This window comes from Telopea speciosissima, chromosome 7 (assembly GCF_018873765.1).
Source record: "Telopea speciosissima isolate NSW1024214 ecotype Mountain lineage chromosome 7, Tspe_v1, whole genome shotgun sequence".
NCBI lineage: Eukaryota > Viridiplantae > Streptophyta > Magnoliopsida > Proteales > Proteaceae > Telopea > Telopea speciosissima.
In genome coordinates, this window is record NC_057922.1 from 33634606 (window position 1) to 33694559 (window position 59954).

The following is a 59954-nucleotide window of genomic DNA, read 5'->3' on the forward strand; positions in this document are numbered from 1 at the left end:
TGTTTGGTGGATTCTTCAGCCTTAAAGTAACGTAGCATCTATCAATTAAGTTGAAACCTTTGACTGGTTAATAATCCACCATTAAAACTTTACCAAGAGATAATAAGGTATATTTCAGAATTCCTTTGCTTGATTACTTGAGAAAAATTGATTTCTTTCTCCTTGAATTAACAAAGGCTTGATGTATATTGAGAGAGAGGGTATTACAAAAAGTTCTCTGTCCAGGAGTGTGGCCTATGCCAGCACTCCCATGGGTCTATCTTCCTCCTCCCCATTTGAAAAGACACCTCTGCCCCCCTTGTTATAAGGAGGAGAGAGATAGATACATGGGAGTGCTGGCATAGGCTACTCTCCCAGACAAAAAACTACTTCCCTTTTTTTTTTTTTTGAGAAATTTGGGAACTCAATTCGATTGAATAACCTTCCCATGAACTTAATGGAAATAGTTTAGGGAAGCTCTTAGCCCTATACTTAACCCAAATCTGACCATTAGATCTAGGAGAATGAACTGAGTGAACATACTTCTTGGCATAACTCCAACAAAGCAAGAACACTAAATCAAGCAAACAACCCAACAAGAGAACATACTTGGATACCAGTGTTCATCAAATCTATATCAAAAGATAGAATTCAATCTTCGCCCGAAGTTCTTACAGCTCGAACTGAACACTATAGCAGAATAAGCTAAAGTTCCTCAAATAACATAGCCATCAAGGAGTAAATCTTATGTCTATTTTTGCACTTCAATTGTGGTAAACAGTGTGAGGTTGTTATTATAAATTTATGTCTATTTTTTGCACTTGTTTTACGTTCTTAATGTCTTTAATTCTCTTAAAGACAACTTGTTAAAGATTCCAAATCTTTAGAATCTGGTCATCTGCTCTCATTTAGATTTTGTATGATACCATTCTCTTGTAATAGGTTTTGTGAGGTGGTTAGGCTACAATCAAATGGATAGGAGTTGGATTCATAGGTCACGAGATCGTATATTCCGTGTGGGTGATCACTATGAAGCTAGTGTAAATGGTTTCCTGGACTTTGCTTTTTCTAAAATATCCATAGGGGAGAAGATTTCATGCCCGTGTATAATTTGCATTAATCGACGACTGGGAACACGAGATGAAGTTTTTTGAGCACTTGATAGTTGATGGAATTATGGCTGGCTATACGGTGTGGAGTTTCCATGGAGAAGTTATACCTTTAAATACCATAATAATATAAAACATTGTGATTGATGAAGAAGATGAAAATATTGTTAACATAAATGACATACTTCAAGATGCGTTTCCTGGTGAGGCCTTTGAAGGAGCTGGTGTTAGTACCACAAGTGGACACATAGAGAAAATAGGAGATGAGTCAGAAAAATTGCATAGATTGATGCAAGAAGCAGAGAAGACATTGTATCCAGAATGCAACGAGTTCACAAAATTGTCATTTACTGTTGCCCTATATCACATAAAGTGCCTATGCATTTGGAGTGACAAGTCCTTCTCTATGTTGTTGGATTTATTGAAGAAAGCACTACCACAAAATAATACCTTACCGAATTCTTTATATGAAGCAAAGAAGATGCTTAAAGATTTGGGACTCAGTTACAACAAAATCGATGCATGCCCCAACGATTGAATGCTATATTGGAAGGATGCATCTAATGAAAAGTCTTATCTCAAATGTGGGGCATCAAGATATACACCCAAGTTCAAAGCTCTAACAAAAACATTATGTCACTTTCCTCTGATACCAAGGCTTCAAAGATTATATAAGTCATCAGTAACATCATCTGAAATGAGATGGCATAAAGATGAGCGTATGGATGATGGAAAAATACGTCATCCTGCAGATGCAGAAGCATGGAAGGATTTTGACAAACTACATCCAACTTTTAGTGCGGATCCTCGGAATGTTAGGTTGGGGCTTTCAAGTGATGGATTTAATCCTTTTAATGATATTAAGAATTCATATAGCATGTGGCCTGTTATTGTGGTGCCATATAATCTGCCACCATGGAAGTGCATGAAACAACCATCGTTCATGTTGACATTACTAATTCCAGGTAAAAATCAGCTTGAAAATGATATAAATGTTTATTTACAGCCTTTGATTGATGAATTGAAATTATTATGGGACGGTATTGACACCTACGATTCATTGAAGAAAGAGTCATTCCATTTACGTGCCTGTCTTTTATGGACAATCAACGACTTTTCTGCATATGCCAATCTTTTAGGCTGGAGCACCACGGGTGCATTGGCGTGCCCTTGTTGCAACAAAGAGACCATGTCAACTTGGTTGAAACACAGCCATAAGCATTTTTACCTAGGCCATCGTCGATTCCTAGAAGGAAATCATAAATTTCGATTGGATAAGAGAGGTTTCAATGGTTGTGTCGAGTTTGGGGTGGCACCACAACCCCTTTCAGGCATTGCTTCGCTAGCTCAAATGGAAGGTGTAGAATTTCTTGCATTTGGTAAGGAATCTGCTAAGAATAATACCGGCAAACGAAAGAGAGTTGGAGGTCGAACTGAACTACCTTTTAATTGGAAGAAGAGAAGTGTATTCTTTGAGTTGCCATATTGGAAGGATAATCTACTCCGTCATAATCTGGATGTAATGCATATAGAAAAGAATGTGTGTGACAACATCATTGGTACAGTGTTGGAATTAAAGATAGATCAAAGGATAAGTTGGAGGCCCGACTAGATTTACAAGATATGAACATTAGACCATCTTTGCATCCACAGAGAATAGAAGGGAGCACTAAAGTGATTATACCTCTAGCAAGCTATACAATGTCTAAGGTAGAAAAAGAATATTTTGCAAAGCTTTAGATGGTTTGAAGATCCCTGATGGTTATTCTGAAAACGTTGTGTGAAAGTCACTGAAAGGGATATGTCTGGAATGAAGAGCCATGATTGTTATATTTTAATGCAATAACTCCTTCCTCTATCAATACGGGTACATCCAACGAAGAATGTTAAGTTAGTGTTATTGTTATTGTACGCTTTCTTTTGATGTGTATGTGCAAAAGTTGCTAAAATAAAAAATTTGAACCAACTTGAAGCCAGTATTGTAGAAACCCTATGCAATCTAGAGAGGATCTTCCCTCCTACATTCTTTGATGTTATGGTTCATATAATGGTTCATTTACCACGAGAGATATTATTGGATGGACTCGTCCAACATAGGTGGATGTATCCTTTTGAAAGGTTAGTCATTAATATCCTTGCTGCAAGTTCACATGTTTGTTTTATCTTTTACATATTTGTTTTCATGTAGTAATTATGCGTATCAATAGGTTCAACAAGACCCTCAAGGATTAATATTCTTGCATCTTTGCTTTAATCTATTTAATATTAAAAAAACATACCTTTGATTGTCTCCATAACAACTAATGTTGAATCGAATAGGTGGACAAGCTACGCGAAAGTGGAGAAATTATACCTCCCATTATTCAAAGGCTAGCCCAGGGTCCCAATCGGGAAGTAAAAAAGTACAAGGGATACATATTGAATGGTATACATTTTCACACCAAAGATCGTGAAACTAATCGACGAACCCAAAACAGCGGGGTCTTAATAACGGCAATAACATCAAGCAACCCTCGTCGTAGAGATACTCGACCTTATGATGGAAATGTGCATTACTATGGTGTGTTGAAGGAAATTGTTGAGATGGAATATTCAACAGACCTAAAAACAATGCTATTCCATTGTGATTGGGCTGAAACAAGCAATAGGTCAGTGTTCAAAGAACCTATTGGCTTTACACGGGTGAACTTCAATCATTTAATGCATACCGGTCGACATTTATCTGATAACCCATTTGTCTTCCCTAGTCAAGCAGAGCAAGTATTTTATGTGTCAGACCCCCTCAACAAAGGCTGGGTTATTGCTCTCAGTGCATCAGTGCGCGATGTGTTTGATACGAATATTGTTGTGGAAGAATACTTTACTCAAGATTATCAACATATGAACATGCAGACTAGGGATCTGAGACGAATAAATATTAGTGGTGTTGATCTTAGTTGGAAAATGACAGACTTAGAAGGAACAACAGTTGATGCAACTCCCCAATAATAAATCGATAATTATTTTGTAGATTGTATATCTTTTATATTATTGTGACTTTTCATGGCAAGGTGTTTATGGTGCTTAATTTTTATTTATTTATATAAGTTCATAATTGATATATCTGATATACTTACTGTGATTATGATCTTGTTCCAATGCAGGTTTAGGAGATGAATGAGAACCAGAGTTTCGGGGGCCCTAATACTAGCTCTGAGGGCCCTAGTATTAGTTCTGGGGGTCCTAGTTCGTCATCGTTATCTAGAAGTATAACTTTCAATTTTTTATTTTGAAAACATAATAATTATGCTAATTACATTAAATGAATACCATTTTGCTTACTAATAATGTCATATTTTTTTTATTGTAGGGCGTAAGAGAGGCCATACAAGAGCCATCCATGTCTATAATAGGCCAAGTACTGATAAAAAGATATGCGGAGAAATGATTTTGATGTTATAGTTGGTGATTACGGAGCTGAATTTTTCACATTCTGTGGTACTCTTGCTAGGTCCCCAACACTACTACCGTTAGATTATCATGATTGGAGAGTGATTCTGAAGCATTACAAAGAAGATACGTGGAATAGGATTAAGGTATGGTGATATCACATCTTATATGCATGTATAAAGGAACTAAGAAGGCATAGGTATGTTGTTATTGTTGATGAGTTTAGACTTCCATCTACTAATTCCATATGTTTAATAGAAAACGTATAATGTGCCGGACTTAGCCCAACGTGTTGTGTTTATGAGAATTGACCACTCATGGCGGGATTACAAGGGAGAACTGAAAAAAGTGACAGAGGAAAAATATCCTAATCTATTGAATGCCCCTCGCCCTATTAATCTTGTAGAAATTCCAGAAACTCAGTGGGAGTACCTCATTGGGAGGTGGACATCTTCAGACTGGCAGGTAATATGATTTTTTTTAATCAATGTATTAACATAATTTCATTTGATTGAAATAATTATGATACATATTTTGCTGATGGATTTTATGTATGATAGGATAAATCTACAAAAAATAAAGAGAGTAGATCAAAACAAACTATGTCTCATACAGTCGGCAGGAGGGGCTTTGCACAGGTGGCTGAAGACATACGGGCTGAAAACCCAGATGACGAGGGACCTTCCAGAGTACAATTATTTAAGAGAACCCATACAAGGAGAGATGGCAGCATCATAGATCAGGCAGCGAGAGAAATCATAGTAAGTATTCTAAGGCTGTTGTTCGATAGTAATCTCAACCCCTTTCATTCACTGTTGCTGTATTTTTTTAAAGCAATTCATTATCAGATTTTGGGACCCTATTTTTTCCCTTTTTCTCTTCTCAATTTGTGATGCTTGAGATTTTTCTAGATCATGCAAATGTATATGAGTCAGTCTGAAAGCACAATGCTGGCTAGCTTTCAAAACGCCCTTTAAGATAAGTCATCTGCAAAACATGAATTCTAGGCAGATTTGCGCGTCTCTATGGAAATGACCATAACTTTCTCACCCAAGCTCCATTTGACCTGATTAAAATTTTCCTGGAAAGCCAGCTCATATATCTTCATTTCTTTTGCTCTGATCTCATTCAAATTCTAATTATATCATAGCTCAAAACATATCTGAAGCTGTTGTTGCTACTAGTCTTTGCATCTGCTACTCAACTGGCTGCCTGTATATTTACAACCACATTGCCCATAACAATTGCAACAACACTAGTGTGCACAATAAGGATGTATGATCAACTCTCAAAAGCTTACTCCCATTGGATGGTTGAATAGAAAGTAATTGCAGAACTCAAATAATTACAAATTTTGCAGTCGCAGGCTTCATAAACCCTGATTTGATGGCTGAAATCAAACAATCTTCATAATCAGCATTATGTATATTGCAAGGTAACCTAGTACTAAGTATGGAATGTATGTTATTTTCTATTTTGATGTTAACCTGTTTTACATTGGTTTGTAGAACAAGATTGATGAGAAATTGGAGGAACAACCCCCAAAAATGAGAGAAATGAGACCTGTCCAAGACAAAGCGTTTGTGGAAGTGGTTGGCCTAGATTCAAGTGGTCGAGTGCTCGGTCAAGGCTTAGGTGTAAAGCCGATTACTTTTGGCACCACACCAAAAAATATTGAGTCAAGATGGCAGCAAGAAGAAGCGCAAAGAGAAGTACGAGAATTGAGGGAAGAGCTTAGAATTGTGAGAGAAGAATTGACAGAAATGGGTACTTTAAAAGAAAAGTTGGCAGAAATGGACACTTTGAAAGAAAGGTTGACAGAAATGGATGCAATGAAGCGCCAAATAAAAATTATCACCCGAGGGCTCTTGGGTAGAGGTAGTTCATAGTGTTCAGTTAACTTATGTAAGTTAAAAATTATTAAATTTTGTTGGTTTGTTTATCTTAAGTACTATATATATTAATCTTGATCACCTATTAATTTGAGCGGCTGATAATTAAGGCTGTTGCATAAGGTGGCCTAGATTTTGACAGTCTATCTGTACAAGTAAACTTTCAGGCCCTCTTTCTTACATCCATCAATTCTATGTTAGGTTGAGACTAAAAACGTTTAGAATCAGAAATCACAAGATTAGATTGCAGGACAAATCCTTAGGAACCAGAATAGGGAGATCTAAAATAACTTGAAACTGAGGAATCTGATGCGGCTGTAATCTAGGTTGGAGGACAATATGGAATAGGGGAATAAACCGTCAAAATATGGTTCCAATCCAATGGTTGGATCTGAAGTTGTAGCATAACTGACTATGCTATGAACAGTGGAATAAAGAAGGCCTTGGTGGACTCGAACCACCATCCTCTTGGAACATGCTCATGTTCCAAGTGCTCTACCAATTTGAGCTAAAGACCCATCAAGTAGTATTTTATCAAAGAGCCAACTGTTTTTTTTTTTTTTTAAATGGCTTGTTGCCCTTATCGAATTCTATAGTGATTCAGATTCAAGTTGCTGTGCTGATTCAATAACAGAGTTAGTGGTGATTCCATAGTACATATCTTTTCTTATTCCATTTTCTTTATATCCATTCATGTAATTCTAGAATAATTAGGGGGGTTAGGGGTAATATCAAAACCCCTAACAAACTTCTGGTTTGGTGCTTTTATTATTAAATACAAGGGGATAGAGCCTCCTATGATAGAATACACAACTATCTATCGCACAGAGTGCTCGATCTCTCCCACCTTGCGGGGTTTTATTTTTCTCTCCTTTCTCTCTTCTTCTTCTTCTTCTCTCATTCTTTTCTTGATTTGTTTACCTAGATTCTGGTTCGTAACAACTTTAATGGTAAATGTGTACAAGAGCATCTCTAAAAACCTAATGTTAAATGAGCTTTTGAGTCATTTTAGTTTCCATCTTTCAGGAAGGCAAGCAATCCTTGATAGAGTTATTGATGCACAGAAATATGGAAACTAGAACTGATTAGCAGAATCAAGATCACCAAAACAGAGAAATAGGGCTGTTTAAGGAGAAAACTAATAATTCAGAATAGAGAGTTCAGATTAGCCTAATACCCTGGTTGAGTGAGTTCCTTAATAGTTGAATAAGTTGGCAAAATTTCAAAGAAATCTAATGGCTGGATGAGCTTGTGTGGGCAAGTCCTAGCACTGCTGAATACTAGATAGCAGTACAGGAACTAAAATTTCAAGTGCTCAATTGTAACAGAACATAACAAGATTTCAGAGAACTAGTATGCAAGAACTAGAATATAAAAGTTGAATTAAAACAGAATAGATTTCAAGTGGTGATTTCTACTAGAATTTAACCTGAACTTAAGAAGAAAATAGAGGTGCTGTTGATTTCACAAAAAGTAGAAAACTAAACTAAAAGTTGAGCTAATAAGAACTAGAAGATTGAAGATATAGAATAAGGTAGGAATTGACTTAGCTAACTTCATTAGAAAAAAAAAGGGGAGCTGTTCTCTATGCCGCAGCGCAGCCTGCGCCCAGGCACATGGGCAGCCTGTGTAGGGGGGCAGGGTGGTCATTGCACCCACCCCCATGTGCTTGGGCGCAGGCTGCACTGCGGCACAAAGAACATTCTCCCTAAAAAAAAACTCAAATAACCCCATCAATTTGGACTAAACTAATCCTACCTGACAAATCTCATATTCCTTGTTCCTACCCTTACTTTAGGCCCATTACAACAAACATCCCTTGGACCGAAGGCCCAACACATATGTAACTTAGCCCAAGACTTATTTCCACTAAAATAAGCCCACTTCTTTGATTGCTGACTGGTGTATTTGTTGGTCCTTGTTCCATAAAGAGTGATCAGTGATGGCTTGGCCTTTGCTCCATAAAGAGTGGACAATGTGTAATTGTAACAAATGAGCCTATAAACCGAACATTCCCACCAATAATTCAAATTCTTCCTACGAGTAATGTGTATGATATCTTAAAATGGTATTGATTTAGGTCTCTTTGTCCCATCAATTATTCACCCTATAAAGCTATAACCCCATAGACATTCACTGTAGGTCATTCCTTCTACTTCCAAGCCATACAAGTTAAAACCATTACCTATTTTAGAGTCCATCAAACCTGAATATCTCCATACCACACCATGTCAATATTTACAACAACCCCAAAAGATAATTCAATTTGAAAATCTGTTTACGGCCATAGATTACCAATTAAAATCCTAGAAATTCCACCAAACAAATAAGGAAGCTCATCCCTTGGCTTAGTCAGAGCTTGACAATAAAGGAAACACCAATCATCCCCTACTACCTTAGAATATGCTCATGTACCACAATAGACACAAGAAATATAACTACTTCAAAGTGTCAATTTTTTGCCCTGATGATTTCAAGTATTCCCAGTTAAAAAATATATGGTATAAATCATGCTTCAGTATATTCATACCCTAAAGCAACTAATTGTGCAGAAATCCATTTCCAGCATTAAGGTATCATATCTCAGAAATCCATGCTTCAGTATGTTCATGCCCACTACCCCCCAGTTGAGGAATCAATAGAGAAAGGGAGAGAGAAAAGAAAGCTTTAGTGGTTAATTATTTAGGTAATATTATGGTGTCAAAGAGTATCAAAGGTCTTCACATTTTGTAGTGGGTCATTACAGAGAGGAGAAGAAATGGAAAGCAAGAAGGGGGGGACATTCTTGAAGACAAGTAAGTAACATTAGCAATTTATCTAATGATTGTAAATTGTTGTAGTCTCAAACAATGATCATGTGGACATACTCTGTTTTTACTGTAATTAAGGTTACTATTTTCTATTCTCTTGATCTTCTCTTGAAGGTTGTCAATTCAGTTTTTTGTTCTTCAATTTCCTGCAATTGATTTCAAATCCGGTTCCCGCGATAGAGGGTTTCCTACTGTCACTAGGAATGCTAGAATTAGGGTTTGCTACAGGTCTGATTCAAGTTCCTCTTGAGTGGAACTTGACCAACCCTACAACTAAGAACAGAGGCTAGGAGCCATTCCTCTCGCAGCAAACATGATTCTATGGTGGAAATTTATCCTAGGGCCCAATACACCTCCAAACAAAGTAGGAAAAGCATCAAGTAAAGGATTTTCTGATCAGAATATCTAAGCATAATGGACTGCCAGTGAGAGACATGAATCTCATTGTTTGGCACCACAAAGCATCGTGCAGGCTCAAGTCAGCCTTCAACAGAAATTTAACGCTTCGAAGGCCAAATGACAAGGAAATAATAATGCATACCCATAATGCAAAAATGAATGAGCGCAACATATAATATTTACTAAAGCCATTCAAATAATGAAAGATGAAGAAATATAAATCAGTATCAGTCATTAAAGTATCCCCATCAATAAGATTGTTGATACACATTGTTGTGCTCCTTCTGACTACTGTGCAGTGTACATGACTATTGTAGTTTAAGCTTCCTTATCTCACCAATCAGATGTATGCAGTGAATTATGATTTTATTCATTTCCAGTCTTGCACTCATCCATCTTGGTATCTACATCTTTGCTACATTCATTTTATGTTTGTGTTGTTACTTGGTTGCTTAACAAGATGTCTACAAGTATGAAATATTTGCTGTGCAATCAACTTAAGAAATTGATATATATATATATATATATATATATATATATATATATATATATATTTATTCCCCCCCTCCCCCCCCCCCAACCAAGTTTTACAGAAGTAACATGGTATTGATCCTTGAAAGGAAAAGAAGATAATGGTTTAGTGACTGAAAATCATATGGTTAAGAATAATATTTGGGAGAAGAAGAAAGAGAAACTATTCTCCTATACCTTTGTGTGTTTGGTCAGATTTATTGTGATTTGTATTTCTAGATCAAGTCAAAGGTTTGTTTCCTGAATCCTGAAACATATTTGAGGCAAATGTACTATCTAGATCTTTTTAAATCCATTCACCAGAGTAGCTCCTAAACTAGAACTTATTTATTTCCTCATTTTTCTTCTTCAGATATCCAAGTCTCATTAATTAGAGTCAATGGTTCTACTTGATAGTATCTGTTTAATTTGTGCATATCTCTCTTAGAAAATCAGATCATAATCACGAGGGAGTGTAGCAAGCCTACTTCAACTGCCATGTTTATCAGGTGAGTAACATGCTAGAATCTTTGAAAAAGCAAGCCTAGAGGTCCCAAATGGAGACCATGCACAAATACTGTGTTTTCATCTCATCCCAAACGTCACCATTCAGACCTGGACACACCAAGAAAATCATCTCCTATACCAACTCTAAATGCTAGCTGATGTAGAATCAAATTTTAACAAATAAACCAATCTACAAGGGGAGCAATACACAAGGTACAGATGTAAATGGATGAGATCCTTTTGGTTCTATTTATTTTATCATGAAAATTAACTACAAAACCATTACTAATAGCAATTTTTGTGACTGTTGCAATCAAAGCAACGTTACTAATTTGTTACTTTGTTAAGAAGTAGTACCCAACAATGAAGATATGGGCATCTTGCTGTTAAGAATTCCATCTGGAAAACACAATTAGTCTGTCAATAAATTGGTCAATCCTGAAGGAATGGTTGAGAAGATTACAGGAGAGTGGAAGCACACCTCAATGAGTTCACAAAGATATAATTTCTCTTAAAACCGTTCTATAATGAAGTATTGCATTTTTTGAAGTGCTTGTGATAGAATAAAGTCTATGTTAAATCCCTTAAAGAGAGGATTTGTATGCCCTTTTCTGTTTGTCCTTTTTCTCCCCCATCTTCAAAATAGTTGAGTGACCTTGATAGTGGCTCTAACTAGTTTTTAAAATGCATTGAAGGGCCCTGTAACATCACCTTTTTGTGCACAAATATTTTGTGCATTCATGCCATCATCCATTGCCATAATAGTTCATGACTCTTAAAACCTACAATGGCATTTCACTAACAGATTGTTTCTTTTGTGTTTCTCTTTTTCTTATGCCGTTATGTAAGATTAACTCAGTGGGCAAGGTCAGAGAGGTGGTTGGTTGCTCCTATGTCGTTGTGAAGGTGAGTAAAAAATACAATGAAGTTTATATTAACCTATTTTCTGGTTTAGCAAAAATCTGATTTCTTTCTCTTATGGTTTTTCATCTTCCTACTGATGTGCAAGACTATAGGGAAGAATCTGAGGGTCTTAATATCATCCAGGAATATGTGAATTCACATTATGTTAATGCACTAAGAATTGAAGGTGAGTAAAAAATACAATGAAGTTCATATTAACCCATTTTCTGGTTTAGCATAAATCTGATTTCTTTCTCTTATGGTTTTCCATCTTCCTACTAATGTGCAGGACTATGGGGAAGAATCTGAGGGTCTTAATATCGTCCAGGAATATGTGAAGTCACATTATGTTAATGCACTAAGAATTGAAAGCTACATTGTTTGAGGTTTTTGACCTGGAGTCGATCAATGAGAACCTTTCGTTTTATTTTTCCCCTTTTGTTGTTTGTAGTTGATAACTAGAATGGACTAAATGCAGTTATTTTTTGTTGGTGGTTGTGAATCAAGAGGGGTTTATTTTTTTCCTTGTTAAGTTGAGATTGAATTAATATTTTTTTAATGTTTGGTATTTCACATTTAGTGGATGTTGGGCATTAGTAAAATTACTGCTTTATGTGGATGAATGTGTATTTTTATGGTCTGAAATGAATATATATTATATATGAAACAGGGGGTAGGGTACTCATGCAAGCTGTGCTGCAGCACGGAGAACAGTGCCCAAAAAAAATATATTACTTTTGGCGGCATTATTTATCAAACGTCGGAATAATCTAAAATCTACCATATATAACGGCGCTTAAAAAACACCGCTGCCATATGTTTTACCTACGTTTACAAACAACTGCCGCAAACAACCTACATTTACCAACATATACTAGCATTTAAGAAACGCCGCTCGAGGATATTTTACCGGCATTTATGTAAACATGCCGCAAATAAATCATATTATACCAACGTTTACCATTCTATAGCGGCATTTCGAAAAACGCCGTTATAAAGTATATATGACGACATTTGTTAATAAACGCCGACGAAAGTATACTTACGCGGGCATATAGCATAAACACCGTGATACATTTTCGACGGTACATTTGACGACATATGTGGGGTGCGACGTTTATCACAAATGCCGCTGAAGCATATAGCGGCGTTTTTTAAGCTACGACGACACTTAAAAAACGCCACAAAAGACGCTTTTTCTTGTAGTAATGGGATGTGAAAATAACCCGAATCGATTCCTTTCCGCTATGTATTCGGGTATGGGATGAAATAGAGATGTGTTTTCTCTATGACATGGATCCCATTATTTTATGGGACATCAAAGAGATGGACTGGGCATTGGTTTGTCATACCAAATCCTAATAGGATCCTAGTAGGGAACCATGAGCGACCATGGAAAATCCTAAAAATTGAAAATATGATGCCCAAACCAGTTTGGGGTGCCCTAGGGCAACCCTGGGGTTCTTTAAGGACAACCCAGGAGATCCCAAGAGTAGGAAACTCGAAAAATATAATTTATTAGTTTACCAATGTGAACCACCATGATCCCATGGACCATAGCATTGCCTACAGGTCCAACATTCTTAATGCTGATTTTTCCTTTGATTAGTGGTTAGTTTTGCCATGCTGCTTTAAGTGTGAATAATGCCTAATTATCTAAGCAAGGTTGTTTTGTTTTTTCCCCTTTTTAGGTAGAACTACGTACATAAGACTTACATTATATGTCTATACCAATACTATGATAACTCCATATTCCTCTCGTGTTACCTATGGATGACTCCCACCTCAAAGATTATGTAGATGTGACTATGATCAAATTTCTCTATAATGTTACACAAACATTAATTTTATAAGCTATAATCATTGATTTCAAATAGACATTTTATATTATAGTGACTAGTGAATAAAGGTTTACCAACAAAAAAAAAAAGAAAAAGAATAGTGAATAAAGGAATCCGAGCAAAAAAAAATAGCGAATAAAGGACACAATAATAGATTATGTTGAATTGTAACGGTTATGAATGATTATTGGGGGATTTTATTATATCGCATTTTATTATATCAAACTTGTCACACTTAGGAGTTATGGGTGGGTTTAAGAGATAAACCGTTTATCTCTTGAACACATACAAGAGTGAATCATGAATCATGATACTCTATTATGGTATATTCATAAGAAATGTAAAATAAAAAAAAAAGAACACAATAATTGATAATGGGAGAGGGTTACTTACGCCCCAATTCAAGAGGAATGTTCCATGTCACAACCACCTCTCCTCTACGTCCATGTTTCATCTCTCTCTCTCTCTCCCTAATCGACAATGCTCCTTCCTTTCAATCTCTTTTAAATATTCCATCTCTTGGGTTATTGGAAGCTCGCTCTATTTCCATTTTTATTGTTTTCTTATTCTTGATTTTAACTTTTCCATTTAACTTGTTTTCTTTGTCCAAGTTCAAGGTTGCGAAGTGTATATATTTAGGCTGGGTTGGCATTCTCACTGGAGGAGTGTGGCCCTTAGACGCATGGGCAATGAGAATGCACATGCATGTTAGCATCATGAAGGGCGAGATTTCTGCCTTTCATGGGGGGTGAGGCGGTCATTTCACCCCTTATATGTCTAGGCATGGACGGTGCAATCTCCCACAGAGAACTTTTCTCCATGTGTATATTGACTAAACATTAACGTTGTTGTATAGTAGTCTATTGACTAGAGGCCTCAACGTCGAAGACCCAAGATGTTATTTTCCAATTGATTAGTAGTTCTTTTACATCTACCCAAAAAACAAAAAAACTTGTTCTTTTACAAAAGCAATTAGTATTTTCATCTCGTATGAGATGTTTTTTTTATAATAATACAAAATAAAGGACTATTAAACACCTCATATGTTCACCAAAAAAAAAACTCATATGAGATTTTATTTTTATTTTTTTAACATCCTCATAGGTTTCATAAGCCGATCGAGAAGCTCGACTTCTCCTTCATGGCCTTGTGCGCTAACCTCTTAATCAACTTAATTATATCATTTCTCACTTGAACACAAATGAAAGCACCATCAAGTAGACAATAAATATTCAAAATAATGGATAGATGATCTTCATTCATATATTTCTATTCACACTTTTCATTTATAACATGTAATTGGTTTGAGTTTCCTTTCACCCACGATGAAGATAGAACCTTTTAATCCACGGGATTTGATTTTCCAATTTGATTGAGAAAGGGTATTTCAATCCTTTTGTAAATAGTGGACGATAGTTAATGATAAAATCAAATTCACTATTTTAGAAGTCCAATCATACTGTCAAATCACCTTTGATAAAAGAGATTCGTAAAAAACTTTCTTCCTATGTATTTCACCTCTAAATTTCTTCACTACTGAGTAAATTTACATGCCGCTTCCATGTTATATTGATGACATGCAACTCCACTATTATTGTGATTAAATACTAATTGATTGGTGTAGAATACATATTTTGCAAGGTATTTCACAATCCTAGTCATACACTTGATTTTGTATTCTAATAAGTTTTAGTAAAAATTACACTTCATCTCAACAAAACTTAAAAAATTCTTAAAGAAAATGTATAGTTGAGATAGTATTTCACGTAAATTCTTAAAGAAAATGTATAATTGAAATAGTATTTCACGTTTGATATATTATGTTGGGATTTTTTTTTTTCACATTTGCAACTTTTTCTATACCACTAGATTTTTATCCTAGTGCGGTGCACTACCCATTGTGCCACATTTGAGAATCAATCGTTAAGACATGGGCAGTTGTGTCTTTTTATCTTCTCAAGTGTTGGGTGTACGGTTGGATTCCCAAGTGAGGTGCACTGCATTTGAGAGGATAAACATCCCTCTTGAAACTTCTTCTCAGCCATGGGGAGATGGTTTGACCTAGATAAATGATACATTAAGTTTTAATTTGGTTTATTCTCTCTCCCTTGTTTTCTCTTTCCCACGATGGGTACTATAGAGTATCTTCAAGCAAGTCTCCCTTTTGCGGAGGAACTCCTCAATCTTTTAAAGGCATTCTTGCCTAGCTTTTGTGAATAATACTTTGGCTCTTCGGGGCCCTTTACACCAAAAAAAAAAAAAAAAAGGTGTCTTCAAACATAATATTGATGGGTAAAATTAGTAGGGTAGTATGAAAAAAATATATCCCAAACATAATATTTAAAAAACATGAGATACCCTAAAGATATTATCAGGAGAGACTACTTTTACCTAGGAAGAATGTTTTAGTAAATTTATACGACCTTGCCCATTTACTTACGGATTCGATTCCTCTCCTTGGAGAGCATTGCTCAATGAGGCATTCGATGGCTGGGAGGATGCCTCATTGGTCACTTATTGGGCAATGTCCTCCAAGGAGAGTAGCCCAATCCTTTACTTAAACAAATGATGTAATGAAACTTAAATAGGAATTTTTTTAATGAACCAATTAGCAAACAAGGATGCCAAATTGCTTGGTGTGAAAGGAAGGATATGCAATTAGTATTAAATATAAAATGACTAAAATAACCACTGAAAGGTACACGATTCGTGTGGATATTCCCAATGCAGACTTTGACAATGTAAAACATATTTTCTTTCTTTTTTGATGAAATAAAAATATATTATAAATAAACAATGTAAAACACATGGTTGACACTAAGTCAAATATGTAGATTGTTAATTGCATGGTATAGTATGACTTCGGTGCCATTTTGCTGGAGACCAACGTAGATAAGCACAAAGAAGAGTCATTAATGATATGGTTAATGGGTCATGGGTGCATCATGGATGAATTAAGTAATAATTTTTTTTAATTGTCACTCGTCTTATTCTTAAAAGTAATTTAAAATAAAGGTAATATAGAGTTTTAAAAAAATTGAAAGTTTTTTTTTTTTGGGTAGAAAAAAATTTTTGAAAGTTATTCAATATAGTATTTATGTGAAATGACAATATTTAGACTACAAATTTGGTTATAATCAAATTTTCCCTTTGATTCCATTTGTTTCAGTATAAAATTTTACCTGGAAATTTTTCCTTGTTAAATTTTACTTTGTAAATGTAAAATTTTATATGTTGAAATTTTTTTCAATGTTTTTTTCCATCAAAAAACATATATTGGAACACTTTTCAACATGTAAAATTTTACCTACCGAAGTAAACAGAGCCTTTGGAAATTGTTAAAAGATTGAAACCAATGGTTAAGAGTGAAACCAAGAAAAACTGTTAATAAATTAAATATCCATTAAAATTCAATATTATTTGATTTTATGACTGGACTCAAGATCCTTCACGCAAGCAAGCATGAGAAATAAATTAAAAAAAAGCAAAGTAGAAGTTTTGCCAAAGCAAGACGAAGAAGCGGATCTTTCGTAGAAGCGGTTGCTTCCCCCCACACCCCTATCGTTCTTGTTCTCTAACTTGAAGAACAACAAACTAAACTTTGAAGTTCTTTGATCATGGAATAAAACCCAGAAAAGAAAACATTGTTTGTTAGCTTTGCTTGTTTATTGTTGCAAAGTATTGTTCAAGCTAACTAAAGACATATCCAAATGAACTAGGACACAAAACCCTTTCTTGTGTAGAAGCAAAACCTGTGTTTATGTATGATAGTGTATTCACAAAAAAAAGAAAAAAGATGAGCGGGAAGCGAAATTGTTGCCCTCGCCGCTACTGCTCCTTGGTAAGATGCGGGAAATCATCATAAACTTCAACACCCTATTACACATGGTCAAAAAACCCTCCTTAGTCCAATCTAGGTAGACCGATTGCAATGGCGAGGGATTTCTTTTTCATAACAACTGAAAGGAAAATTTTGGTCCATATGTTTTAAAATTTTTATATTGGGAGAAAAAACGTCACTTGGGGTGCGTGCGGTGCACTATCCTTATGCCTAGACACCGGGACACACAAAATGACCGCAATGCCCCATGGAAAGGCAGAATTTTCTAGGGGCATAGCGGTCATCTTGCATGCCACTATGTCTGGGCGTAGGGGTTGCGCATTGCACGTGCCCAGGTAGCATTCTCTCTCCCTTTTGTATTTTTTATAAATGAAAGATCGACATCAGACTACTAAGGGGCCATTAAAAGAAATCAACAATGCATCGGAATAATTAGATCGATAGTTGATTTTCATAGACCGAATACCTAAGTGGTCTGATTTCACTCAAACCTAATATATATTATAAAAAATGGAAATTGACTTATGACTATGTACCAGAATCATGGAGTAGTTCTCAACTATCCGAAGGAAAGCACGAAATGGAAGCCAATCAATCACTTGAAACAACTAACCGAAAGAAGAAAGGATTACAAAAAACCAGGACTAATGGCCCTCTCTAAGCAAAGCACCCAAGCCCTACATTGCCGTCGCATATAGCATGAGGAATCCGATTAGCAATAAACCCACATTTAGGAACAAGAGATATACTCCAGTCTCCAAAGCAGCTAGAGCTCTTCTTCTCGAAAATCTGGCAATTTTTACCGTTCCCCTGCGCCCCACGACCAACATTGTTGATGAAAGCAAGTCTTGAAGACCAGACATGAAAGTCCAGTGGTCCCCAATTGGGTGTTGCGGTCATTTCGCATGTCCCGGTGACTAGTGGGGCATGAGGAAGATTGAGTAATCGCCAAAACAAAAAAAAAAATCAATCAAAACCGAACCAAACCAACCTTTTGACAACCCTATGTCCCGGGTTTGGGTTGACAGATATACATATGAAGACATGAGGGTTCACTTTATTTCTATTTCTAGGGTGGGTTGCCTTGTACTGTATAGGAAAATATCTGTTGATAGCCCTATATTTAGGCGTAGGAACCACGCCATTGGTTAGCATTTTTTTCCCCTATCTTTCTATATAAAAGTGGGGAAAAGTTTTCATGCACGGCTTACAAGAGGGTGGGAGTTTCAAAGCACTAATTAATGGGTGGGAGTTTATGAATTTTCCAACTCTTTGTGAGAGGGGACACAACTGTGTATGCGTACACGGCCATGCATGAAAACTTTCCCCATAAAAGCGTAAGAGATATTTATAATAAAAAACGGGGAATTGGAACAATAATAGATGGATAAGCAACCGTTTAAAGAAGGGATAAGAGACTGAAAAGACCGGACTAACGGTTATTAATTTTAGTTTATTAGTTATTATAGAGTGAACACCTTATAGGTCTGACTCTGAGCAAACAAAATATTCCAAAATAAATAGGTGAAAAATTCACCCAAAATGTCCACCAAAATTATACCAAATTACCGACACTCTTATGATAGAAGGAAGTACACAAATTAAAGGACATTCTCCAAATGACATCACCAACCTCCTTCTAGGGCAAGTCAGCTGTCTGATAACGCAGGTACAGCCTATACAACCACATAATCTGAAGGACAATTTCGTCATTTCTCATTCTTTATAGCTCTTTCCGCTGCACCATCGGGTTTTAGTATTTTCTCAAAACATCATTGTGATTAGGGGTCTCGATCGGTTAGTCTGGGACAGCTTCGGGTGGGTCTAACTAGTGCCCCTATTTTAGGATCCTGCACCGTGACTGATCTGTTTAGCTAATGGATCCTCATAGCCTATGTCTGGTCTTATTTATAAGGGAAAATGTCACGGACACCCCCTATAAGTATATGAAATATCACGGGCATGCCAAACTATGTCAAAATATCAACCTTCCCCCTGACGTTAAGCACAGTTAGCACCCAAAGTTGAAATGTCCATTTTAACCCCCAAGTAGTTATTTAAATAAATAAAATAAAAAATGGAATCCCATCCTCCCATCTTCTTCAACTTTCCTTCTTTTTTTTTTTAATTCTTGAAAGGGGGAAGTTTTCATACACAGACGTGAATGAAAATAGCCAAAAAATATCAACTTCAGATTTTGCAGGCCACCGCTGATCGCAAATAGCCAAAAAACTAAATCGTCCTTGGCCGACTGTCAAGCAACCGCAAGCTATCAGCCCTCTCGGCCGTAGGTTGCGATGGGTTTAACTGCCGCTACCATTGGTTGGGCTACTGGTACGGGGTATGAGAGAGATAAGAGAAAAAAACAGCCGCCGACCAAACGGCCAAACAGCCACAGGCGGCAAGGGTTCTCAAGGCTAGCCATGCGGCAAGGGTTCTAGTTCCTACAGACATATCATTGTTGCAACGGAGGTTAGCGTAATATTTAGAGGGTTGGATGCCTGGATCTGGGCTGATTACATGGTGATGCACAGTCTTGAATATGAAATAATTTGCTTATGATTGGGAGTGAATAACTTCAGTAATTTGATCAAACTCCAAACTGCATCAATTTATAATAAAACCATTAGTAATCAGAGACTAGTGGGAATGATTAAGCCGGTTGAAAACTAATTTTTTTTTTTTAAGATAAAAGAAGACTTCTACCCAGATTTGGGAAAGATTTCACCACGCTCAAAACTGTGAAGTTGTTGCAATGTTATGATTTCACCCATATTGAAAACTATATATATATTTTTTTAAGATAAAGAAGACTTCTACCCAGATTTGGGAAAGATCAAGCCAATTAGGCAGACATGGAGAAGGATTTGCATAGTTGGAGGATCTGCAACTTCTTGGCCGCAGGCCATCAAACCCAGATCTGGATTTTTGTTTTGTGTGCAAAACAATAAGTTATAGATGACGATCTCCAGGCAGAAAATAGATTTTACTTTACTCGTTCAAACCTCAAATACAGTATCTCCTTTTTTTTTTTTTTTTTTTTTTTTTCTGGTTCATCTTGAAATTTCCCAGTTCTTGCTTCTTCTACCTTAGACCCAACGAATTGAAGACGATGAAAAGAATGGCTTGTAATTTGGGTTTTAGCCTTAAGGGTATTATGGGAAGTTCCCCCTATGCTAAGGGTAATTTCATCATTATACAAGAACTAACAGCAACTTAACTGCACAGACCTAACGTGGTCACCGTGGTGGACTAAGTTGAAATAAAAATATAAAGTAAGGGTAGTCTGTGATATTTTGCCAAAGTTTGGCATGTTCGTGATATATTGGATACTTACAGGGGGTGTCCGTAAAATTAACCCTATTTAATTTATTTGGAGATTTCTACAAAAAAATAAAAATTTTTGGAGTTCTATGGGGCCTCAATCTCAATGCATATTCATACGATGACATTTCGAACAATATAAACAACCTTAATTATGCGTTTCGTTTATTTTTGGCCCATCAGTGCATAATATTCAATTATCGGTCTATGTTTCTTTCTCGGTCCATAGTCCTTTATATTTTATCTTTCGTAATTCAAGATGATAAATTAATTAAGGAGAATAAGAAATGACATATTTGAGATAAAATAGGGAATTTATGGGGAAATTGGGGTAAATCAAACGGTTTATAAATAGTCTTAAACGTGTCGGGCCATCCCCTTGCACCATGGACGACATGTATAGCTAACGTGCCAGGCCTTAGTTCGACATATTTAGCTAACATGTTGGGTTGGTTTCGAGTTTTCACCAATTGGGAGTTTGGATAGGTTAGTCCTATCGGTGCAAGCTTACAATTGACACCCCTAATTGTGATGCCCTCTTTCGCCCATCCCACACATGCGTTGAATAGATTCTCATTAACTGTGGGTGGAGAGAAACTCGGACGTTTCACTTAATATTGTAAAAAGTCAAAAAGATTAAAAAACAAGGGAGGGTAACACTGCGAGATTGTGTGGCCAATGAAAGCAAATAGGGACTTCCAAGTTCCAACAAAGGTGAGATTTTTCATTTCACGAGGGGTTGGGAGGTCATTTTGCTCTTCCTATGTTTGGGTGCAGGCACCATACAATTTGGCAACCTTTTTTCCTCCTTACCCTTAAAAAAATTGGGGAAAAAACCATGATACTAGTGTATAAATTCATGTGCATGCCCCATTGTATTTAGGGATGTAAACGGATCGGATTCGGCTCGTATAGTGCTATATCCACATCCGCATCCGATTAGCTTTCAGATAGATTCGAATAGTGCTAAATGGATACAGACACGAGTACGAATCGGGAATTTTATCCGTTTACATGTAAATATAGCTTTTCGGATAGCTATAGTCTATCCGTATCTGCATTGGTTTAGCTTTTGGACGGATTCAAATAGTGCTAAACGGATACGGAAACAGGATTTCGACTATTCATTTACACCCCTACTAGTATCCCATTGGTGAACCCACTCTTTTCTTCTCATTGAACACTATTCAGCTGGACGATTACTTGTGTGAGCACACACAGAGGTAGGTATGGTATCTCTATTAGTATTGATATCCATATTAGTCTTGACGGATACCAATAAGATAACGTTATAGATCGATTAGAATCGGTCTATATTAGGTAAAGTATGAGACGTAATTTGGAACTAACCCACTTTTTGGTGAATAAACCCGATCCATATCAATATAATATCATCGGCCGATATGCGATGAGGATTCTTAGAGAGAGTTATAGGTATCAATATCAATATCGCTATTCATATGAGTCTCGATCGATAACAATAACGATATGGATAGCCTGGAATCAGGGAATATTGGGTAAAGTAATTTGGATCCGGTTGGATCCGATCCATCTCAGTATCATATCGGCCAATATGCCGATATGCCGATGGCGATTCATAAAACCATGAGAGAGAAGGAGAAATTGCTTTTCAGACACGCGGTCAAAATCCTTGTGAGACTTGGAGAGTAGAGGAGAGTTGGAGATTATGTTTTTAACCTTACGCGTTACACCCGTTTTGTCCACTGGGGTAGATCGGGTCTCTGTATCTTTGAGGAGTTAAACTATGGTTTCACAAAGAGAGATGGGGGAAGACGGGAGAAGGAAATTAGAGGAAAATAAGCTGGGAAAAAATAAAAAACATAATTTAAAATAAATAAATAAAAATAGAAATAAAGAAGAAAAAACACAGCTCTTTCCTCGTTTGTATTGTTAACTAACATCCCAAACCAGAAGTTTTTGTACAGCGAATCGATTTGAGGTCGTCACCAGAGCGTTTTCAGACGATCTCAAGTCAGAGAAGGAACTCGGACTCTTCCAACTGTTGACACCGATCGTGGTCTCGTCGAACTCTTTTGGAAAGTTTTAGGGATTAAAAAACAAAAGACATCTTCTTTTGTTTTTTTTTTTTTTTTTTGAGGTTTGTTTCGATGAGGGTCTCTGGTTGTGTTCGATCATTATCGTTACGGGAGATTTCATTTGTGGATGTTTGTGGGTTTTTGATGTCTGAGTTGAGTTCGTCTGATTTTTTTGATTTCGAGTGATGTAGGAATTTAAGGAAGGTGGGTTTTTTTGGAGAGGAATTTGAGGGTTTTTGATGCTCTCTGTAGGGAGTAGGGATGGGAGGAAGGGGTTAGGGTTAGGGTTTGATGTTGGAGTAGAGATGGAGGAGACTGAGCTTGAAGAAGGCGAGGCTTGCTTTTATCAGGATGACGACTCAAGAATCGACCCTGATGTTGCTCTCTCTTACATCGTAAGGGTTTCTTTCCGTTTATTTTACTTCCCAACAAAGTTTGGAAATTTTTTTTGGACCCTTTTTTCAATGAAATATCGTGATCATGTTTATAGCTTTGCTTAAATTTTTATTTTTTTTTTCTTGTTCTGTATGTCTTATATTGGGCATTAAATGCTTGGGGGGTACTTGGTTGCTCTGGTTGCTGGTTTCAATTGTCTTAGGGGCTAAAACCTATTGATTGACGCATGTGTTCTGGATGCTCAAGATTTGTTTTTGGAGGTTCAGAAATATTGTTGTCAGAACCCAAATTGCATTGGAAATTAAATGTGGGAGCTCTTAGTTAGACTATGTTATGGCTCTAGAGATTCTGAGGACATGTGGTTGTGTGATTTCAGTTCGCATCAGTGTGATTCAACATTGACACATCTCTTTGACCTATTCCAGTATTAGGGGAAAAAAAGTTTAATTGGTTCATTCAACATATAAAATTACTAGATCAACTGGTTATGCTCAAAGGTTGGCCCCATGCACCTGTTTGTTCGTGATGTTTCGTTGTGTTCTACAGTTTTATTTCTGATAATTTAAAGTCATTGAATAGAATACAATATCCTCCTTTTTAATGGAGATATCAGAAAATAGAATTTTTTTTGGTTGTGTGGGCACATATTGTATGCATTTCCCCAGATTGTACTCTTTTAAAAGCCTTTCTAATATCATGGACTTTGACTTGATCTCCCTTTTTGTGAACTTTGGATACTTATGAAGTAGAGCATGGATCAATTTCCTTTTTTGACAGTACAAAACAGTATCACAAAGTAAAATTGCTTTGTTGGTTACTTCTGCATACAGAACACGCCATTAGTTTATTTTCCAAAACCTTTCATCTTTCTGAATACATCATTTCTTATTTTCTGGTTCTAGTTGTTGTCACCACTCTCCTTTTACTCTTTCGAGCTATAATTCTGTCAATATTCCAACATTTGTAAGATTTTGGTTTCTGTTTCGTAAGGATGAAAAGCTTCAAGATGTCTTAGGTCATTTTCAAAAAGATTTTGAAGGTGGGGTTTCTGCGGAAAATTTGGGTAAGTGATCCATGACAGGACTATAATTTCGGTGTTTGCTGAATTGCATGTAATTAATGCTTTCTTTGTCCTCCATAGTGATGATATTGGAATTTATGCATTTTGACAGGGGCAAAATTTGGTGGGTACGGTTCGTTTTTACCCACTTATCAGCGGTCTCCTTCCGTTTGGTCTCACCCAATAATTCCACCAAAAGTGCAGAACCACAATACACCAAGATCGCCAAACCAGTTGCCAGTGGAGGATGTATTGTTAAATTTGGACAAAATTCTCTTCTTATTTGTTCTTTCATTTCTCAAAGGCACAATCCATTGCCTACCCTTACACTGGGTAGGGATTTTCTTCTTTATTTGAGATCTTCCTAATGTTACTTTTCAGGTTGCACGTCAGAACTCTTCACTTCCATCCGGTGCACCCTTCTCTGTCAGGCTTGGACCTGCTTCTATCAGCGCTGCGCCGCCACCTGTTTTAAGGGTCCCATCTGTCGACAATTCAGTTAAAAAAGATGTATGCTCGTACCCTGTTCGTGCCTCTGTGGAGTTCAGTCCAAAAACTGAACATTTAAATAAATCGGTCAATCCAAATGATCAGAAAATACTGAAGGTTCGAATCAAAGTAGGTCCTGATAGCAGTTCAGCTCAGAAGAATGCCGAGATATACAGTGGTCTCGGCCTTGATATGTCTCCTTCTTCATCGTTTGAGGACAGCCCTGCTGAAAGTGGAGGGCTGTCTCCCGAATCTCCGACTAGTATACTTCAGGTAAACTTATTTTCCTCATTTCCTTGCTTTCTATTTCTGTTTGGGTGAACCAAGTGATCCATATGGCTTGGTCTTGTTGATGCGGTGAGCAGATTACGACATCTTTTCCCATCCCCGGGGGCCTGTTGTTATCACCTTTACCTGATAATCTGCTCTGCTTATCGGAAGAAGAAAAGCTTCAGAGAGACAGTAGGTATGGGCCTGCCCACAAGGGTAGCCTGGAAGGTTTTGGCATGCCAGTGGATGAGTTGTCTTCTGCAATGGGGGCTAGTAAAGTGTTGGGAGAGAAGAAATCGAAGTCTGTGGAGAAAAGTGGGAGATCTTTAGAAGTGAAGAACGGGAGTGGTAAAGGTTCTGGAAATGACATAGACATTGAGACCCCTGCAGGCGGGGAGCTTGTTCCTAATGCCATGAAACTTCCTCTCTTATCCAGCTCAAAATTTGGCACAGGAGATACAACTAAAGGTGCTGTTAGGGCTCCTGATATTTCCAGAGAAGCCAATAAGTGTCTGGAGAAGGATAAAATATTCTCTTCGGAAGCATTGGAGTCAGTGCCCAGCCAAGATGTGGACATGGTTGATAAACAGAGTGTGAAAATGAGTTCAGCAGACAAGATATTGAACCCAAGGAAAGAAAGGAACAAAGGTAATAAGAGCTATGACACATGTGGAACTGAATCGGATGCTGCCAAGGTGGGGAAAGATCTTGATGGTGGACCCACAGGTGCTCCAAAACAGAAGTTTGGGGTGAAATCTACATCCTCTGAACAGGATGGAGTGAAGAGGCCCCATGGGAAGGAGCAGCTGTCATCTGGTGGCAAAAAGAAATCAAAGGGAAGCCGAAGTAAAGGAACCCCTGCTGCAGAGTTCCCAAAGGAAAGCTTGAAGATTGTTTCGTCTTCAGCATCAAAAGATAAGAAGAAAAACAGTCAACCTGATGATTACCCTTCTAAAAGAAAATTGGATGATGTAAAATCACGCAAAGACTTGGCGAAGACCATGGACAACCATAGGGATTTAACTGGTGATTCAATAGTGGTGCAAGCTGAGGATAGAGTAGACTCACTGGAAATGCCTTTTAAAGGCCGGTGGAATGACTCAAAGTCTGAGTTTTTTCATAAAGAAATCCACACATTGGCAGACAATCCAAAAAACAGATTAAGTGGTAAAAAGATTGATAATCAATTGAGATCAGAGGCGTCAAGGGCAACCCTGCCAGCTGCTTCTTTAATGGAAAATGGGTCTGTTCCTGATGCAGTTCATCCCCCTTCTGTTGTTATAAAAGAAAATTGGGTTGCCTGTGATAAGTGTCAAAAGTGGAGGCTTCTACCTTTTGGCATGGAGCCCACGGTCCTTCCGGAGAAGTGGTTGTGCAGCATGCTTAATTGGCTGTAAGTTCCTTCCCAGCAGTATTTTGGATTCTTTAGTTTATTATAGTTTGTTGAAATTATGACAAGAATGCCCCAATCAAAGAAATTTGCTGGTTAATTTAAATCTTTTTGAGACCAATGAGAAAAAACATATCTGAAATTCCTTTTTTCATCAAAACCGTAAGCAGGCAGAACCTTATATTTCGTCACCCATTAAACTTTACACATGAAAGTACTACATAAATATTTCATCAAATTGTGAAACTGTTGAAAGTACAGTTAGATGTTAAGGCTACTTCCTACGTATGGAACAACATTTATCATCAATTGTGGTATTGGTGTTTGTTGCTGACCATGTCATGACTCATGAGGCTGTTAAAGTTTGTTTGGTCCATTTGATATTTTAACATTACAACATTGAAGATGATTTGCCACATTTTTTTTCATGAATGATTGAGTGTTGGAGATTGGGTGCTCTTTATATTTTGTTGTTCCTATTGGGGGGGGGGGGGCTCTTTCGAGTTAGGAAAGTGTCTTGGATTATCTGGCAAAAATCACATTAACTACCATTGCTTCAGAAATAAAGGTGTATTTCTCATTTAAACAAGTTGCTTGGTTACTTCTTTCTCTGTCATAGTTGGCTTCATGAGGATAATCAGATGCTGTGGTTAACCATCCTCATGTTGGAGAAGGAAAAATTTGTGGGCCATGTCTTTGAATCATCATAAGTTTACTTACTGCATGCACTCTTATATGCCCTGTGTGTGTTTAACTTGAGGGATATTTGAGTCATTTTGTGGGAATTGGCAATAATAGGGTGAAGGGTATGTATTTGCCCTCATGGATTTGGACTATTCATCATGTAGATGTACTGTTCTAGAGGACCTCACTATGTTGCCCCTCCTCGTTGATTATGCTCTTGGTTCTCTCTTTATCTGATTATTGATATCGAAACTGGATGCCAGGCCTGAAATGAACCGGTGTGATGTTAGTGAAGAGGAGACAACAAGAGCTCTGTATGCAGCATACCAAGTCCCCATCACTGAGGGTCAAAATAACATACATAGTCTGCCTGTTGCAGCTGCATCAGTAGTAGCCTTGGATGAGGCTCGGCGTCTTGATGACAGCCACCTTGATGTTAGTTTGCGGGCTGTGCCTGGCAATGCAAAGAAAAAACCTGGTTCAAAGGAAGCATCAAGTGCAGCTAACCACATGGGCTCCATTCACTTTTCAAGTTCTACAAAGAAGAATCAGCAGACCTCTGTGAAGAGTAGAAGCTTAAATGATGTGAACCAGGTTCCTTTGGATTCCAATCCTGTGAACAAGCCTGTCTTCCAACAATTAAGCAAGTCAGGCGACTTGGCTGTGGATAAAGTCATGCATAAACAGAAAGAGAAACATAAACTGCTTGAACACTCTTTGGATGGAGGTATTGTTCTACAAGCTAATATCTCTATTGCTTTCACAATTCTTTAGTTGGAAATATGAAATCGGTTCTTTCATCTATGTTAACAGGTGTTGCCAAGTCCTCAAAAACAAAAAGCAAGAGGGAAGCTGGTCAAAATGAATACAGAACTTCTAAGAAAACGAAGACAGAAAGTATGTATTATACTGATGATGATTGGAATTCTGATCTGGGGTTCGCCCACCCCTGCTCAAGTACTGGTGGTTTGCCAGCTAAGGCACCTGGAAAGGATTCGAATAGTTCGAAGAATTCAAAGCATGATGGAAGAGACAGTTTTCCATCTTCTGTAAAGAAACTTAAAGACCAAGTTCAGGTTCCTCTGGATGGGGGTGCTGCCCAGGATTTGGGGAAATCCAATAAAATGAATGTTGCTGCTAAGAAGAGGAAGGTGAAGGAGTGGCAGGAGAGTCAAATTCATCTAGACCCAAGAAGTGGGCATCACCTTCATGACAGTAGGGGTTCTGTGAAGGAGGAGACCAGTGAAAGTGAATGCCGAAAGGAAAAGAAGGCCAGAGCTTCTAAGTCTGAGCCAAAGGAGTACAATACTAGTAACGGTGATGGTAGATCAGACAAAAAGGGTAAGGTGACGAAAATCCTCTTGTCCGGAAGTAGAGATCGATCAGTTGATGAAATGGAAGCAGAAGCCGCATGTTATACGGAGAAGGATCAGCAACTAGAGCAATATAGGGGAGAGAAAATTGTGTCTCAACGGACCCTGGATGTTTTAGATTCATTAAAAAAGGACCTGGGATATGGACAGCCTTCCATGGCTGCCACTTCAAGCTCTTCAAAGGTTTCTGGATCTCGTAAAACTAAAAACAACTTCCAGGAAGTGAAAGGTTCACCTGTAGAATCTGTTTCATCTTCTCCTTTGAGGTTGTCCAATCCAGACAAGCTTACATCGGCAAGAAGAGATATGTTGGGAAAAGATGATGCAATGAACCATGGTGTCTCTGTCGTTGGTAGCCCAAGAAGATTCTCTGATGGAGAAGCTGATGGTGGCAGTGTTCGGTCTGGTATGGTAAGGAAGGATAAGACTTTTCATGTGTCACATCATGGTTCACTGGAGTCTCCTGTGCTGGATTATCAGGACAAGGATGCTGATCACACATCTGTTGGCAAAGGGCACAGACAGATTGAACCTTCTGAATTCAAACACACCCATTTGGTGAATGGTGATGCTGATACCACAGATAGGTATAACCGATATCAGAATGAACTGCGGGCTAAGGACCATGGCCCCAGTGAGGAGAGGATGAATAACGGCCATTACCGTGTTAATGGTTATCTTCCTCGGAAGTCTGGGAAGGGATCCTCATCACGGTCTAAAGAGAAACACAGAAGTTCCAAATCTGGTTTTGATAAAGGTAAGGTCAAGCTTTCTGATTCATTCAATGAGCAAGAAGACATGCATGCAACAAAAAGCTTGAGGTATGAGGCCGAGACTGAATCTCATGATCATTCTCCTTACCATCAAGACACAAGGGATGGAAAATACAGCTCTCAGGATAAATGTGCTGTTAAGTATGATAAGGATGAGAAGACTTACTTGGGTAAGAAAGATTCTTCAGGGAAATGGTCAAGTGAAAGCAATAAAAGAGAAAACCTGTCAAAATTTGGGGGACATGAAGAATCTGTTGTGAAAATCACTTGCAGCAAAGATGGGAAATCCATCACACAGAAAAATCTGCTGCTGGACTGTGATGGTGAGAAATCCTCCAGTCGGTTTCTTTCGGATAGAATTGATAAGATGGATGTAGCATCTGGGAGAGGGAAGTCTCAACTCTTCCCACATTCTGGAGATAAAAAGGAAACACAGTCTCGGTGTCCCCGACCAATGCCAGTAAGTGCATCTGATGTTTTGCCTGTTGATGCTTCTTGTGGTGGTGGTGATGCATTGAAGGTTTCAAGTCACACTAGGAAGCTTGATAATCATAATGGAGCTTGTCATGGTAATTTGAGACATCCCACACCTAATAGTCTTGGGCTCAGGGATCTTAATGCCCTCAATGCCCCAAGTCCAGCTAGAAGGGATTCTTCTGGCCAGGCTGCTGCTGCTAATACTGCATTGAAGGAAGCCAAAGATCTGAAACACACTGCTGATCGTTTTAAGGTGTTTAAAGTTGTCCTATCACGATGTTTAACCCTTTGTTTTTCTGAAAATTCACAATGTCATACCTGACTCTTTTTTCGATTTGTGTGTCTTTTATAGGATTCTGGCTTAGATCTTGAGAGGATTAGGCTATACTTTGAGGCGGCTTTAAAGTTTCTTCATGCTGCCTCACTTTTTGAACCTTTGCCTAATGAGCTTACCAGATCCATGAATGTTTATAGTGAAACTGCCCAACTATGCTGGTAAGCCAAATGTTGACACTTGACAGAAACCCTTTCTTTCATGCGACACACATCATCTATTCTTTTTCTTCACTTTTGAATTGTATTGAGAGCAAAGTCACTTTATCAAGTATCAACCACTGTTTTGATAAGATCTTATAGCATTTGGATCAACTTACATCTTATTGTTCTAGACACTATACACTTATTATTACTGAAAAAGAACAATGGTGGAAAAAAAAAGAGAGCTGCTACATTTTTCTGGTAAGGCTAATCCAGCAATATACGACACTAATTTGATGAACTTCTGCTGTTGTTTCTTGTTTTGCCTCCTAATTTAGTAGCATTTGGGGGAATTCAGTTGTAGAAATGGGAAACAAGATAACTGGAAAGCTCTACTTGGAAATAAAATTCATCTTGGTGAAACTGGCAGCAGGGCTTTTCAACTTTTTATCTTCTGAGTTGTCGCCAGAGTCTTTGAGTGGATTGTTGAGATGAATTTCTTGCTTTTGTGGGCTCATAAATATTCTTCTTATGATTAATACCACATCAAAGGGCCATTACCCATTACTGGTCCTGCCTATGCGGGGTTCTGGGAGGGGGGGGGGGAGTTTGGAATCGGTCCTGACCATTGCATTTTGTGGCCACCATCAAGACTCAAACCTGGGCATTTGCCCTGGTGGCCCGAACCTTTTACCTCTGCTCTAAGCAATGGCTCCTTTTAGTAGTACCACATCACTGCCACTTTTTCCAGCAGACATTTTTGTGTTGCCTCTATGTTTTTCTTGTTTACAATATGTTTGTGCTGAGGTGTTGACATTCTACCATGGGAAACCATTCATAACCTCTTTGAATATTTAGTTTCCACTCAGTTGATGTTGGACAAAAGTTTCCTCTAAGAGCAGAAATTTTATGCTCCAAATCGCCCTCGGGTTGCAATCTGTTGGTGTTTTTGCGAAGATAGAATAGTGGCTGTTTAGGTCAAAAAGGGGTGAAAGAAGGGCAAAAATGAGGGTTTATTGTAAACTAGGATTGGAGTTTTGGTGGATTGATGCCAGATGTCGGAAATAGGTAACGGTTTTTGAAATAGAAGGGTTTATGAAGTTTAATGGTGGGTTTGAAAGGGACTGTAATGATTCTATTATGTAATTAATGATGATAGAAAATATAGAGAAAAAACATTTGCCTGGTTGCTTGAGTGTTTTGATGAGGCTGTTTAGGGTTGAATTAGGGAGATTTTGGACAAGGGTTGGAGGCGATTTAATTGAAGGTAAAAAAAAGAGGTAAGAGTAAGAGGATAAAGGGGGTAGAGTAAAGAGGCTGGTCATGGACTCATGGGTAGGGGAATGGGTGCAACGAACAAGTGACAAAATTAGAAGGTAATGATAGTAAAGAAGAGAAGAAATTGGATGAGCTATAACTCAAGGGAACAAACCACAAACAATGACAGCAAACAAGAGCAACCAATTCACTAAAAGCAAGCTCAATCACCAGAGCCCCTTAGCTGCCCTCACCTTGCCCATATATAGGCTACCGTAGTTAACTTCTAGTTTTCAATTGCAACCTGATTTCACTGGAAAGTAGTATCTAGAAAGCTCCTTGATTGCATGAATGCTAAAAGCCAACTTTAAAAGTAGTCTCCCCCCCCCCCCCCCCAAGCATCTTGTTTGGTTGCTCAATTATAATTCAATGATGAGTCTGGAGCAAGTTGCTAGAATGACTTGTAGCCTTGTTACATGGGTTTGGGTAATATGAATTAAGTTGTATGGAATGACGTTATGCTATTATTGATATTGTAGGTTTTGTGCACGTGAATATGAGAGAGCGAAAGAAATGGCTGCTGCTGCTATGGCTTACAAATGCATAGAGGTGGCACACATGAAAGTAATTTATTCCAAACATTTTACTGCATCTAAAGATCAGATTGAGCTGCAAAATGCATTGAAAGTGGTTCCTCCAGGTAATTTGAATAGGCCCTTTGTGTGGAAGTTGAAGATATTTTGGACTCTGTTTTGATCTCTGAGGCTATATTTATCCCATTATATGGTCATCGTTTTTACTCTTGTTTCTCTGCTCATGAAAAATCTGTTACTAATTTGTCTCCTGAATACCACAGTTTTTTGCCAATTTGAAGACATAATGACTCTGCAGTTGTAAAGTGACGAGAAAAAGTATTTTAGCAATTGAAATTTTGCCTCCACTAAACAAAGTTTCCTGCTTCCTTCTTGTACTATAGATATCCAAAATCCTAATAAAACCACCTTTCCGGCTTGGAAATTAACGCTCAAACAGTTTGATTGGTCTTAAAAAATCCACTGTTTTTATGTATGAGGTTTGGAGAGAGACCGTGACAAAGTACCCTTTTTTTTATTGAGGATTTACTAAAGACCACTAGTTTTCTAATTCCTATAGATTGAGTGAAAAGAACCTGGGGGATTCACGGGGAGAATTTCAACACTGATAAATATATCGTGAGTTGACGATAATTATTTATAATTTTATTGCCCCATGAACCTCAAGATATGTTAATTTGTGGTGTTCCCCTCCCTCGCCACCCAATCCAATCTTTTTAATTGCTATTCTCAATTTCTCAGACAATTTCACTAAACAATAATTTGCTCTTGGAAAGAAATGCTAATTTTATTGCCCTTCTTGCTGAAAGTGAATTGCATGCGGTAACTTCTTTTCAATGGGTATTTATTAGTTACGATTAATTGACTATAAGTTCAGAGAAAAGAAACTAGGAGATTTACAAATAGCATTTTGACACGATAAACAGGCCTTAAGAATGTCTGACAATAGAGAAATCCTTATGAATCGAGTATAAATTATGACAGTAGGTTGAGATGTAATGCTCATTGAACCTCAAAGAAATGTTAAATTGGTGATTATTCATCATTATAAAGAATGGTGGTTCCCCTCTCTCCATTTTGTTTAATTCCTTGTCATACAAAAATTTTCATCAAGTAAATAAATGAATAGACAATCCTGTGTACCTATGCCGATAAAAATAAGCCTGATTCTGATGCAAAGCTAATTTAAAAGCTTCAGTTTGATTCTTGACACTATTGTTACATCCTGATTCTTTCATCATCAGGAGAGTCTCCATCCTCGTCCGCCTCAGATGTTGATAACTTGAACAATCAGGCAGCTGTGGATAAGATTGTTCTAACCAAAGATAATAATAGTTCTCAGGTTGCTGGAAACCATATCATTATTGCTCGAAACCGCCCCACCTTTGAGCGGCTGCTTGGCTTTGTAAGTCTACTCAATCTCTTATGTATTATCTACCAAATTTGTACATGTTCTTGTAGAATCACCATTAAGCACTTTGCAATGAATATAGATGCATAATAATCTGTAAATTATTGTTTATGGTCAACTTCTTGGACATACATGTACTAGGCTAATTGAGGTGTAATTAGTGGAAAAGAATCTTGGAAACTTGTTTATTATCAGTAAATATGAAATAAAATGGTATAATCATGTAGAAAGCAAGTACAGTTAGCTTACAACATATCTACACCATGTTATTTTTCTTGGGAGGGAGGATTGGGTGTGCTTAGAACTCCATATTGAGTTATTGACTGTTGGTGAAATTTGGTGTGCGTTAATGATACAATTTTCTGATTGGTGATTTTAAGTGTAGATCTACTAGATGGGATTAGTTGACTGCTGTCGCCCATTGCAGTGGTCCTGCATCCCAAATATCGGTGGTTTACCTTTTTTTAGCACCTACCCTATAATTACTTTTGATTCTTTGTGCATGAACTTGAGCCAGATTCTGTGTTCCATCCCAATGTCCATATATCATGACCTGTAAATGGAGATGATTACCTCTTTGTTAGCATGCATCTGATGCACATGGTCCAGAGGGCTGGGTGTGTTGAGGACTCGGTGGCTGAGTGTAATCTAATATCGCTTTTCTTTCTTTGACCTTTCCCCTGAAGATCTCAGATGCCCATTTTTTAAAATGGAACCAGACTTTGTACCATCTACGAGCCAGGTTCATGTTTTGGGGGTTTTAGCATTAGGCTACAAAAGAAAAGTCAGGAGAAAAATTTTCAAGGACCTTTCTAAACTATATGGCCTACCATGTATGAGCTTTCTCCCTTGATTTTTCAATTGTTCCGGTTGAGCTCCTGTTACTTTCATTCTCTGGACTTTCTGAGCCGTTTTAAAACCTTTATAACCACATATAGGAGATGTTAGATTGGCCTGAAGTCACATTCAACCTTTGGATAGATTATGATATAGACTACATGTCCACCAAATTTGTGCTCCGAGTGAACTCCACTTGCCAATTATTCAGGGGGGTGATGGATGGGGTTCTGGCCCATGTCACATTATGATTTTAGTTGTTGTCAATCCTCATCACATGTGAAGTTATATTGTAGAGGTTAGTCATTTTCTGTAATTGGGCTCTTCTTGTGAATTTAAATCTCTCTGCAAACATTTATTATGATTTTTATGACACTGAACGAGGATGGACTTGATCATCTCTGCTTTAGTCTGGAAAATTCAATTTCACGGTTCTATCTGACCAAATGTTCTTGACCAAATCAGCAGTATTGGATCATGTAACGGTTTTGGGGGTTTGATAATTGATACATTCTGAAGTACTGCTTCATGGTTCATCATTCTTACAATTTGAACTGTGGTCTACTTTTTAAAACAGAGCAGAGGCCTATTGGCCTTTATTAGCCTCTTCACTTTTATTCCGATGTCTATTGTTGCTCATAAAAAATTAATGGTTTGCTTTTTTTTGTTTAAATCTTTTTTTTGGGGGGGGGGGGGGAACGCTGTTTCTTGCTCCCTCCTTTATTATGACCAATGCTTTTGCTTTTCAGTCTGATGACCTTGCTATGTTCCCTAATTCTTGCAATTATTTATCTGTTCATCTACTTGTAAACGTTGTCCCCACAGTTATTTTTTGCTTCAAAGATTCTGAGTATCTTAGAATCTGATTGTTTGCAGACACGGGACGTAAGTAGTGCGATGGAAGCCTCAAGGAAATCCCAGAATGCTTTTGCAGTTGCCATCACTATCCTGGAAGAGTCTGGGCATGTGGAGGGTATCTCTTCTGTAAAGCGGGTTCTTGATTTCAGTTTCCATGATGTGGATGGACTACTACGTCTTGTACGGCTTGCAATGGAAGTAATCAACCTTTGAAATTCAATGGCCATAGTAATTTGTAATCCTGTGAGTATGTTTTCTCTGGTTCATTTCCATGGTAAGCAGGCCTTAAGGAGGAAGAAAAAAGTAACCAAGCTGGATCTCTCGGCTGCACATTCTTCTGAGAAAAGAGCATGCTATTGCCAGCTCAGCACCTCTCTGTACAATGTGTACAAATTGAGATAACATTATATTCTCTGTGAGCCTTCAGCTGGTTTTTGACATGGAGAAGGGTTAGCCCATCAACCAAAATTTGAAGGTTGGGATGAAGGAAGTGCCTTTTGTCACAAGTCAAGGCGTCTGCTACAAGCTTTAAAAGTTATGGGAAGTGCAGTGTTCTTGCTCTCTAGGGGTCAATTCTTGGCAAAAATATGAAAGATTGAATGCCTTCGAGGTTGGCTCTAATATAGCTCTGATTGATGCCATCTTTCTGGCGTTTCTGGACAGGACTTCAATTTTGGTTCTTTGTTTTTTTTTAAATACTCAAAGATGTAAGTACAAGAGGTTGGTGGAGGTTGCCAAGTTGATGAACTATTCAAGCTCAGTTTAATTCACTTTGTTGAATCTCAGTTCAAACTTGCTGTGAATCCGAGGGCAATGGAGATGGCAACTTCAGGTATATAATTTTAAGCATGACATCATCTATCTTCAAGGGAACTTTCTTCTTTCCTCCCTTCCTCCACTTTTAGTCTTTTATGTACATTCTTATTGTGTAGGTTGTGCTACAAGGCTATGATTTTTACCTGTCGCTGATAAAGGAGACAAGTAGGAAGAAATTAGATACAGATAGGATTCTATAAGATGCAAGAAATTGGGGTACTCAGAATGTTAGTTGTTGGAGATTTTCCTTGTGGAGTGCCTGATAATACTCCTTGATAAAGGTATGCAGAGTTCTAATGTTGTTAAGCTGGTTGGACCTCTTACTGTTTTTTTCCTCACTGGGATTTTCAATCACCTTGATTTTAATTTTCCTGGTTTTGTATGTAGGAGGATGCATGTCTATTCATATGTGAATAAAACTTAATTAGATCCATGGGTGGGGCAATTAATCTTTTTTTGTGGCTCATCTACACCACCAGCTTGCTGATATGGGGATCTGACAGGTAAATCTCCATTTCACTGGCCTTGTTCCAAACTGCCTGAATATTTTCAATTTGAAATGTTTATGTAGCTCCATAAGTCCATAACTTAGTATTGTATACTCTAGGAGTCGAAGCTGTTGATTTAGGAAATGACGTCTTGGTCAATTACCCAGGGCTTATACTTGTGTGATACTATTACGAAATGTTGATAATGATTGTTACTGTAGTATTTCTGTTTCATGGTTGCCGTATGACGAGCATGCATGAGAACAAGTTGAGCTTTCTTGGGAATTCAAAAATTTCTGAAGCCAGTTGAGCATGATTTGTGCTTGGTGCAAACATTGGCGGCTCAAAATTTGGGATGGCCAAGCACAGCGATACACCCCCCTCCCCAACGACGACAACAACAAAAAAACAAAGAGAAAAGCGTTTTACAAGGGACCAACTATGATAATGGCATTTTATAGTTTCTCTTTCAAAACCCATGACAGGAGTATCTGAAGGATACACTGTAGGCTTAACCATCCTCATTAGTTTATTATTCTTAAGGTCCCTTATGAATGTTGAGATGGGGGTGGTTTGTATAAGAGAAATGTCTATAATTCCCAGGTACTATTGCCATGGATTTTGGGAAGATTTTTTCGGATTTGGTTTCATATAAACCAAGAGCTAAGTAAAACAGCGAACCAGTGTATGAGGCTCCCACCACTGTGGGGTCTGGGGAGGGTCATAATGTACGCAGCCTTATCCCTGTTTTTGTAGAGAGGCTGTTTCCAAACTCGAACCCGAGACCACTAGGTCACAATGGAGCAACCTTACCGTTGGACCAAGGCCCATCTAATGTAGTTCTAGATAGGGTAAAGCCCTACTAGAAGCCAATTAAACCAGGACCAATAACAAGAAACAAAGGGGCTGCTGGTTCTGCAGTTTCAGTAGGACAGAATTGCAGTTTTAGGTCAAATCTAGGGCTTAGGTTAGGATAATGGAAGGGGGGCTTAGGGGGTATGGCTAGGCAGGTTTATAGGACAATAATAATGTAGGTATTATAGAGTTTTAAGTGTTTTGAAAATTCTGTAAAACTGGACAGCAAGATCTAGGGTTTAATGGAGTTAGGGTTTATGGGATTCAAACAAAACATAAAGGGGATCAATTGGGGGAAAGGATTAGAGGGTTAGAAGAAGAAATTGGGTGTCAAACTTACTGGAGATTCCACTGGCAGCAGCTTGAACAGATGTGAAGGATAGAACCACCTTCGAATTGAAGAAGATCCTCCCAGCCGTCACGGCGTAAGGAGTCAACCGGATTCCACCAGTCCCTTTCCACCTTGATAGAACCACAAGGATGCACACTCAACAGAGCAACACTCAACAGAGCAGGGCAGCAGCAAACAAAAAGCTTTTCATTAATCAAATTCGTGTTCAAGGCTTTGCCCCCTTACAACCTTATATAAAAGACTCAAAAATAGACTTTTACTCTAAAAAGGAAAGGCCTAACCCAATCGCTAACCTATTAGGTAACTTAAACTGACTAGGAAACTAAAATAGACTCAAAATAGAGTCCTAATGACTTAAAAACAACTTAAACTACTTAAAATAAAGAAGATTCCCTACTAGCCAATAGGGTATAAGAACCTCTTAGCCAATAGGATCACTTCACTTAAATTAGACCAATTGAACCAATTGGATGCAACCAATTTAAACCGGTTCAATTAAAAACATAAAAATAGACTAAATATTGGGCTAATCCCGTATGCAACCTATATACCCCTCTTTTAGGCCCATAAAAGTGGCCTATTACATAGAAAACCCGTGGGATCAAAGGCCCAACATACATATAACCCAACCCTAGACTTATTTCTAAAGAAATAAGCCCATTTCGGTGATGAATCTGCATCACCATCTCTATAAACAAAGAGCTAAGTGTAGAAGTTATTTAAGGGACTAGAAATCTCTATTGGGAATGGGCAGTTTTCTGTTGCTGGTGAGCTAGCTTGGGGGGAAGGGTGGGGGGGGGGGGAGGGGGGTAAATAGGCTTTCCTTGTGTCTGGACCATCATCCCATTGGCTAGCTTCCCTGGGGGTTTGCTTTTTGGCTTCGGCTCCTTTTGTAGTAGTAATATACCTTCAGGCTATGTTTTGCTTTCTTTCTTTATTTTTTTTGGTTAGTTTCAAATTGCCATAAAATTCATTTATATATCTAGGAAGAACAGAGAGAGGGAGCTAGGTAGGGTCAAATGATTCAACTCCTGTATGCAGTGCTAGGTGGGTTGATCACTTTCCTTTGGGGCTTCTGGGATTTATATGCATATTATTTGCATGTGGATCCACGACATAACAATATTTGAGGTGTGTATTTCTGAACTGACCATAAACCTTTCAGGTGGGTGAAAATGGGTTGTGGTACTGATGGTGGCAGCAGCAAAGGATAATGAACGACAGGGCTCCAGAAAGTATTTTTTTATTGACTTGTACAAGAATTGAACACCCCCCCCCCCGCGTGGGACTCTTGGATCCCCCTTTCTCAATCTGTTTCGTGAAATTTTGAAACCCTAACCCTCTTCCCCCAGAAAAAAAACCTCATTTGGGGAATGTATCATAGGAACAACATTAATTCTTTAAATAATTAAATTTATTACCCATTGATTATGTAGTTAGAAACCATGGGCATTATTATATTGGATGGACTTAGAACTGTGTTTTTAAAGTAGCTCATACTGACTGTGATTCTTGATTTGAATGATACATTTATTAATATTAGTCCAGCTTGTGTGCTGGCTGTCATTCTTAAAAACTGGATTATACTGCACTGTTCAGGCAATTCCAGATGGGTCATGGTGGTTTTGGTCGTCCAGGTCTATCTTTGGTTGATTGGATGGTCTCCAATAAATTTTGTTGGGAATTTCTTGGTACGATGTGGTTCTTGTTCTGTGTTGCATGGTAATTCAATATCTCTTCAGTAAGAGTCTTACATTGTGCTATACATGATTCTGTAATATAGTTCCAGAATGGATTATAGAATAGTACCCATTTGTTTGAAGCCCTAGGTTCTGCAAGCTAGTTGTGCTAATTACTTCTCTTATCCCTCTTCATTTATCATTTCAGCCAATGCCAACCCCATTCCTCTCTCCAATGGTGGTTGATCATCAGGGTGTGCAGCTTGTTGTGCCTACTAAAACAGCGGAATTCATGATCTGGCTGACCTTTAGGTCTGAGTCTGCACTATGAGGTTGGACCCTCACGGGTTAAGAGCGAGGCATAGGTAGTTCACAGCCCTTCCAATCCCTGAGGACACTATGCTTCCCAATTCGAATGATTCCATGTGCTCACAAAAAAATGGAGGCACTACAGATAGCAGTAGCTTACCCATGAATATACTTGCAAAGAAATGAAACTAATTAGTTGCAGGTCTTGCACATCTCAGAAGTGGGGAATACAGGAGATGATGCTCAAGAAGGACCACTTCATATTGCCATCATTCTGTGTCCCAAGCTACAAGAACCAGCTTGACCCTTTTACCCAAATCAGTGGATGAAAACTGCCTAGCATTTGGGGAATACAGCTGCCACTACTACATAATTTTAGGACCCCACAGTGTCACCAACTTGGGTGCTCTCATCACTGTGTATAGAAAATAAAGTAATGCTAACATTTTAAATCCAGTTGCTCAAGACATGTATGTAGAATAAAAGCCAAACCTAGTTGGCTGTGAACTTCAAATCAATGTTGCATTTTCTGATGGATTGTTGTTAGTTGGATGCTTGCAGGCCTAAGCAAAGGAGAACCAAGGATTTTCATTCATTCAAGAGAGAGAGTTAGTTGGATGCTTGCAGGTCTAAGCAAAGGAGAACCAAAGACTTGCATTAGAGAGAGAGAGAGAGAGAGAAGTCTACTGTTTGTCTCTGAGATTGCTATATAGGAAAGAAGGCATGCAATAATTAGAGCAAGCACCAGAAAAGAATCTTTGTTGCCTCCTTCAGATTATTGCTTAAAGAAATTAATGTTCTATGCTAACCTCAGAGAAACAACCTGAATGGTTGCTTATTGTCCTACCCAAGCATGTTACATACTTGGCAAAGACAATCCTTGTGGGGCTGGGTGAGAAGACATGTCCCTCCCTTGGACCTCAACCCAACTGGGTGATGGCTGGGAAGACATATGTTCCTTCTGGGAGGAAGATCTTGCGAAGTCCTAATTCATGTTTTGAAACTTGTTTTAGTGCTTTAATAGCATATGAAGGCCAATTATTATATGAAGTCATTCACGATCTCAGAATTACTCAATGAGATATTGTACACTACAAGCGTCGGTGAACAGTCACATGATCACATCACTAACGTTGTGGCCGCCATGAATGACGGCTGTCAGTGTCAGTTTCTCCATGATTAACCTACCAAAGCTTGCAGAAGCATTGATTACACTTGACAATATGAAATGGTTTGGTGGGTTGGACAGAGACGGGACAAGAAACGATGTTTCGAAGAGCCATTTCATCAAAAACTTGGTGCGCTTCGTTGGTATTGTTGGATTTCACATGCATGCACGGATTTTTCCTACACATTGTGGGCTTATGCGGCAATCATTCTAAACCTTACACTCTCATGATGATATATGTGCTCTGTTACCTTTTCATTTTCATTAATTTGAGTGTATATTGGCATGAGTAGGTGGGAATGGGGTTGGAGGCTCATGATGCTAATGATCAATGATGCTGATATCGAGAATGGATCATCTGCACTATCAACAGGTGATGGTACGCCTCATATCCAATCACATTTTAATTTTATTTTCATAAAAACTCATTTTCTCCTTGTAGATGGCAAAAACAGGACAAGTGGTTGGCTCTCACATGTATGTTTACCTGTTGGTACATATAGAGGAACCAAATTCATGATATCTATACTTCTTCATTTTCATTAATAAATAACTACTCCCTATGACATCCATTTCAAGAGCTTGCCTGAGTTAAGGGTCATGCGCTAAATTATCTAGTCGGAGGGAAATGTGAAGAACAAGGTGAGAAAGCGGAAGTATCGAGGTTGCAAGCGGAGTTTGCTAGGTTCACTGTGAACGACGTCTCCTCGATCAAATCAACTGATCCTTATGGCTTCCTTGCTTTCTTCGGAGATGCGATTGGATCCCTCATCTTCTTAATCAACGTATCTTTTTCACCTCATTGGTGGAAGAATTACTCATCATTCTTTCATCGTAATTGATTAGCCCTAGCCGCCTTAAGATTGATTTTTGGTTTTTCGATGGCACGCCAGAGTTCCTTAACCTTCAAGGCTTCCCAGGGATTCGACAAACATCCCACTCACCCTCATACTACACGACATAAACCTATTTCTGAGTAAGTCCCTTCAGCTTCCCCTCTTATATTGTGATCTCCCCAAGTTATCACATTTATGACTTCTGGAGATATCGAGATATTTCTTGCTGGCTGCGACTGCAGCTCGGATCTCCCTAGAGGGTTTTCATTCTCACCTATTGCATGTCATTATTCTTCCTCTGCTTGTCTCTTCTCATTGAATCACGAGACCTACCATCTCTTCGTGCTGGGTACTCGCTTGGCTAATTCATCCACCCTCCTCCCCTCCTATAAATCTGGCCTTGATGTGCTGGTTGTTATACCATTCTCAACCCCCGTAGCACTTCCGTTCAGAGCAAGTGTACCTGCGGTGCAGTCGTGTCATACAACCTATTCCCTCATGGCCTCCACGTCTACTAGTTCTTCCCTCTCATCCTTTGTCTTTGGCGAGAGCTCCGACACCAATGCTTTTGCTGAGTCTCTGGCAGCAGAATTTTCTACTAAGCTTGATTTCCCTTGTGTGAGAATTCCCTCCCTTGATGTTCCTAAACATGCTCTCCAGCAAGCGAAGAACATCTTCCAGTACTCCATCGTTGGATGGGTTTTTGACAGGGTGCGAGTGTCCGCTCTCGAACTGAAGTCGATGTTTAACAAGGCTGGCCATTCCAGGGCTGTAAAGATTGAAGAAATTCATTGATAGAGAAGGCCCACGGCAGGTTCATTATTAAGTTGAAGAGTCTACGAGATATGCATGTCCTTCTCTTCTCTCAACCATGGGTGTATTTAGGCCACTTAATTGTTCTTTAGAGGTGGGACCCGGAGATTCCAGCGGAAGAAGTTGTTTTCACAATGGCGGTTATCTGGGCCCAAGTGGAGAATCTGAATTGGAAATACTATAGTAAGGAAATATTATCAGCCATCTCTGCTCAAGTTGGGAGGTGCATAAACCTGGAGAGCCCCTCAGGTACGATTTCCTCCTCGAATTGTCCAGCCGCTAGGCTCTTTATCCCTATCTCCCATGCTATGACCTCGACTGTGCAAGTTAATCTGGGACCAGGGAATCCAACTTTGGTTCATATAGCATATGAAAACAGACCTGATTTGATTTGTCCCAACTGCAATCAACTTGGGCATGATGAGCATGACTGTCCTTTCAAGCCAAGACAGGAGTTCCTCCAAGCTGCTGCACTTGCAGGTAACAATTGGAAGCAATCTTTGATTCCTAAAGGAGCAATACCACCTCGCCGTACTAGTTTGTTGGTTGAGGTCTGTCGTGTATATGACGAATTTTTCGAGCACAAGCAAGGAGAAAGTCATAGCAAAAGTGAGATGCACAATCAAACAAGTTTCGGCGATCAGCCCACTACTTACTCTCAAAAACGCAGAGTGGAGCTGCTCAAGGCGATTATTAATATGGCCCATACTTTTGGTCTTGAGCTTCCTCTTACATCGACTAGCACACGCAGAGTCATGATGGACCAGATTCAGGGGTGCACTCCAATCATTCCAGCGTAACCCTCCCCCCTCCTTCGGGCTACACTCACCCCCATCAGAATGTCACCCCTACCCCTTTTGTGTTTCGACACCCCAACAACTCTCCTACCAGGTTACACTCACCCATATAGCTGAAGGAGATTCCCAATTGCGAGCCTGGTACACTCGCTTGCATCCCAACTGCTGTCTTACAGAAGCAGGGCAATCTTTGGGTCCCAAACCCAGCTGTAGCTACTCTACAAGGGGTCCCCATCCAAAAAGGATTTGGCAAAGCTAATCATCACCATCTTCCTCCAAAGAAAAGACCTGTGCCAAAGGAAGAGGAGAACCCTCTCGCGCTTTAGCTTTACACTCTAGGAGGCAACGAGCCCTCCAAGAAAGCGAAAACCAAGAAGTATGTAGCATCGACTAGTGATTCTGAGGCTATGGTGCTGGCCGGCAGCAGCCACCCAAGGAGAAATGAGGGTACTTGCTTTGAATTGTCGAGGGATTGGCCCTTCCTCGACAAAGTGGGAAATCCGCAATCTTGTGGTGAAGCATAGGTCATCTATATGTTTTTTGTCTGAAACCAAAAAGTCCAGTCCCCTCCTTAGGAGCTTTTGTCGTTCTCTTTCATTCTCACATTTTGTTGCTTCTCCTGCTGTTAATGGTTCTGGTGGGCTTCTCCTAATGTGGTCCCACAATGTTGAGAGTATTGTACTCTAGTAAAATGATTGGTGTATCCATGCAGACATATACTTCATTGAATTGAATCAGAAATGGATAGTCTCTTTCATTTATCTCAGTTGTCATGAGCATATCAAAAAACAACAGTTCCAATCTCTTGCCAATCTGGCTCCTTTCACCTCTAACCCTTGGTTATTAGCTGGAGATTGGAACACCTACTTAAGCTTGGAAGATAAAATCGGGGGTAGACCTATTACATCTATTCAACTAGGACCATTTTCAGATTTTATCAATCTTGCTTGCATATCAGAAATCAGAATCAATGGGCCTCAGAGCACTTGGAACAATAAACAAGTTGGTGAAAGGAGAATTGATGCCAAGCTGGACAAATTCCTCTCCAATATTGAATGGCTTCAACTCTATCCTAACGCTTGCTTCGGTAATCTTTGAAATTGTGGCATCTTCAGATCACAAGGCCCTCATTCTCTAGACAGATCCTAGCATCTTTTGTCAAAAGAGACCGTTCCAGTTTGAAGCTTTTTGGCTGGTCGAGCCTAGTTTTTTGGATATAGTTTCATCATCCTGGAGTCAAGCTACTGCTAGAGGATCGACTTCTTTTAGATTTTGTAAAAAACTAAGATTACTAGAATCCTCTCTTAAATTCTAGAACAGACACCAAATAGGGAACATCTTTCAAAAGATGGAGGAGATCAAGGAGGTTTTGAAGACCCTTTACCTTACACAATCGGAGTTTAGGGATAGCCTTTGGTTTTCACTATAAAAGCAGTCTATTGCTAATCTGAGAAGACTGGCTCATCAAGAAGAATTACTGTGGCAGCAGAAGTCTAGAACAAACTGGAACAAGAATGGTGACAGGAACACAAAATACTTTCTCCTCACCACTGTTAAGAGAAGAGCTAGAAATGTAGTCAGGTACATCAATGCTGGAGGACTTACTTTAACAAGTGAGCTGGCTATGGGGGTTGCTTTCACAGAGTTCTTCAAGAATCTTTATACTTCCTCCAATCCACATTGATGAAACAGACTTTGAACCAATCAGAGGAAGAGTGATGACTGAGGATAATCTCTCCCTCACAAGCCTAATTTCGGATGAGGAGATTTAGCTACCATTAAAGCTATGCCCTCTGACAAGGCCCCTGGCCCAGATGGATTCTCAGGTATGTTCTATCACAAGGCCTGGCAGGTGGTGGGGACAGAGCTCAGTGAGTGCATCAAGAAATTCTTCAATGAAGGATGTTTCACACTTCAAGCTAATCACATTTACATTGCACTCATTCCAAAAGTGGATCACCCTTCATCGATCATGGAGTTCAGATCTATTAGTCTGTGCAACTTTGTTTATAAGATAATCTCCAGGATCATTGTCAAGCCTTAGACCTATCCTCAACAAAATAATTTCTTTCAGACAGAATGGTTTCATCAAGGGGAGGCACATTCAAGATAATGTACTGATTTGCCACGAGCTCCTTCACAAGATTAAGCACACAAGAAGAAGATCGAAAGGGTACTTCTCAATCAAGGTGGACATGCAAAAAGCCTATGACCTTTTGGAATGGGGTTTTTTGCAAGGAGTTCTTTCTAACTATGGGTTTGACCAGAGATGGATCAAGAGAGTGATGTTTTGTGTTGAGAACACCCATCTTAGTATCCTGCTCAATGGATCCCCTCTCCCTTTTTTCAAGCCAACCAGAGGTCTCAGGCAAGGTGATCCACTTTCTTCTTACCTGTTCGTCCTCTGTGTTGAAGTTTTGTCTACTAAGCCTGCAATTGCTCAAGAAAATTAGCTCATTAAAGGGCTTCAACTTTGTAGAAGAAGTGAAATGATTAATCTCATGGCTTTTGCAGATGATCTGATATTTTTCGGGGAGGCTAGTATGAATGAAGCCAAAATGCCAAATGAGGTTATTCAAGAATACTGCAGATTTCAGGCCAAGCCTTGAACATTAACAAGACTAGGGCCCAGTTCAGCCCAAATGTCAACTCATCAACCAAAAGGCAACTTCGTGAATTTTTTCAGATCACCCCCACTTCTTCTCTGGATTCCTACCTGGGTATCCCCTATTTCTCTGGCAAGCTTTCTAAAGCTTAGTGCTCCAACCTCCTTTCCAGGGTAAATGGGAAACTTCAACACTGGAAAGCCTAGTACTTGAGTCCTACGGGAAAGATTGTTCTCATCCAACCCACGTTGTCAACAATGTCCCTATTTACCATGTGTTGTTTTAAACTCCCTGTCTCCATTCATAAATCCCTGGACTCTATCAGTAGAAACTTTTTTTGGTCAAATGGCAGTAAGTCGTCTATCCCAACGATTTCTTGGTCCTCCATTTGCTTACCCAAAAGGTCAGGAGGATTAAATATTAAGCTCTCGGCCCCTATGAACCAGGCTCTTTTAACTATGAAAGCCTGGGAGCTGCTCTCCCCTCCCTCCTCTCTTTGGTCCTCCTTCATGAAAGCCAAATACTTCCCCTCCACTCATTTTCTTAATGCAAACTGCCCCCAATCTTCCTCGTGGGGCTGGAAATCTGTGTGTTCTGCTCGTGACCTTCTCCGGAAAGGAATCTTCTTTCTCCTGGGTAATGGACGTTCAATTAACCCTTGGACTGATTACTGGATCCCAGACTGTCCCCCTCTTGCTGCCCCCTTTCCCCTCCACCCTTCCGCTCCACTCATTGTTGACCACCTCATAGACCTCACTTCTTTGTCGTGGAACAGGGATTTGATCTTTCACTGGTGGCCATCGGACATTGCCTTCAGAATATTGTCAATCCCCATTCCCACTTTTCTTCGAGAAGATCGTATTGTTTGGATTGGAACCTCCTCGGCCAACTTCACAGTGGCTTCAGCTTACAAGCTTGCAATTGCGAGAGAGCTCCGGACTCAGAATACTATCTAGCTGAAGGTGTGGCACCTCCCAGCTGCACCTAAAACCCAACATCTGGTTTGGAAAATCTTGCATCATAAGCTCTCTCTTCCAAACCTTCTAAATTAGAGGGGATTTCGCCTCAATCTAGTTTGCCACATATGTCAAGTACAACAGCAAGGTCAATGATATATGGGTTACTCTTGGTCTTCTCGACCTTTTCACAACGCAGAAGATCACCTCTGGAATAGTGTGAGCTGTGAAGTATTCTAGCTCTATCAAGAGGGATAACAAGCTCAGGGCAGCTTTATTTTGTAATTTATTATGGGTCATTTGGAATGCCTATTGGGACCTGATCTTTCAAAATGAACCTTTCAATCCTAACTCCATCATGTTGAGAGCTATTTCATATGCTAAAGAGCAAATCCTTTGCTGTCTGATGCCTCATTCCGCTGCAACAAGACTTGTTCGTTGGACAGCTCCTCCCAAAGGCCTCATCAAGTTCAATGTGGATGGAGCTAGTAGTGGGAATCCAGGAAATGCTGGCATTGGTGGGATCTGTAGAAATCACAATTCCACCTTCCTTTGCTATTTCGCGTAGGGAATTAGGTGGAACTATGCCTTAGTGGCTGAGGCCTTGGCAGTCCACAGGGCTATGCATATGGTCGTGTTCATGGGTTACAACAAGATCGTCATCGAGAGTGACAACTGGCTTGTTGTTCATTTGCTCACCCTGGAAAGGTTCCTCTTTGGAGAATTGCGACTATTATTGAGGACTGTTTCGTAATAGCTCAATCTTTTATTAGCATTTCCTTTCAGCACACTCTCCGTGAAGCGAACTCGGTTGCGGATTGTTTAGCGTCTTTAGGTTCCTTTGCCCAGCAGGATTACTCCTGGCTTTCTTCCCCCCCTGAATGTATCTCTCTTCGTTTGTACTTTGACCGATCTGGAACGTTGTTCCAGCGTTAATAAAAGCTATTATCAAAATAAAAAAGAGCTTGCCTCTCTGTAGCGAAAAATCTCGTCTCTGATCCTGCCCTTCTCAAGCTTCTGCTTAATGGTAGTTCTAACATTCACTAGAGAAAAAGGAAGATTTTAGAGCAAATTACTTAGGCCTCTCCTGACCTTCAGACAATTTAGGGAACCTCCCCTGTCCTTCTGAAAACTACTCAGACCTCCCCTATTTTTTAAACTGGGCTTCACTTAGTCCCCAGTTTGTTAATTTTTTAACGCTAGGTGACAAATAAATTTGAAAAACCTAAAAAAACTGCCAATTATTACTTGAGTAAACATCTTGTACACCCCCTGAGGTTTGTTGACCTGTCATGTAGCTCCCTTGGTTTTTAAAACTTCACTTACAGACCCCTGGGACTGGCGGAATACCCATTCCGTTAGAGTGAACGGGTTAAATGATGATGTTAGCAGGCCATAAATCTGTAAAGGGCCAAAATACCCTTATCTCCTTTTTTTTTTTCTCTTTTTAAACCATAATAAAGTGGGACCCACTAATGCTTAGAAAAATGAACAATTTACTTTTTTTTTTTTTTTTTTTTTTTTAATTTTTTGTTCTCTACTTCATCTTCTTCGTCTTTGTCTTTCTCTAGCACACACCCTTGCCCCATGTCCCCAAAAAACCCTAATCTACCAATCTAAACCCTAACCTGCAATTCTAGTCGATCGCCCACTTTGCCCTGTCACCGAAAATCTGCATCAACAGTGATCTTCTTTGATGGCTGCAGTGGTGGTCTCTTCAACGGATATCTGCAGCGGTGATGAGATTTCTTGGAGACAAGCAATCGTTGCTCCTCCAAGCGCACGTAGCATGTCTCTACTCCAGTATCGTCTCTCTGTCTCTTCACTTTCCTCTCACTAGACTTCTTTGTCCGTCTCTATGAGGTCTCTCATCATTTGTCTTTGTGCTGAGATGCGGTCTCTACAACAGTTCCATACCCCGGATGTTGGGCCATTAATTGGACTTATTTCAACAGAAGATCCTAGAGGCGGAAGCTAATAAAACCACTCACACAGTTATAAATGGGGGCATTCCTTATTGGGGCTCAAGGGAAACAGAGAAGGCACGAACACTATGTTTATGAACAGAAAGCTTTACCCACTTCTATCTCCCAATTGGATGCTCAAGATCACCTCATTCTGTTCCCAATAGGTGTAGGAGCAGATGTGGAATTTTGAGATCATTATAGGGAGAGCTATCGAAAGGTGATTCATGCCTAGTAATAGCAGCAGCGCAGAAATGGGCACCCCTTCTAATGTCATCTTTCCGTGCATATTTGGAGATTCATAACAGGGTAAAATCAGTGAAAAGAAAAGAAACAAGCCAAAATTCTTTGCAAGGAGAATAAGAAGAAAAGAAAAAAGAAAAAACAGAAATGAAACAGAGTATTGTTCTTTCATTCACGTGCATGCCAGTGCAGAGTGAGGGATTAAGGGGAGTTTCACGACATCTGTGGCTTCTGTGGCGTCACTTCGTTTGTTAAGATGGATTGTTGGCCCTCTGGTTTGGTCGCTGCAAGATGCGGCAGTGGAGTTGTTAAAACCCTAATTACTCTTTAGGGTTGGTTCGCTTGGTTGGTGTTAGCAAAAGGAGATGACGAAGAAGATGAACATTAGTGGGTCCCATCAAGTTGTGTGTTAAAAAAATAAAAAAATTGAGGATTTAGGTGAAAAGGCTATTTTGATCTTTTATATTGTTAAACTAACACCTAATTAACGTGAGATTTATTGGTCTGTAAGTAAGGTTTTTAAAACCAAGGGGGCTACAGGACAGGTCAACAAATCTCAAGGGCGTACATGATGTTTACTCTTATTACTTTTTTACCTATAGGAAGTTACCCTATTGCCCTTACATTCTTTCCCCTTTTCTTCTTCCTCTTCTTCTTTGTCTTCCTCATGCAAACCCACCTGCTCCAACCCCTCTATAACCCCATCCAAGCATAAGATCTTAGATATTAAGGTGGAGTACACGGAACATACCTCCACCATTAGGACCGAGATTCGCCATTCTTTCTCCAATCAATCTTGGCCAATTCTTTGAAGAAGAATAATTTTGTTGCTTTGAACTTCTTCTGGTTTTTCAAAAGTCTCTCATTATTTCACACCCATAGATGGATAGGTTGTGTGCTATATATATAGCTTTTAAAACCACGAAGTCTAATCTCCTTGAGGCTCTCATCTCGATAATTCCTCCCATCAACAACTATATCTTAATGGAGCTTAATGAAGTACATATTCCCATATTCCACTACTAATATGGTTAGAGTTTCTAAGAGGACTATGAAGAGATACTACTTATTCCCATATCCAACCATTAAGATGGTTAGAGTCTCTAAAAGGAATATGAAGAAATAATACTTTATCTTAATGAAGTGCATATTCCCACTAAGATGGTTAGTGTTTTTAAATGGAATATGAATTAATGCTATTACTTCTTATCTTGTGCTGATGTGGTGTTTCTTATCCTGTGCGGACGTGGCACAGAGGCCACATCGGCTTACATTCTCCCACTTGGCCTTTAGTGCCACGTGCAAATGCCAAGCTAATTGATATAAGTTCAATTTAATGCATGGTCATGCCGAACTTTATCCTAGGGAACAACAAACATTTGAAATGAGAACTTCAATCCATGAATCATGGCAGTGCATGTTCATACAAAGAACACTTCCTTCCATGTATCACTATGAATTGTCCTTCTTAGATCAAACTTTAATGTAGTATATCAAACTTTATGAATTAACCCAATGGTTAATTCTAAATCCATCAAAATTGCCCCTATAAACTTAATGGGCATCAACTATTACTTCAATTTAGAGTGTACACTAATAAAATAGTAATGATATTTAATAAAATTGGCAGAGAATTTTTATGAATTCTGGAATCATAGACTGTGGTGCACAAGTCATAACTTGAAATCTGAATGTATACATTAACACAGTTTAAACTTGATCCATTACACTCAAGGAACTATATAACCCCATATGACCCACATGGTCAATAAAAACTTTAGGGACAAGCCCATTAGTCAAGGGATCAGCAATCATGTCCTCAGTGCCAATATGATCAATTGCTACTCGTTGATCCCGAACATCTTCCTTAACAACAAAATACTTGATCTCAATATGTCGACAGCGGCTTATTGAGCAACTGTTGTTGGAAAACTTCACTGCCGCAGTGTTGTCACAATAAACCTGAATAGGCCTTTCAATAGAGGGTATAACTTTCAAGTCTGTGACGAATTGCCTCAACCAAGATGCATGAGAGATTGCCTCATAGCATGCCACCACTTTTGCTTCCATAGTAGAAGAAGCTGTCTTAGGTTGCTTGACGCTTCTCCATGAAACTGCACCAGAAGCTAGTCGAAAAATGTATCCTGATGTAGATCTTCTTGTATCACCACATCCAGCATAATCTGAGTCCGAGTAGCCAACTAGTTCCAAATCATCAACTCGCTTATATGTGAGCATGTGATTTTTGGTTCCTTTCAAGTATCTTAATACCTTTTTAGTTGCTGTCCAATGTGGCAATCCTGGGTTCTTTTGGAACTTCCTAATACTCCTGCTGCATAGGCTATGTCAGGTCTGGTACAGACCTGAGCATACATTAAAATGCCTACTGCAGATGCATAGGAAATTTTCTGCATTTGTTGTTGCTCCAAGTCACTCATCGGACACTGTTCCAGACTAAGTCTATTACCTTTCACCATTGGTGCTACACTTGGTTTAGAGTCCATCATTCTGAATCGATCTAAAACCCTATCGATATAGGCTCTCTGAGACAGTCCTAAAGTCTTATTGGACCTATCTTGGTGAATTTCTATGCCTAAGACATAGAAGGCTTCACCCATATCCTTCATTTCCAAGTTTCAAGTTAGAAACTCTTTTGTCTCATGTAGCAACCCAAGATCACTACTTGCTAATAAGATATCATCCACATATAACACTAATATGATGAAACGACTTCCCTAAAACTTGATGTAGATACATTGATCAGCACGATTTTCAACAAACCCGAATGAAATAATTGTGTGATCAAACTTTAGGTACCATTGCCTGGAAGCTTGTTTCAAACCACATATGGACCTATTCAGTTTACATACAAGGTGATCTCGCTTATCTGATATAAATCCTTCAGGTTGTTTCATGTATACCTCTTCTATTAATTCTCCATTCAAGAATGCAGTCTTGACATCCATTTGGTGTAACTTTAGATCGTAATGAGCAACCAAGGCCATGACAATACGCATTGAATCCTTCCTTGATACAGGAGAAAATGTTTCTTTATAATCAATATCTTCTTTTTGATTAAACCCTTTTGCCACAAGGCGAGCCTTATATCGTTCTATGTTACCTTTGGAATCCCTTTCGGTTTTAAAAACCCATTTACAGTCAATAGCTGTAGATCCCTTAGGCAACTCAACGAGCTCTCATACATGATTCTTTGCCATTGATTCCATCTCATCCTTCACGGCATTGTACCACAAGATGGAATTTTGGCTGCTCATGGCTTGTGAAAATGATATTGGATCCACATCAACTCCAAGGTCAAATTCACTTTCTTGTAGATATACTTGATAATCTGAAGGAATTATTGACTTCCTAGTTCTAGTGGATCGCCTCAAGCTTGGTTGTTCATCTAAATTTTCCTCATGATTAACATCTGGTTCACCAACAATCTGTTCTTCCTGTGGTATATCCACATGAGAAATTTCTTTCTCAACCTCAGTTGTAGAACAGGGTAATAATGGTAAAGGCAAAAATTGTGTGCCATCACCTCCAGAGGTGGAAGCTTCTAACGAAATGTCAAGTTCCTGGAATTCAATATTTCTAAGTTCAATGCTTCCACTGTTGGTGTCATCCTCTAGAAACTTAGCATTACGTGACTCAACTATCCTGGGTGTGTGTGTAGGACAATAAAATTTGTAACCTTTGGATCGTTCTGAATACCCAATGAAATATCCACTGATAGTCTTAGAATCCAACCTCTTTTTCTGTGGATTGTACACCCTTACCTCTACAGGGCATCCCCAAACACGTACATGATGTAGACTAGGTTTTCATCCTTTCCAAAGCTCAAAAGGTGTTTTAGGCACAGTTTTGGAAGGAACCCTATTTATGATGTAGATTAATGTCTTTAGGGCTTCACCCCAGAATGATAAAGAAAGATTAGAATTACTAATCATACTTTTTACCATGTCCATTAATGTTCGATTCCTTCATTCAGCAACATCGTTTTGATTAGGTGATCCTGGCATGGTGTAGTGTGGAACAATTCCTTGTTCCTGAAGGAATTGAGCAAATGGACCTGGTCTTTGACTAGACTCTGTGTACCTACCATAAAACTCCCCTCCCCTATCTGAACGTACTATTTTGATCATCTTACCAGTTTGTTTCTCTACTTCTACTTTATAGTTCTTAAAAGCATCAAGTGCTTCATCCTTATAAATCAGAAGGTAGAGATACATGAATCTAGAGTAATCATCTATAAAGGAGATAAATCATCTTTAAAGGAGATAAAGTATCTTTTTCCGTTCAAGCATGGTGTGGAAAAAGGTTCACAAATGTCAGTATGTATGATTTCTAAAATTTCTGAACTTCTCTTGGTACCTCTTTTGGACTTGTTGGTTTGTTTACCCTTTATACAATCTATACAAGTCCCTAGATCAGTAAAGTCTAGAGTCTCAAGGACTCCATCCTTTATTAATCTCTTAATTCTATCAATGGAGATATGACCTAATCTTTTGTGCCAAAGCTTGGAGGATTGTTCATTTGTAGCACAACGTTTGTTTTCAACATGTATAGAATTAGACAATAAATTACATTCAAAAGTAGAATCTAAATGCAGCGAATACAATCCATTAACTAAAGAACCAGAACCAACATTAACATTGTTTTTCAGTAATGAAAATACTGTTCCTTCAAAAACAAATTTATAACTTAATGGTGCTAGTCTAGGCACCGACAACAGGTTCCAATCAAATGATGGAACGTAAAATGTCTTGTCTAAATCTAAAATAAATCTAGAAAGCAGAACTAGTCTGTAGACCCCTACGGCCTCAACTTGAGACGGCATCCCTTCAGCTGAATAGACATGCTGCTCACTTAGAGTCAGTGGCCTTATCTCCAGAAAACCCTACAAGGAATTGGAAACATGAATTGTTGCACCTGAATCAATCCACCAATTCCTATAATGAGAATTCACAAAATTTGCCTCATAACAGACAAAGGTCTGAAGAGTACCTTACTTCTCCATCCACTGCTTAAATTTGGAGCAATCCTTCTTCATGTGTCATTTCTTCTTACAAAAGAAACACTTGGAAGCTTTCTTAATGCCCTCTTTCTTCACAGGCTTCTTCCATGTCTTCTTTTTCAGAGTAGACTTGCTGGATTGACCTTTCTCAAGAGTGGTTGTCTGGTACACACTCTCCTTTGACTCTCTCTTCAATCTCTCTTCTTCTTGAACACACATGGTCTGTAGTTCATTGAATGACCATTCATCCTTATGTGTATTAAAAGAGATCTTAAAGGGAGCAAACTCCTTAGGCAGAGTGTTCAGAATGTAATATACCAAAAAAGGTTCAGAAATATTCAATTTCAGTGTTTTCAGTTGGGCTGCTATGTCCCTGATGTGCATGATGTGTGCCCTCACACCCTTACTTGCACTATGCTTAATGGAGCTGAACTGGCCTATTAAGGTCATAGCTATGGCTTTGTCTGAACTCATAAATTGGGCATCAATTTCCTTCATATATTCCTTAACTGTATCACAGTCAGGAATGGAACCCTTAATGCTCTTATGAATATGAGCATTGATGATTGATAAGGAAATACGGTTAGACCGCTCCCAATCCTTAAAGTGAGATATCTCAGCTGGAATACTAGTGTCTTTAAGAGGAGCAGGTTTATCCTCACGCAAAGTCAAATCATAGTCCATGCACATAAGTGCAAGTTCAGTCTTTTCCTTCCAGTCAACATAATTATCCCCATTGAGCATAGGAAGAGAAAATTGGTTGTTAACCATTACTGCAAAATTAAAAGATCTACAGTAAATAAAGCATGCTAAATAATTTCTATTGTTTTAGTACTAAAATTTAAACAATATCAATTTTAGTGATATTTAATCAAGCTCGCTACAGCTTGCCTGTGGGCTAAGGCTGCAAGTTGCAATGATTATCATTCTTTATACTGAATATTAATCATATTTATATTCAGAGTGGCAAACTAATGTCAGTCACAACTTACCTGTGGGCATCAGTTGCAACCAACAATAGTCAATAACTAAATGATAAGATTAAAATATATCTCATCAGACAGCCTTACCTGTAGGCATCAACTACTTTAATGATCAATATTTTATCCTACCCCAACTTGTATGCACTAAAATAGTCACTACCTGTGGGCATTATGTCTACTTTGTGCATAAGTTATAAAAAATTGTCTTTCATATTTATAAAGTTACCTAAAAGTCTTTATGGGATTTGATGGAGTATGTGGCATACATAATCCCTTAATGGTAACTTCATAAACACAAGACAAGATAATAATGATGTTATAAGTATGCATGATGTAGGAAATTCTGAATTAGGGTCGATCAGAATAAAAATAAAAAAAATAAATCAGCATGCTTATAACATCAAAATAAAATAAAGATTCACCAATTATTAATAATATAATCAAATGCAGTCAACCATACCATATATCCTTGAAATATATATACATCGAATTAACTTAATGTGTTCCATCATAGCATGGAGCACAATATTACACCTCAAAAGAATCACAATACGAACTCCTACTGTTCCAATGAAGTGTTCCTTAAAAATGATTTATGTAAATTTATGCAACCAAAATTGTACATATAAATCAATTAATGAACCAAAGGAATAACCTTGAACCAGTTCCAGAATTGAACCAAAATTACTTGATCAACACCGGGTCGGATCAACCAAAACGCGTCTTAAATTCGGGTAAGCTGGTTCGATTCGATTTGGCACATGTTAGTAGTCACAAGGTAGTGGGAAGCTTACAATAGCAAAATTCGAATTCAAAAGAATTTTTGAATTATGCAACGACCCACTAATTAGTCTTTTCATAATTATTAAGACACCCTCATATGAGAACCTGACATATGGCAATCAGTTTTAACTTCCCATTAAAAGACAAGAAGGCCCTTAATTAAATTACAAATTACATACCCAGTATGGTACGTTTCCAATCATGCAAAATCACCTTCTTGTTTTTTTTTTATTAAATCTTATCCCCATCCAATAGGACTATGCCACATGTCATAAGTAATTATCTTAACCACTTGAAAGACTAAAAGTCCTTACTAAAAAAAATAACGGGGTCTATCCCCATTATCTTTCTTGCAAACGACTCCAAATCCCAGTCATAGCTACTGCTATGTTCCTGCCATGCAATCATTGGTCATGACAACCCCATGGTTGCCAGACGATGTTGCCAAAATCGTCGCCGGTCAATGCCGGCATAATAATTTTTTTTAAAATTTTTTTTATTTATGGATAATAGAACAGTTCCATAAAAATGACTTAGCCATTGACTAATTGCAATGATTGCAGGCAAGATTTTCCCCCAAAACTTTACCGTAATGGTTGCCAGGCAAGGTCGATAACTACAAAGTCTGCCCTCTTTAACAACCTTAACCCGTAAAATAAAGATTTCATCCAAATAATGATTTTTTAACAGAGAAATCAAATGGTTCACAACAGTGATGATATACATATTAAAAAAACTTTTGTAAGGTTGCAAAAGAAACGGTGAATCAAAATTGACTATCATGGTCAGATAACTATTATCATGCCAATGATTCGATGGATAGGAGACGTAATCTCTGGCTTTGATACCATCTCTTAGATATTAAGGCGGAGTACACGGAACATACCTCCACCATTAGGACCGAGATTCCCCATTCCTTCTCTAATCGATCTTGGCCAATTCTTTGAAGAAGAATAATTTTGTTGCTTTGAACTTCTTCTGGCTTTTCAAAAGTCTCTCACTATTTCACACCCATAGATGGATAGGTTGTGTGATATATATATATATAGCTTTTAAAACCAAGGAGTCCAATCTCCTTGAGGCTCTCATCTCGATAATTCCTCCCATCAAGGACTTCATCTTAATGGAGCTTAATGAAGTATATATTCTCATATTCCACCACTAATATGGTTAGAGTTTCTAAGAGGAATATGAAGAGATACTATTTATTTCTATATCCAACCATTAAGATGGTTAGAGTCCCTAAAATGAATATGAAGAAATAATACTTTATCTTAATGAAGTGCATATTCCCACTAAGATGGTTAGTGTTTTTAAATGGAATATGAATTAATGCTATTACTTCTTATCTTGTGCTGATGTGGTGTTTCTTATCCTGTGCTGACGTGGCACAAAGGCCACATCAGCTTACATAAGAAGGATCCAACAACCAAAAAAGAAAGCAGTCCTCAAACGTGATAAATAGTAATCATCTTGAAGATTTTGCAGGTTTGTCCAATGTCAAGGAGAGGCAACAGGTATCTTGCATATGGTGATTTCGATCCAATAAATTAAGAAGATGGTTATGAAGAAGAACCGCTAAACCGAAATGGCTGAAATAAAATTTAAAACTGTTGGTATGAAAATCCATTTTTTTGCTATTGCTTCGATCTACTCTGTAATCATCTGAAACCTCCCTTTCTGTACCAGAGGAGATTCTCAAAGATTTCCTCTCTTCCCATCCTGGTAATGCCTTTTCCATGTCGCTCAACAGTGTTGTTGTGCTCGCTCATGTTCATCCTAACCAAATCTACTCCTTCCACAACCAAAGGTAACTATATTGTGCGATTTTATTTGTTGCTTTTGAATTTCTTCAAGTTTAGATCTAAAGTCAAACTGATTTTTAGAGATAAGCAGAAAGCAATATTGAAGACCATTTAGTTTTTTTTGTTACCTGCTCTCAGCCGCCGTCCACGTCCAACCACCCTCTCTTTCCTCCCCCCCCCCCCCTCCCCCCTCTTTTTCTTTTTCTTCTTCTTCTTCTTCTTCCTCTTTTCCAAAAATTACGAATCTGCAAATCTAATCGATCTCCCACCTCACCTTGTCATCGAAAATCTGCGACAGTGATCTTTTTCGAAGGATTGGCTTGTGCAGTCACAGAGAAAGGAAATGCAAAGAAGTGGTGGGAGGGGTTTTGAGTTGGGGAAAAGAATGAAGTGCGAGGAAGATGGGTTTCGTTTTTGGGGGGTTTTGGAAAGGGAGTGGATCACGATGATGATGGAATTTTGGTTAATGGAAGAGAAAGAGAGATGGGTTTTGAAGTTCAGTTGAGGGATGGGTTTGGTTATGGTGTATGGAGAAAGTTTCACCATAGAAAATCTACAGTTTAATTAATGGCAGTCAAATATTCATCTTGGAATCTCGTCTTTAGATGCTCCCCATTACCTATACAGTTAATAGAATGAGATTCAAGGAAAAGTTAAACTCACTAAAACTCAAGAACTTTGGTCTTTGATTAAAATGTAATGACTAAAGATCTTCAACTAAATTGTTAAACTTGAAAGTAATTTGTTTTTTAAAGGAGAAAAATTGAACTGCAGATCAAAAGGAAGACAAAACCCACCTGGAGTTGTCATCAATTTATTCATATTATGTCCCTTAATTTCCAAAAACTAGTGACAATAAGATAACAATTATGTATTCAACTTTGAAGCAGAGAAGGATTCCAGCATATTGCCCACTTCTATAATATACTCGTAAAGATTTAAGATTGAAAAACAAGAGCATCTGAAAAGTTTGGTTTTTCTTGTGAGAGTGTTGTGTCTCTCTCTCTCTCTCTCGCTCTGTTCTAGTATCTCTCATGACAGTGCCGGGATTAAACATACTGGTGGAGTGGCCAGAGAATGTGTGGGATGGAGTTTGCAGATGGAGGGGGTGAGTTGGGGCAGGGAGAACATTGTGGGGGCGGTGGCTATGGCGGCAATACTGGCAGTGGCAGTAGCATGAAGAAGAAAAAAGAAAAATGTGTAAGGGTATTTTGGTCACAACAGATATTTCACTAACACCGTTAACAGATTTGGGCTAAGTGAAACTAAGTTTGAAAAGTAAAGAAGATTTGAGTAATTGTCAGAAGGGCAAGGGAGGTTTTCTGAATTATCAGAAAAATCAAGGGAGGTCTAAATAATTTGTTCAAAATTTTAATGTTTTTGCAAGAGACTAGACAGAGAGCGGGACAACAAGAAATGTATCCACTGTTGTAATTGCAGTGTTGCTGTACTCATCGTGCGATGTTGCAACTACCATGTGTGTCATGTGGGATCCATTGTACACACATGGCACCTGCAATGCCGCATGATGAGTACAGCAGTGGATTAAATTCCGTGTTTTAGAGCAAGTGACCAAAACCAGCCCAAACTTTTTCATGATGGACCAATAAGAAAGCAATAGTGATGATTATAAAGAATCAGAGAAAAGGCTGGGCACATTCTCAGTTCACCGTAACACACTGTGTCTATCTCTCTCTCCCACCCCGCACCCCCATTGATGTTGTCTAGTAGTTTCTCACAACTGGCATTGTGCCTATCCATCCAAAAAAAATAAAAGGAAGAACTCTATTAAGACAATTTAGACCATCATGAAATTTTTTTTTTTTTTTTGTAATTGTGGATTCTGGCTTTGTGGGTATTCAGTACTGAGTGCATATTAGCTTTTTAATTTTTCAGGAAAGAGTCAATGATTCTTCATTCTGGTGGTCCTTTCAATTGTCGGCCGGCCAAGGAAGAGACTTTTTAGTTCTGTGTTTAATGTGGGGGGAGGGACCCCAGTCCTCCACTGTTTACTAAGGCAGTAATAAGCATCATTATATATATATAAATATGTTGTCAGGGGGGGCAAGATAAGACTCTAAAGAGTGAGGTTGAAACTGGATCAGAAGCGCGCCCCCCCCCCCCCCCCCCGTCCCTCAGTGTCTCAATTCTCACACACTTGACGCTTGTGACTTGACACACAGCAGCAGTAGTAGTAGTAGTAGTAGGTGGGCTCTGTCTGATGTCTCTAATATGATGACTCATGAATGTAAAGAAAAAGTGAAATCTCTGCATCCATTCATTTCATTTGGCTTCTAACTGTAGATCAATTATTTGATCTCTTCTTCTTCTTCTTCTTCTTCTACTGCTTCATCAATATCTATTCTCTCTTCTTAGAAGTAAATTATGCCAATGGGAAAAAGAAGGAACTTACGGTCTACGGATGAAGGTGGATCGTCCTTTCAATCTCAATGACTCTTGACTTTTTAAGGCTGGACAAAGAATGGCCAGAGAGAGAAAGAATCCAAAGCCAAGGCAATTGGAGTAGTCAAAGAC

The 59954-nt window shown here is 38.6% G+C and overlaps 3 protein-coding genes and 1 long non-coding RNA gene across 6 annotated transcripts; 3 read left to right on the forward strand and 1 right to left on the reverse strand.

The window, feature by feature from the left end:
* Positions 1–4501: 4501 nt before the first annotated feature.
* LOC122668476 lies at positions 4502–6406 on the forward strand. Its single transcript, XM_043865036.1, has 4 exons — positions 4502–4663; positions 4776–4982; positions 5078–5206; positions 6026–6406. Exons 1-4 carry the CDS (start codon positions 4502–4504, stop codon positions 6404–6406), a joined length of 879 nt encoding a protein of 292 aa, XP_043720971.1.
* Positions 6407–22649: 16243 nt separating this feature from the next.
* LOC122667497 (cysteine-tryptophan domain-containing zinc finger protein 7-like) lies at positions 22650–35241 on the forward strand. Of its 3 annotated transcripts, none has more exons than XM_043863775.1 (11): positions 22650–22996; positions 23988–24060; positions 24170–24303; positions 24439–24819; positions 24912–26209; positions 27154–27617; positions 27704–29766; positions 29866–30008; positions 31787–31947; positions 33085–33245; positions 34965–35241. In XM_043863775.1, the coding sequence occupies exons 1-11, from the start codon at positions 22841–22843 to the stop codon at positions 35157–35159; spliced, it is 5229 nt and encodes a 1742-aa protein (XP_043719710.1). In that variant the 5' UTR covers positions 22650–22840; the 3' UTR covers positions 35160–35241. The 3 variants fall into 3 exon arrangements, with proteins under 3 accessions (XP_043719710.1, XP_043719711.1, XP_043719712.1); XM_043863776.1 differs by having other exon boundaries at positions 24451–24819; XM_043863777.1 differs by having other exon boundaries at positions 24652–24819.
* Positions 35242–35894: 653 nt separating this feature from the next.
* On the forward strand, positions 35895–38758 carry LOC122667498. Its single transcript, XR_006333803.1, has 3 exons — positions 35895–36043; positions 36150–36265; positions 38623–38758. It is a non-coding gene; the product is annotated as an uncharacterized LOC122667498 (long non-coding RNA).
* Positions 38759–53887: 15129 nt separating this feature from the next.
* LOC122668477 lies at positions 53888–54619 on the reverse strand. The gene has a single exon (XM_043865037.1). The coding sequence runs from the start codon at positions 54617–54619 to the stop codon at positions 53888–53890; it is 732 nt and encodes a 243-aa protein (XP_043720972.1).
* Positions 54620–59954: the final 5335 nt, after the last annotated feature.

Coding starts and splice junctions, on each gene's coding strand:
- LOC122667497 (XM_043863775.1), top strand. CDS start 22,841: ATGCTCTCTGTAGGGAGTAGGGATGGGAGGAAGGGGTTAGGGTTAGGG. Junction 22,997..23,987: donor ATGTTGCTCTCTCTTACATC/GTAAGGGTTTCT, acceptor CTGTTTCGTAAG/GATGAAAAGCTTCAAGATGT. Junction 33,246..34,964: donor TTGAGCGGCTGCTTGGCTTT/GTAAGTCTACTC, acceptor GATTGTTTGCAG/ACACGGGACGTAAGTAGTGC.
- LOC122668477 (XM_043865037.1), bottom strand. CDS start 54,619: ATGGTTAACAACCAATTTTCTCTTCCTATGCTCAATGGGGATAATTAT.
- LOC122668476 (XM_043865036.1), top strand. CDS start 4,502: ATGCGGAGAAATGATTTTGATGTTATAGTTGGTGATTACGGAGCTGAA. Junction 4,983..5,077: donor GGACATCTTCAGACTGGCAG/GTAATATGATTT, acceptor TATGTATGATAG/GATAAATCTACAAAAAATAA. Junction 5,207..6,025: donor ATGACGAGGGACCTTCCAGA/GTACAATTATTT, acceptor ATTGGTTTGTAG/AACAAGATTGATGAGAAATT.